Genomic DNA, 72,089 nt, shown 5'->3' on the forward strand with positions numbered 1-72,089 from the left:
ATAATATTTCATTGTGATGGGGAAAAAAAAGGACTAATTTCTCAAGTAAAGGTGGCATTTTTGTCAAAAGAAGAGCATGTTTTATTTTGAAATAGCACAGTAGCTGCAGCACTCATCTGAGATGTGTCTGGATGTGGGACTTCAGTGAGATGCTCTGACGCACAGAGGCAGTTGGCTATCCCAAGGAAGCCTTTCTCCAAAAATCTCCTTTCTGTTTCATAGCATGGGATTTTACAACTACTGAACTGTTCATAAAATTAAATTATTTTTCTTATCTTTTCTGAAGCAATACCCTAAGAGGATTTGTAAAAGTAAATCCAGCCTTCATTATGTCCCGTTCTTTACTAGACAATCTGGGCATAATTCTGCTCTTGATTTCACCAGTGGAAATGAAATTACTCTGAATAGGAATTGGTTTAGTGGAGGCTAACACTGAGACTATAGACTTTTCTCTACTGGAAAAGATGCTAGTCTCCAGTCGTCCCAGACTTCCTTTGAATGGGAGTCATGCTGCAGTTGTCTGTCAGCTAGAGATTGAACTGCCGAGAGAAAATAGAACACCGTGAATACCAATACACTCTGCTGTGCTCGGTGGGATGTTTTCCTTTAGGAGGTCCAAACTCAGGTCAGCAGAAATCCATACAGCAGCAAATAGCGAGAATTTTAAGACAGTCATGCACAAGTATATTTGTGAGAGTCATGCCAGTGAATTATCGAGTTAGAGACTCAATCCAAATTTGTAATTTGGGCATGTGAAAATAAACCTCTAACATACAAGATGATAGTCAATGACTAGGCATAGCAATGACTGTTCTTATATGAAGGTTAGATACAATTATAGTGAAAACAGAGAAGCCTAAGAACCTAACACTGTTTTTCTATGGAACTAAAAGACAATATTTTACTAAAAATATTACTATAGAATAAATCCAAGGGGTGGAATGTCTCACCAAATTACATCGTACATGTAAGCATCATATGTTTATGAGCTGCTACTTTAGAAAAGAGGATATATAAGAATAATAATCACAGAAACAAAGAATGGTTTGGGCTGGAAGGGACCTTAAAGCCCATCTAGTTCCAACCCCCTGCCATGGGCAGGGACACTCTCCACTATCCCAGGTTGCCCAAAGCCCCATCCAACCTGGCCTTGAACACTTCCAGGGATGCAGCATCCAAAACTTTTCTGGGCAACCTGTGCCAGTGCCTCACCATCCTCACAGTGAAGAATTTCTTCCTAATATCTAATCTAAATCTACCTTCCTTCAGCTTAAGACCATTATCCCTTGTCCTGCCAATACATGTCCTTGTAAACAGTCCCTCTCCAGCTTTCAGACTTTTAGTGAAGTATGCAAACTGTGGTGAAAGAAAAAGAAAATTTTAACAATTCCTCCATTTCTTGAACTGTGTGGGATAATTCATTATTAAGCAAAGCATACGTTACAACACTTTCCAGATGTTCATTGTGAGGAGAGTATCACTGGATATATTAAAATAGCCTCTTTAAAACTTTTTGTCAATTTTCAAAACAAGTTTCCATCAGCAGATATTTTTAGCTGCTAAGCACAGATCCACTAAACAGGGGGAAAGAGACCTTCAAATCCAAACCAGACATAAATCTTATTCTGATTCTGTTGTGCGTTAGATCACTTCAATGAGACATAAAAGAACAGGTAATGAGCAGTTATTTCTATAGTAGGTGCTAATTCCAAGGTAGACCCTAACCTTTCAGGGGGAAAAGGCAAATTTTTTAAGGTTTTTAACATTGGATTTAATCAGTACTTCTTTTTATTGTTTAAATTTGAAGATTTTCCCAAATCATGACCGTTTTAATGTGCACAGCTCAATCAGGAAGTCATAAAGGGCAGACTCTCAAAAAATTCGTTAAAAATGTCAACAATTTGTCAAATGTAATTTGCCTCATGTTATAAAATAAGGGCTAATAAGAAAACAGCTTTGCTTGCCTTTTATTTTTAAAGGAAGGGTAAAAAAAGAGGACAAGGTTTATTGTAGGTCGGTTATTAATGGACCAATGATAGAAGAGTTTCAAAGGTACAGATTTTTGTTAATAATCATTGTCAACTTTTAAAAGGAGTTACCAAAATCTAGCTAACCTCTATCTAAGGATCAGACACAGTTAAGTATCCCCAGCACCGAACAACGTCTTTCATATATTTTCCAGAACATAGGCTTTCCATTTGTTAGGAAAATTTTGGTTTATGGAAGCTTTTCCCAGAAAAGACAGAAAATGAGGTATGAGTTCATTGCTATTGCTTGGTGCCATAGTGTCTTTTCTTTCATGGAGAATGAACATGCAGGCTGGATCCGTCACTGACTTCCCTTCACGTACATGCCATCATCCGTGTAGCTGTCACATAATTTTGTTCATGTTAGAGTTTCATGTACTATTCATCAAAGCTATTTAGCGGCAAACTGCCTACAGCTAGCATGTCAGAAAGCTCCTGAGAAATAGCAGGAAGGAGTAGCCTGAAGTGGGTGACATTTTTCAGTGTTTTATAAAATTTACATTGATACAAAGTGTGTTATTGTTACCAAGTAAAGATTGGTTTATGATCATCTTGATGCCTACTGTTATCCAGGTCATGGATGATGTGGTTTATAATGGACCCAGTGGTATCACTGAGTGTGCCTTCTAATACAAATGAGAATATAATTCAGGAGCCAATTGCATATTATTTAATTGGCATTGCCTCTTAGCATGTTTTTTGTTTTGTTTTGTTTATTTATTTCACCTTTCAGTGTTACATAAACTAACGTACCAAAGTTACGGGCTTGTTCCTACAGTCATAGCCTTGTATCTTAGTATAATTCTTAACATTTACTTTGATCTGTTCTGTGATTTCATTAGAAAAAAAGAATATAAATATAATTTTTATGAAATGTAAAATAGTAAATCCTTTCAAAATCCAGTCTACTCTTCAAGCCAGTACTACAGCTTTCCCCATGTTTCACTGCCAATTTCTTGTAATGGCGTAAGGTTTTCTTTTTTTGGTTTATAGTTTGTGGTAATGACTTTGGACAATGGACAATGGACAATGGCAAATGGACAATATTTTGTATGACCTTTTTAAATATTGAAATAAATCTAGGCTTGAAAAGTTCAGAATTTTGCCTATGAGATTTGCAGTTTAGAATACAGGGTTTTTCCACCCTTTCCACCCACCCAGTGTAACTAACTCAGTAGAACCCTGCTTAGCTTCTTTTTGGTAGGCAACAGTCAGCCAAGTGTCACTAGGGACAAAACTAAAGTAATTTGACTATGAAGAGAGACATTGATACTGCTGCCCTTTAGTCACAGGGAATGAAGACTACTGGGAACAATTTATTCTAAGGTTGGCAAATTTTCATGCAGCCTAAATCCTATCTTCCAGACCCTTCTCCTTGAAAAAATGCAAGTTCAATCAGTTAATAAAATCACATTTTCAGCATAACATCTGTAAGTGATGGGCTTATTCCAGCACAAAACTGTTAAGATATCCATGACTCTTTGGATTTATTTCCAAGCTATTTAAGGAGCCACAAAATGTATCATCTCGGCTCTTGCAACTGTAGTAATTCTTGTCCATTTTATGCATTGTCTTCAATCTCATTTTATGATACTAAACCCAAAATAGGATTCATGTGAGTGAAGCTACGAACTTGCCTGAAGTCCTCCACAATACCACTGGGAGATCCCCAAGGGAAAAGTGGCTGTGAATGAATCTAACCAGCTATGGTCTGTACCCTACAGCATGTTATTGGTGTTTTGTGACATGCAATGAAAACCAAAGTCCTCTGAGCTTGAAAAAGGACATGTCATCCAAGTGCCAGGTACAGAAGCTGCATGATAGCATTTGAACGTTAACTCAAGAGCTCGTGAACTCGAGTGTGCTGCTATTGTACTAACCTCCTTCTGTACAATCAAGTCTAGGGCAATTTAAATTGTGCTGAAAAGCCTAACAGGAAGGGTCTGGCAACTCTAATAGTCAAGAACATAAGTAAATATTCTTACACATCCGAAGACTTTTGGAGGGTTTGGTTACACATCTAATTTTTGGAAGTCTGAGTTTAATATCAGAAATCTCTGAGTTTTTCCATCATTGCTACAACTAAACACTGTTAAGGACAACAGCTTTATACTGAGATTTATACATTGTTAAATCACATTTATTTTGCTGCTGTCCTAAATTCTGAACTGAAAATAACGTACATAAAAATACCTTTCAATTCTCTCAAAGTATTGTCTCTTCTGGACTTTTAAGTGCTTTATATCACTCACTTAGGGTCACCTTTCTGTGCCTTTTCTGATGTTGAACAGAACCATGCTCTTCAACCCTGAGAACTCAGGGTTAGTAGGTGCGAGCAGATGCGTCAAATATTTCCACTAATCTAGGGTACTATGACTGACTTCTTTTGAGTCTAATTTTATAACTCTCACATTGAAAATAGATGTGCATTTTTAAAGTTACTATTAATTTCCATGGAGCTACTTGCAAAATACCACAGTCCTGGAGTAGAAGTACAAGACCTTTGATTTTTTCCATGGTACTAAATGTGGCATTGAAACATTTAAATAAATCATGATAAGGTTAAACATCCCCTGTCATACATAAAATGTTTCTTTTCCTGCTTTCCTTCATATTACAGAATCATTTCAAAGCTAGCTAATACTTTAACTCTGGGCTTTCATCTGTATAGAACAACAATTTATCCCCTTTTCTGCACATAAATGCCATTGAAAAATCTTCTCAACTTTTGTGTGCTTGAAATGTTAGTTAAATAAAAATAAGTTGGAAAACTCTGCCTCCTTGTGTATTATAGCTTGAGGGAATGCAGTGGGAATCTCGTTGGCTCATTACTGGTGATTATAAAGCAAGAGCTATTGACGGAGAAACTAACAGCTGTTTGAAAAAGTTATTTTAGAAATTAGAGCACAAATGCAGGTAAAATAAAGACATTTTGGAAACAACTGCAGCTATAGACAAGAGGTGCTATTTAAACATTGTTTAAAAATACTCACCCAAACACTTAACACCCAGGACTCATAATTCATTTAAGAGCTAAGTAGTATATATGCTTTAGACCCTCTTCATTAACACAGGCTGCTAATAGGAAATTATGTTTTTGCTTCAGTAGTTTTCAGTTATTAGCACTGAAATGTAGGGAGACAGAAGACTGTGAGTGATCATCCATTACCTATGTTACCTTGAAAATCAGCAGTTTATTGAAAACTAGAGACATGGGGAAAAGTACAAGATTTTTTAAAACAGATAAACATTTAGTAACAAAGCATAAATTTATATGATATAAATACATCCTTACTTAAGGATAATAAAACAAATATTTCCATTATTAGCAATTTTATTAGTTCTTAAAATTATTGTAGTACTTCAAGTTCTTGAACACAACTGTTAAGTTGGTCATCTGCAGATTTATACACAGTATTTAAAAATAACATCTTCCTTGGATAGGAGGATATTTTATTCTTATCATTCCTGAATTATTACGTTAATAACATTAGATTAGATTCTTGTTAATCACAAACTATTGAGCCTTTAAAACCAGCTTCCAACACGTGCTTGGAAATCCAGTGTCTCAAAACTTTCCATTCTTGCTTTGCAAATTCTGATGCTCTCTAGTCACAAAATCTGCTTTCTCCCTGCCTGCTTCCAAACTTCTCCCGTGTTTTTCAATGCAGGTTTGAAAAGAAGGTTTGCGGATCATGACTACACTAAGTCAATTAACAGAAAGCCCCAAATTTATTGCTCCTGTCTTTCAGCCTTTCTGAACTCCATTTGCCAGAAGGGAAAAGCAAATCCATAGTCTGATTCCCAGAGGGTCTCCTTGTGCATGGCACAAAGGAGCATGGCAGACATCAAATTTATACTGAAATAAAGGACTTTGGTACAGACAATTATAAATTATTTGCATAAGGAAGGATGCACTGCATATTCTGAATAAGTGTGGGCCAACCTTCAGGTAATCCTCAAATATCAGAACAGGCACACGTTTAGGAATATAGACTTCAATGTACCCGGAAATCGTAAAGCATGCTGAGTTTTGCAAGGCTTTATGTAGAGCAACACAAAGAGGATCCTCACGTCCTCTCTTCCCTGGGGTACTGGCATCTCTCCTGTGACTCTCTTTCTCCACCTTCTTTAGCTCTCATCACTCAGAAAACAGATGTTTGAGACTGGTAACTCCTTAGAGGATAAAGGCTTTCCTAAGTAGGTTTGCTTCTCATGGGACATTTCAGGCAGAACAAAATTGTTGTCAAAAACATTTTTCAAAACCTGAAAAGTAAGAGAGAGGAAAAACAGTTCAGTATTTTCCTTTTTTTCCTTTCTTCTAGTCAACTCAAATGAAAAAGAATTCAGTCAGTACAACAGTGAAATACGAATGTAGGATGTTGATGTGAGTAGTCATAAATGTAGCCTGGTTAGAAGGGAGAATTACTGAACAGAGAAAGGACTGCCAGCCTGGGAACTGTGCGCCTGGGAACCCAGCTCTGGAACCAGAAACATCCTTGAAAAGTGCAGCTGGTCTCTTTGACGTACAGCTGGGCTATCTAGAAACCGGACACATCCTGAGATACCACCAATAAATGCAAAACCAAGAAACTGTAATGGCAATTTATCATCTGAAAAAGTCAAAACAGTCTGGGAAAATAACAGTGGGTCTGCAAGAACATAAATCATCATCATCTTTTGGCTGTTAGAGGTGAAAAATTGAAATTAACAGCATCTCTTTGTTGCTTGAAGTAATAGTGTCCTATACCCACTTATGTCTCTATCATATAAAAAGGGCTTAATTTTTATCCAAAATGAAGCCTCTCTCTGAGAACTTCCTGTACTGTATGTACTTTTCCTTTCCTGAACAGATTGATTTCTTCATGTGAACTTTCTATGAGATCTTGTATTCTCATGGGGGACGCCTAGCTGACTGCAGACTCTGTGCCACAGGTTATTTTTGAAGTGAGAGTCTGTCTTACTGGTCCCCCTCTGGGCCCACTCCTGGTGTTGTTTTGGCTGGTCCTCGCACTTCTGGGATGGTTAGATCCCCCTCTGAGATCGGTTGATCCTCCCTCTGGGATGGTTTGTCGCCTTCTGGAATCTAATTCACTTGATATAGGTATTATATATTCATATAAGTAATTTATTGTAAGGATATCTGCTGTTAAATTGTTGATAAATTTCTTCACTAATAAGTTTGTAGTAACCTTTAATAGTATATACCTACTTGGTTGCTGCTGTTATTAACTGCTGCCCTACTGTTGATTGATACTGTCTGTATTATTGGTTGCTGATAGTAACTTGTAACAGCTTGATATATGTATATATATTCATTTTATTAATCATAGATATACTTGCAAGTGGTGACCTTTTTATACGTATGGTAATCTGCACTAAAGTAGAGAAATTTAGAGGATAGAAGTCTCCATGTCCTTGTGTATTATGAAATCCTATGTACTCACAGTTGTGATTTCTACACATCTGCAAGTCGGGTAATCCTTTAGGTCACTACAGATGCTGGTTGTTACTATTTTGGGGGAAGGATAAGAGGAAAAAGAAAGTTTTCTGTTTAAAAAAAAAAAAAAAAACCAAACATGAAAAATACAACCAAGCCCCGGAGGGAGCAAAAGACAGATAAAATTGGTAAAAAGGTAATGGTAAAAGAAACAGAGCTAAAATGCTAAAATTCATTACATTCCCTTTAACCAGATGGGAATCTTTGGCAAGCCTCATGCACAGAGGTGGGTTTGCAGGAAATAAGGAAAGAGCAGCTCTGCTGAGCATCACACACAGAGTGCCGCGAGCCGCAGCAGGGCGTAAGCACACGAGTGCTTAAAGGACAACTGGGCAATCTACTATTAATGGTTGAGCAAACTCAGGCAGCTGAAAGCTCACTATGACAGAAAAAGCAGCACCTCAAGACCAAATTCACTGAAAGTAATAGTAGTTTGGGAAATGTAAACTTTTTTTGCTGTTGTTGGTTTAGGTTGGTTTTTGGGTTTTTTTGTTTGTTTGGAGGAGGAGATGTAGGAAGAGAAGGCAGAGAGAGTGGGAAATTGCACTGGGCTTTTTGAAATACCCATTATATGATCAAAGAGCTACTTTCTATTCCTGCTGGTTAAATTATTCTAATAAGCCAGCATATTCTATAAAAGGTATTGGGAGGATATTTTAAAGACTGCAGTCTAGAAAAGTTAAAGCAATTTCTAAATATTTTATATGTGATCATAGACATTGTTACAGAAGATATATACTCTGTGAATAAGTTACAAGCTATAGGATTATTGTGTTGCTCCCTATAAATGAAAACAGTTCAATATTACACTTTTTAATTGCATGCCTACTTTATGGCGTGTTTCCTTCAGAACAAGGGCTTTCTCTGCTATGCACAGGGTTTGGTAGTGGAGTTAATTCACATTTCCGCAAACGTGACCGGGTCTGAACTGGGAACACACTGAGTTAACATAAAAGAACCTTGCAACATTCTGCGAGACAGCTTGGCACAGCCTGGGGACCTCGCGCAGGATGCTCTTCCTGTGCCCCTGGTGCCTGCAGGACAGAGCTTGCCACACGCAATACCGCAGGCTCATGCTGGATGCTTCATAGCGTCTTGCAAAGCCATTTCCATCCCAAAGCACTTCTCTGTGGAGCCCCAAAGGCATCCAGACTTTTTTTGTCCCAAATGTCTTGTGTTCAAAATGTGCAGAACTGTAGCTTAATACATGGTGGTGCTTTTCTCTTCCTGGGCCTTATTCCAGAATCACTGAATTCATCATGACTCTTTCTATTAAATTCAAAAGACTTTGGATCAGGCCTTATATTTATATTTTTAACCTAGAGCTCTTTGGCATTTTAAACAGATCTTTATGTTTCTTATTTTATTCCTTGATACTGGCGGTATTATTCCCACTGAGCCTTGTCAAAAATTTATTAGATTCCCCAGTTAATATACTTTTATATCAAGGCTGCCTGGTTTAAGAGGAGGGCACATATAAAGAGTGAGGATGGAAGAGGCAGTGGAAAATTCTTTCTCTGGAAAAAGTACAGTCTAGTAATAGTGTTTTTTTCCATTGAAAGGCTTCAGAACTGGGTAACTGAGATTGTCTTGAGACATGTTTTCCAACATGTTTGCAGGGATTGCCAGCTTGACCTACACAGGGAGCTTGGGAGGTTTCTATGTGCAGGTTTTACAAATGAAGTGCTTAATGGGTACTTCTACTAAGGAGCCAGTGTATACTCATGGAAGTGTGTGTTTGTATCTTTTCTCTCTTGGGGCTAATGATGATGTAACCAGTGGCTAAATATCACACCTTTTTTCTCCATCAACATTCTTCCATATGTTGTAACTTCTGTCATTGGCTTGGGATTTAAAAATGAAGGTTAATAGTAACATCTGCAATTTAGTTCAAAAATATCTGCCAAGGGTTGGTTTACTAGGAGTAAGAGGGAAGGAGGAAAGATATTAGAACTCTACAGGTCCCTCATTTAGCCCTATAAACACTATGCTAATAAATCCACAGGCTAAGAAATACATTGACCATAGCTATTCTCCATTCCTGAGGACAAATGTCACAGGAGAGCTCATATCCACATGGGCTGAACTCTCTTTCGCGCCTGCCCCCAAAATACCTGGCATGAGCCAAAACCATGCAAGGAAGGACACCTACATTTGGAAAGTCTGGTCCGTGCTCCTGCTAACATCTACATTTTGTTCCAGTTTAGTTTACTGGTATAGTCATAGCCATAGTATTGTAGGTGATTTGGGTCATGTATTATGGTTCTCCCTTGGTACTGAGTACCATATATTCAAAAGTGTTTAGGTATTTACAGGTGAATATGGATACTTTGGGAAATAATTTGGGAGCTAAGTGTCTTCCACTGCAGTGGGAGACAGACTCCTATGTGCTTTAGAAAATACCATCTGACACTTATTTGCATGGGTCAGCTTTCTTGAAGATATGGCCCAGAGCAGTAAGTCCAATTTGACATTTTATTGCATACCATGAGACTTCAAGGTCATGCTATAAGAAGATCCAGACATCAAGTGAAACCTCTCTTTGGTAACCCATGTCCCCCTTCTGCAGGTTCTTCTTCTGAGCTTAGCACGGGGAGCTCTGCAGCAAAAGGCAAGCTTTGCTGGGCTGTTAGCTGTGACTTTGTGGCAAACCTGCCATTGAAGAAAGTACATGCTTTGAAATCTCAAATGTCTCGGCATCCAAGCAATAATTCAGGTCTAATACAGTGCCACTTTTCTCGTTTAAAAATGGGAAATTACATAAAACGTGAAAGCAATCTGCTCCCATCAGGATGCTAAATACTGTTTTGTAGCTGGATTAAATAAATCTTAATTAAGGCTCTGAGTGTATATTTTCATTTATTTCCTTCCTCCCTCCCTTTTCCTCCCCTCACCACCCCTATGAATCTGACTAGAATATAGTGAAAAATAGTAAAAATTAAAAACATGGGGAAAAATACACAAAAACTAAACATGTGCATCTTTCCAGCAAGTGAAGTAGCATGAGTCTTTTTTCTCGTAATCGTAGCACACTTATCTGTGTGTGTTTGCACATATGCATACATATATAAATATATGCATATAAACATATAAAGAAGGAACAAACACATTCAAACATTCTGTGCAGCTTATGAGGCAAAAAAATCTATAGAACTTCAAATGGCTGTCTTCTGCAATTTAATTTCCCTTGTAATGAAATCTAAAACCAAACAAGTATGCACATTGTTCAATTTAATATGCTCAATGAAAATTTATATCTCACCCCTTATTTTATTCTGAATTATATTATTGCAGAAAATGATCAGACTACATGTGATTCAAAGGGAAAATAATCAGATTTCATTTTCATATTGGCTTTGGGATATGAATGAGCAAGCTTAAGAGTGAAATTTCTTTAGCAGAGCAATATTTTTTTACAGAGGGTTTTTGGAGGCCTGAGTCACTTAAAATAAATCCCATGGAGTGTTGAGGGCTAATTTCCAAGTCAGAAGTATAACTCGGTATTTACACTCATGTAAGAAGTGCTGTTGTTCCCAATAGTGAATGTGACATTTCAGATACAGCAGCCTAAACTGTAAGAAGAGAGTTGCGTTCTTTGAATCCAAATAGACTTAGGTTTTACATAAGTTGAAATGAAAAAGTGGATTTTCACACATGGCAACCTCTTTTCAGCCCTCCCCACTGCAAGCAAAACAAAACAGAAACACTGCAACACACAGATCTGTCTTCTTTTAACAGAGGAGACATTGAGGTCCGTTGAGCTGTCCACTGGAAAGCAATGTGCTCAGCACAGTGTGGCAGTGGCAGGGCTGGAAATAATTATGGGCAAATGATCTTGCTCTTTTTCACCTCCATTTTTTTAGCTACAAAATGGGGGTGATGACACTGAATTTCCCAATGCAGAGAGGCTTTGAGAACCAAGGAAGAAAAAAGGCAAAATTACTGTTGTAATAGTTTTATATCCGGGTATTCATGTCTAGGTAAAATATCAGTAATGTCTGCCAGTGGAAGAGGCATTCTTCACCTTGTGTGGACAAGCCTGTGCTCATACACACATATATACTTGCAAGGGACAAGATTCACACCCAAACTTCTGTTGTCAGTGAGATAAGGTTATCAGGCATTGCCTGTAACTTTAATTACAAAGCTGAAGAATTTGTTGCAGCAATGCACAATATAGCATCTCCTACAGATCCTGTGTCATATGAGTGAGTTCTCTGCGGATACATTGGATACCCTAGGGAATCATAGAGTCATAGAATGGTTTGGGTGGGAGGGACCTTAAAACGCATCTAGTTCCAAACCCCTGCCATGGGCAGGGACACCCTCCACTAGACCACGTTGCCCAAAGCCCCATCCAACCTGGCCTTGAACACTGCCAGGGATGGGGCATCCACAACCTCTCTGGGCAACCTGTTCCAGTGCCTCACCACCCTGACAGGGAAGAGTTTCTTCCTAATATCTCATCTAAATCTCCCCTCCTTCAGCTTAAGACAATTACCCCTTGTCCTATCACTATCACTACTGTTCTTGCAGTTCTATGAAACTCATAACTTCTTTTGATCTGTGAAGCATGATCGACAGCTTGTCCTGGGAATAACAGTAAATTCACTTGACAGAATTCTGATTCTGTACTTCATTTTCTAGAGTGCTTGCCAGTGAAGAATGAGGCAAAAAAGTCGTTCAGCACCTCAGCCTTCTCCATACCCTGGGTAACCAGATGTCCTGCTTCCTTCCAGAAAGGGGCAACATTTTCCCTAGTCTTCCTTTTATCACGGATATACCTATAGAAGCTTTTCTTGTTTTCTTTGATGTCCCTGGACAGATTTAATTCTATCAGGGCTTTAGCTTTCTTAACCTGATCCCTGGCTGCTCGGACTGTTTCTCTGTATTCCTCCCAGGCTACCTGCCCTTGCTTCTACCCTCTGTAGGCTTTCTTTTTCTGTTTGAGTTTGTTCAGGAGCTCCTTGTTTGGATATCCATGCAGACCTCTGGGCATTTCTGCCTGACTTCCTCTTTGCTGGAATGCATTGCTCCTGACCTTGGAGGAGTTGATCCTTGATTACTAACCAGTTTTCTTGGGCGCCTCTTCCCTCCAGGGCTTCGTCCTATGGTAGTCTATCAAGCGGATCCCTGAAGAGGCCAAAGTCTGCTCTCCTGAAGTCCAGGTTAATAAGCTTGCTGCATGCCTTCCTTTGCTGCCTTAAGGATCCTGAACTCCACCATTTCATGGTCACTGCAGCCAAGGCTGCCCTTGATCTTCACATTCTCCACCAGCCCCTCTTTTTGGTGAGAACAAGGTCCAGTATGGCACCTCTCATCATTGTCTCATCATTGTCTCTATCACTTGAAGAAGGAAGTCCTGGATTGCTTATGTCCTGCTGTGTTGTCCCTCCAACAGATATCAGGGTGGTTGAGGCCCCCCAGGGCTTGTGAACATGAGTCTGCTCCTCTGTGTCTATAGAGGCCCTCATCCTTCCTAGCTGGGTGGCCTGTAGCAGACTTCCACTATATTGTCACCTGTACCTGCCCTCCCTTTAATCCTGACCCATAAACTCTTGGTTGGCTCCTCATCCATGTTAATGTTATGTTAAACGTGATTAGACAACGATGTGTAAGAAACTGAATCCCTACAAAATTTTCATTGTATTTTATATCTTAGTGAGGGACATTATAAGCGATTGCCTCCGCATAGCTAAATTTATACATCTTCAATCTGTGAGCTGAATCCAACCAAACTGACTAAAAGACTTGAGAAAAAAAAAAAAAAAAGTGAATTAAGTGCAATATGGGATTTTCCCCCAGACATATGCCTACCTGCTACCAGTATATACGAATTAATAATGAACTATCTCAAATAAATATTCTTAAAGGAAAAACTTACTATGAAATGGTAGCAAATGAGTCAAAGTGATACAGATATCAGGATTCTTTCTATTTGATTCTTTCCTACTCTCTGCCATGAATAAATTTATAAATTTCAACAATCTTTCATTTAACTATTTATCAAGCTACTTTTTTGCTATTTGCAGCATTTTGGTATCTCTTCGTCTTTTTCTTCCAAGAGTGGTTACAGACAGCCTTAGTCTGAGGTTAACCTGGAAAGAGATATAATATATTTGGGCTAATAAGCCCAAAACAAGAGGTGAATTTTGTGGCTATATCAGCCTGAGCATCAGTAAACTCAGGCATTTCTGTGCTGTGATCCATTATGTAATGTAAACAAACAAAAATATGTTTTCATTAAGTACTTTGAAGTCCTTGATGAAAGGAACGATCTGAAAGAAGGCATTGTTGCTTCTATGCTGAATAAAATTGGGCCACTTCACTTAACATAGTTTTAAAGAGTGTTGAAGTGCTAATTGAAGTTGCAGTGATGATTTTTTTAAGTAAAGCAAGGAGGCACAGATTTATTTCCCCAATTACACCAATTAATGGTGTCTGGTGATACTTTTTGTTCCCCAAAATATTCCACTTGGAATATTTTGACATGTCTGTCAGCCTGGGGAAGGTGTTTCAGAAACTCTAGACATGCTGCTAATAGAGACTAGAGAGTTATTCAGGTCCCTCTGTGGTGGGTTCACCCTGGCTGGAGGCCAGGTACCCCCCAAAGCTGCTCCATCACTGTCCATCCTCAGCTGCACAGGGGAGAGAAGACATAACAAAAGGCTCGTGGGTCGAGATAAGGACGGGGAGATCACTCAGCGATTACCATCACAGGCAAAACAGACTCGACTTGGGGAAAATTAATTTAATTTATTACCAATGAAATCAGAGTAGACTAATGAGAAATAAAACCAAATCTTAAAAACATATTCTCTCCCATCCCTCCCTTCGTCCTGGGCTTAACTTTATTCGTGATTTTCTCTACCTTCCCCCCAGCGGCACAGGGGGACGGGGAACGGGGGTTGTGGTCAGCTCATCACACGGTGTGTCTGCCGCTCCTTCCTCCTCAGGGGGAGGACTCCTCACACTCTTCCCTGCTCCAGCCTGGGGTCCCTCCCACAGGAGACAGTCCTCCATGGACTTCTCCATTGTAAGTCCTTCCCACAGGATGCAGTTCTTCACCAGCTGCTCCAGCGCGGGTCCCTCCCACAGGGTGCAGTCCTTCAGGAGCAAACTGCTCCAGCGCGGGTCCCCCACGGGGTCACAAGTCCTGCCAGCAAACCTGCTCTGGCATGGGCTTCTCTCTCCTTGGGTCCACAGGTCCTGCCAGGAGCCTGCTCCAGTGTGGGCATCCACCTGCTCTGGTGTAGGGTCCTTCATGTGCTGCAGGTGGATAACTGCTCCACCATGGACCTCCAAGAGCTGCAGGGGAATCTCTGCTCCAGCGCCTGGAGCACCTCCTCCCTCTCCTTCACTGACCTTGGTGTCTACAGAGTTGTTCCTCTCACATCTTCTTACTCCCCTCTGTGGCTGCAATTGCTCTTGATGTTGTGCAGGTTTTTTTCCCCCCTTTTTAAATGTGTTATCACAGAGGCACTACCACCGTTGCTGATTGCCTCGGCCTTGGCCAGTGGCGGGTCTTTTTTGGAACCAGCTGACATTGGGTCCATTGGACATGGGGGAAGCTTCAAGTAGCTTCTCAGAGAAACCACCCCTGCAGCCTCCCCGCTACCAAAACCTTGCCACACAAACCCGATACACCCCCTAAAGAAGTGAACTGCATTTCATCAATTGACCAGACTCTCTAGACCCTATTGCCTGTATTTACTAGATTTCCACTGAGTTGCTTAGAGCACGTTTTAGTTGCCCACACATGACTGTCTAGTGCCTTCTTTTTTATGCTCTGGGCATCCCCTCAAACTTTCAACTGCCCAAAAAGTCATCCTTCTTCTGTAGGTCCTGAGAGCAACTTATAGAGCATTAGACATCCAGCTTTAGGCAACTGAATGCCATTCTGGATGACTGAGCTATAAACACCTTGACTGTGGATGCTAAGGTGTTACATCCTCTGTGTTCCTGTAGCACATGGAAAACAGAGCTCAGGTCATCTACAGTGTCAGAAGACAGGCAAACAAACACGCAGCTAAAACACTTGCACCTATGCAAACACATGCATAGCATGGAAATTTGCATTCACAGGTATGGAAAACTAGCCACATTTACAGTAAGTCCCACAGGTTTACTACCGAAGAAGGATCTTGTTCCCTAAACAGTTATTAATCACACTGAAAACAATGAAAGAAATTCCAAATAAATTTCGTAATGCAATTGAAACATACATTTAACATCTCAGTTGTGAAAATTATCCATCTACAATGCCAGAATAATGGCTGCTATAAAGGACTGTGGGAATAGGGTTTGCTGGGGTTATTTTCTTCTTACCATGGAAGAATGTGTACAGCGACTCATCCCTAATTCTATTTGTAATACACTTCTTACATTTTGAGTGAAGCAGAATGCCATCCAGTTCTCCACTTGATCACATTGTCTTTGACCAAAACTGGAATTTGATTTGTACATGACTGTTAAGGCCAGGCTGCAAAAGTTTTCATGTTACTGATTTTTATAGCCTCTCTGTAGAGGACTCTTTCAAGTCCTTTAAAATCACCTTTGCCATAATGTCCACAGAAAATGGTCATCTGAAACCCACAAGGCAGGAGAGGAACTATGATTATTGCTGCTGGATGGCTTATGAATTGCCTACACATCTAGGCTGTGCTAAAATAACTCAGCATCTTTGTTGGATGCATCTGGTCTGGTTTTTTGCGTTTGTTTGGGTTTTTTTTTTTTTGACTGTGAGTTCATGGGTACAGCTGCTATCATGCTTTATCTGTTTGTAGAACTTTTAACAGAATGAATTTCTAAGCTGTCTGTGGCCCTTGCCTACCTCGGGCTGCTAACACAACTGAAATAGAAATGTCTTCCTTAAAAGGTCAGTAGAAAATAGGAAAAAATGTGTGCCAACTCTTGCAGAGAGGGCAGGTAAGAGTTTGACTAACACAACCCATGCTTTGCTACTCATTTCTTGAAAGACTCGTGATACAGTTTATTTTACCGCAGAAGTGTCCCGTCCCACTCAGGGAGTGAGGGTGAGCTTAACTTTTTAATTCTCTGTGCCGTAATCAGAAGTAACGACAATTACTTTAGAGGTTCAAACCAATCATAAATTTACTTAAAACTCAGTGGAACTACAAAAGATAGAGGCTTGGCAAAAGTCATAACAATGCTTAAAATTTAGCAGAACTATGAAAGCTAAGTGTTTAGCAAAATGTGTGCCAATATTACCCTAATGTGCGGAAAATTAAGTTAGAGACAGAGTGATAGAGAGGAAAAGAAAGAGAGAAAGGAAAGAAAGAGAGATAGAGAAAAGATATCACCACCCTTGGATCCAGCGACGTTCTCTGCTTGTAGTTGTAGTCTTCAGGTGGTGGGTGCGTGCCGAAAACTTATGTTTCCACTTTTTATAACCCGATGTGCCTGCCCCATAGGCGGGGGTCTGTCATCACCTCATCACCAAGCGGGCGAGGTATGTGCTCAGGAATGTTCAGAAATGTTCTAGAAATGGGTCGGTGGGTTGTGGGGGTCCGGGGAACTCACTGCCCCCCTCTTCAGGGCTGACCAAGCGCGTGGTGATCTGTCACAGGCACATGGTGCACAGAGCACAGATGGTCATTGTTTACATGTTTCAGGAATAGAGGAGTGGTCTCACAAGATGTTATCCTGCCTCCGCAGGCTCCGTCCTTGTTCAACACTCCCTGGTCATCATGAGCCCATCCCTGTCCATGTCAAGACGGGTGTTTGCGACATTCACTTGTTATCAGGGCCTGACTGGAAGGAACCATTTTAACTAAGAAACTACTGATCTCAAAACAAAACCCTTACAATGTTGCAGAGAATCCAACAGAGAAGAGTACCTTAGAAAGAAATTAAATGCAACATAAAAGCTCCTGAAACTTGATAGTATGTTTTAGACTCATCAGAAATTAGTAAATAAATAAAAAAATGCAGAGGTGAAAAGCACATTAGAGAGGTGTTTATTTTCCCTTAGGAGAACTTGAACATCTACTGGAGACCAGGGAAGAGTGTTAATGAAGCAAGTACCATCAGGGGAGCTACTTGACTTAATGCAGTCTTTTATTTTATTTATGGGGAACTGATTTTTCAGTCAAAGTGTCTGACATGGGCTTTCAAAAAGCATCCGTGAGGGGAAGAGAAAAAACCTACAGGGACTCCTACTTTATTACAGGCCTTTAACTGACCAGTTAATGATTTTATTAGAAATATACATAGAATCATAGAATCATAGAATTGTTTCAGTTGCAAAAGACCTTTAAGATCATCAAATCCAACTGTTAACCTAACACTGCCAAGTCCACCACTAAACCATGTCCCTAAGCACCACATCTACACCTCTTTTAAGTACCTCCAGGGATAGTGACTCAACCACTTCCCTGGGCAGCCTGTTCCAGTGTTTGACAACCCTTTTGGTGAAGAATGTTTTCCTAATATCCAATCTAAATGTCCCCTGGCACAACTTGAGGCCATTTACTCTTGTCCTATCACTTGTTACTTGGGAGAAGAGACCGACCCCCCACCTGGCTACAACCTCCTTTCAGGTAGTTGTAGAGAGTGATAAGGTCTCCCCTCAGCCTCCTTTTCTCCAGGCTGAACAACCCCAGTTCCCCCAGCTGCTCCTCATCACACTTGTGCTCCAGACCCTTCACCAGCTTCATTGCCCTTCTCTGGACACGCTCCAGCACCTTGATGTCCTCTCAGGATTCAGATCAGACATAGGTTACTGCTTTGAATTCAAAGCCAGAAATTACAGAGATCAACCTGTCTGCACTGTTTATAACATCATGGGTAGCACTGCTGTAGGAATTTCTGTTTGGGATAATAGTTACTGAAACAAAAACTGAAAGCTGGGAAAAAATCCATGGCTGCAGAACCACAGACAATAAAATAGGCTAGGACTTACTCTTCTTCCCTAAAAACAAGTGACATGGCACATCTGCTCACTCCCCTCCTCCTAGGAGCCTTGCTCTTACTACCCGTTAGAGGTAATCTCTGACCCCTTTTGCACGTAGCCTTATCAGGCATTTCCTAAGAGAGCTAATGGGTTGGAATTAAGCCCATGTCTTTGGCCCTGTGGTGGTGAAAAGTTTTGATGTAGCCACACAGACTCAAGACTCCAGAAGAGAAATTATCAAAAAGGCTTAATGGCCAGTGGGGTACTGGTGTATGACTTGATGTTTCCTTGCTCAGAGATTCTGTGGCACAAGAGCACAGCTGAGCGCTCTGAAACCGAACAAAGGAAAGTGTATTGCCAAGGAAACTTTGCTAAAGAACAGATGGTCTGGAGCAAGTGGTTAGCTGTAGAGAATTGATATAGCTCCCCTCATAATAGACAATAAAACTCTATTTTACCTTTGGGGAATAAATTCTTGAAAGAAAGCACCTGATTTGAGCTTCTAGCAGAAAAGAAAATAGTTCCTTTATCTATCCAGATAGTGCTACCTGGTTGTGGCAGCGTAAATAAGCTATAGCATCCCCAATAGTCTCATGTGTACTGGGAACCTGAAAAAGGCCATTTCCCAAAGCTCAGAACAATTGCCAGTCTGGCAGGTTAGAAGGGAAAGTGTTACAAGCCAGCAGACCCTTCAGTCAGATGAATTCCCAGAAGAAATCCCCCTAAACATCTGGGCAAAATCCCACCTTAACTAGTAAGAGATAGGAAGGAACTAATAAAAATATATGAGCACATGTGCATGCCAACATCTAGAATTTATTGAATATGTGGAGTTTAACGCAAAAGGAAAAGACGAAGTTAATGAAACTGAATATAAAATGCAACCCTACTCATGTAATGAGTGAGGAAAGTTAAGAGAATCATTTCATCACCTATGACTAAGGAAAAAAAGTTGTGTTGCAGGCTCTAAGACCCAACTTTGTTAGATCACAAAAGCAGAAGGAACAGTAAAGGAAAGGCAAAACACTGAAGGCACTATTACTTTCCATATTTAGAGCAAAGCTGGAAGATGCTTGAAATCTATGTGATCAATCAAATAGACATTTCTCTGTTTGAATGGGAGATTTAAGTTGGTATAGAATAAAGCTTTATGTTTTCTGAATAAATTATTTGAGGTAATGTGCACCTACAAGTGTTCAATTTAATCACTCATTTAAAAAATACATTATCCTGAAAACCCTGTGTGTGGGGAACGAGGGAGATCAGGGCACTCAGAAGGTCAGTGCAGAGGAAAAAGAATTGATTTCACAGTCAGGAAACAGGATATATGTAATGCTTGTCAGCGTGTGGTCATGAAAAATAGGTATTGTCAAACAGATTTTAATTGTTTGTTTAATAATGTATACTTTTAACCATCCAGTTAAGTTAAAAACCCTTGTTCTTTCCAATATCAGGCTTTAATTTATTTTCTGCAGATGTGTAGGGAAACCCCAGAGTATGCAGCCACCGATGGAATATGCTGGCAGACTACTAGCAAATCTCCAGTTTTCTCTATTTGTATTTCTTGTTAAATGCCGCACTGGAAATTAGTTCTCTTGCCTTCCCAACCCTGTACACTTCTAATGTCTTCTAACATATCAGGAACCGCACGAGAAAGTGTTTTTAAGTGATAGTTCCTTTCAAGGCTAAGCATATTGGGTCGTCCTTTTTTCACCTCACCTGGCTGGAAATGACATTTACTCAGGCCACTCCCAAGTTAACCTAGGCATCTTTCCAAGCTTAAAAGCCATAAGCTCACACATGTGATATGTCTTTTCTGATATTTATAACCAAAATGAGTGTTCAGAAGACATTTCTATTTCCCTTCCTGTATTTGGCTTCAAATTAAGCATATTTCCACTCTGCATTTTCACTCCTTTTCTTCATTTCCTCCTCTTTCCCTTTTCAGCTTGCATGCATTTCCATTCACATGTTCTCCAAATAGATACTTATAATTTTACAGTGACCACAAAAGACGTGGGAGAAAAAGCAGGCATCACAGTGCTCAAGGGTTGAAACCACCAATATTATGATTCTATTGCAGAATTCCTTCCCGACTCTACACCATTGCTTGCCTCTGTGCTGGAGGCTGCTGAGCAGGATACATCCACAAGGGTTTGGTTCTACCTCTGACCTTTCCAATCATTTTTTTCCCCACGATGGGGAATTCCCGTCTCATTATGTCTAACTGGCATGCCTTATGGCTGTGTGCCACTTAGGAAGCGTGCACAAGTCGCACCTGTGAATTTGATTCCCAAAATTGGTGAAGTTCTCTGCTTCCTGTTTCCTGCCACCTGGAATAAAATAATGCTTGCTTTTATTTCTTTTTCTCCTTTTCCCATAGGCAGACAGTAAAAGAGAGCAAAAAGATTATATGTTCAAAATAGTACTGCTGAACATTTAAAAACATGTCTTAGGTGCCTGGATGCCCATATTCTACTAATTTCAACTTTCTTCTGGGTTTTGACTCCCAAATTAGACATCAATATATGCAAAAGTCAGAACAGATAGGCATAGCTAACTTGAACTCTTAAAAACTACAGAATGTGAACTCACTAAACCAGCAGGAAAATATTTCTGATGGTTTTTTTTTAATTTCTTTTTTTTTTTTTTCCTTTTTCTTCATTTTTTCTTGGTGGCCTAGTTTTCTGCCTGGCTAGTGAACTGAAAAGGCCCACAGAAGGTCAGATGTATACCAGAGCTGCTACAAAGGAAGTTGCAGAAGAATGTAATCAAAAGGAAGGAATGGGAAAAGGGCAGGGAAAGGGGACCACAGCAGGGCTCTGTTAGACCAGCTCAGCCACCTCACTGAACACCACTGGCAGTCATTTGGCCGGGGTTACACATCAAGACTCCAACTTTATAGCAACGCAGAGTGTCTTAAATCCCAGGGTATGATTTTAATCTCGGACTTTTGCCTTTTATGAAACAATTTATTTATTTTTTCCTGTAGAAGTTAATCAGGAATGCAATTTTAGTGATGAGCATCAAACCAAGCTCTCTTATGGGTTGTATTAGTGCATTTTCTCCCTTCTACCTCAATGCTAAGCATCACCAAGACTTCTCGCATTTTCGCAATGTCTCTCCATTTCTATTCCTAGTCTGCTAAGTGTGCATAAAAATCAAAGTGTACACTAGAGGTGTGCACTGAAGCAAATTAGTCAACTTTCTTTTGATTCACAGTGTTAAACAGATGTATCAAATTCCTTTTGGAAAGCTTTATACAATTCACTTGTAATTTTCACAATTACCAAATTTAACCCATTAGTTCTTAGCAAGAGACACAACAGTTTAATCTGTTTGCAACTTCTCATGAAATGTTGTATTCTTGACCATTTTTTATTTGACTCTGTGTCTTCAAAATTTCTTCTGTCACAATTTGTTTGTGGCAAGTCTTTCATTCAATGAAATTAAAACGAAGAATGTGTAGATTTGTAAAGAGAAGTCACATCTTTTCATACATAAGCCTCTTTTCAGCTCTGGGACAGAAGTAAATGTCCAGCTAAGTACAGGCTAGAAATAATTGTTCCTGGTTTACCTTTATTAACATACTTAGGCAATTTGAGAAAATTTCCCTACTGTGGAGCAGGGTAAATATTAACAGTGTGACAGATGCTCATGCTGTTAGGTCCCATGGGACAGAGATTTTTAATACTCATGTAACCGAGGGGTAACAAACCTTAGCAGATATAAACATCTGCTCAGATGACCATGTGAGAAAAAATAAGATTATAAGCAAGATGATACAATGAAACCAGAGTTTGGAGAGGTTGTTCAGTGAAAATTATTTTGCTATCATCAATATCACTTTTAATGAAAACTGAAGAATGACTTATGTCATTCTTAGATCAGACTCAGATTATTTCTTTCTCTTAACTCCACTGTCAAGCTGAACATTTACATTGACATGTACATTTGGAGGCCAAACAGAAAACACTGTTAGAAAATTATCAAAATGAAAAACTCTGATCTGTAAGTCAGTTTAAGACTTCTTAGGAAAAGTCTTCAGAAAAAATGAAAATGTGTAGAACTTGATTATTGCAGTCTCATCCCAGTAGTATCAAATACCATGTAAAGTTGATTCTAAAACTGGATGACTGCCATTTATAGGGTAATAAAATCTTGCCTAAAAAGCTTTTTAATCATTTCTACGCTTTTCCAGAAAAGGCAGAATCTGCAAATAGTTTCCACTACTACAGCAATGGAGCTGCTGCTTTGTTTTCAGAGACCTTGAGTAAAAAGAGACTAAAGCATAAAAGTCTGCTTGTTGTGCCTCTCCTACCCTAACATCTGTCGTGAATGAGATTTTGTAACAGGGCTTTTGTTTAGCAGCAGTTTAGGATTTATTAATATTTTTGAGATAGATCACAATATTGGATTGAATAATTATTAACAGCACTTAATCTTCAGCCAATTTAACAGAGCAATTCAATGGAATATGTTACAATCAAAATAAGAACTTAGTTCTGAACCAGTTGCACACACACACAGAGGTTAACCTATGACTGAAATTTCCTTTCTCATGAGTTTCATGCATTACTCACTTTTATGTGCCAGTGTTCATCAACAGATGGTCTGTGGACTCACAAAATCTTCGATGGATGATCTTGAATCCTTGTAAAATCTACTCTGAGAGGCGTCCCAGCTCAGAGGAGATCCTGGGTCACACAGCCTGCTGTGGTCCTGGGGAGATCAAAGGGTCTCACTTTTGCATCGCTATTTATAGGATCTCGAGATGATTGGCTTTGGTCAGGGTTCTCCATTCTGGCCGCCGTTTGTGCCGAGTCATTCTGGTAGAGAATGCTGGCAGCAGATGGCCCAAGTCACTGGACTTGTATCCAAGATAGCAGCACAATGGTGCTTGTCCCGAGATCTTAGAGTGGCTCCACCACCACCACATCTCACATGTAACCAAATGTGAAATCTTATGTAATGTCCACCTCAGTCTTGTTGCTGACTTAAATGAATTTTGCAACATTTCCTTTTTTATTAACTGTATCCACTGCTCACCTATACCAAACAACATTTTTACCATTAAAATACTATCTGTTCATGTTGCCAGACAGACTGGCTACGATAATGCAGAACTGGCTACATCAATGCAGAACTGATGAAGATTCAAATGTAATATAATAAAACTGAACACAGCTTGATAGAGTAATTACCTTGCAGTTTTACTAAAGGAAAACTTCAGTGTCTTTGGTAATGTGGAAATAAGAAGTAGAACTGGAAGGTGATTTGTCATGGATAGTGATGGTGTTGAAGGACATTGAATACCAGCATGGGATTTTCATTGTATACCACCAGCTTCTTACTTTTCTTCTGATAATCTGTGTGGCCAACAGGCAGCTGTGTTTGTAGTAGTTTTGCTTACTTAATAGTAACATTTTACTTACAAAAGATTAAATTGCAGATTAAATCATCCTTTTATTTTTCACTCAGATCTTTTTATCTTTTTTTTTTCCCAAGACCAAAAAAAAAAAAAAAGGTAAAACCTTACTGGGAACAAAAGCAGGATGATAAAAATGGTTTTCAAAAAAACCCATCCCAAGGAAAACTTCCTGTCCACTGAGTTCTCCTTTCTCTCAGCTCATTTACAATAAAAGACTTCTCCCCGGCATTCTGTTGATGTAGCACAGGTACTTAAAACTAGCAAATATGCAGACATCGGTAACATCGATAAGTCTGTTAGACTCCCAGAAGCTGTATTGATTAGATAGTGGGATACTTTATCAAGTTGTCAGAATTAAGTGTTGTTTTAATAGTCCCCTTTACCCATTTAATTGTTTCTCTTCTTCATTAACAATGTATGAGGCCTAATGCTAAAAATGTGGCATTCCTTTCAGAAGGATTAGCAGTTTCTGCAATGAATTGCCTATTTTGTACACCGCACCACTGTGTACTTTATCGCAGTGATCAGTTAAAATCTGCTCTTGGTTTGTGCATTCATCACATTCCAGTCCACGGAAACTGGCAGGATCCATAACAGTTATCTAATCAGGAGGATTAGAAGGGATCCATGGAAGCAGCTATAGAAGCAGTGAACAGCAAGGAGTCCATCACCCCTTGGATTTGATCTCCCTTGGAGATGGAGCCATCAGCAGCGATTGATGGGCTCTGACACAAAGACTGGGAATGAAACAAGGAATATTTCAAATATGCTGGAAGGTGGAAGCATTTTCCTTTCAAAAGGTCATTATTAGAATAATGGATGGATAATTATCCTTGACCTGTCATCTGTGTGTTCTCTATGGGCCAGAAAGAGTATAAGTAGTCCTTCCACATTTCTGTATAGATCTGCCTATCCATGTGTAAACCTTGCAAGTCACATGGCATTGATTTAACACCATAGCACACACAGTCTGCGCAGGCCTAGCAGCTGCTTGTCCAGGATCTTTGGACATCTGTAAGTCAGTCAACATTGGCAAAAATCGTAGTAGCCCTTTGCTGCACTCAGTGCCATATGCCAATGACTTGCTTTGTACTGTGAACCCAAAACTGTACTCTTCCAGACCAAAGCTCCAGATGTGGTCTCATAAATGCCACGCAGAAGGGAAGGATCAATTCCCTGGAGTGATTCCGTGCTGGGATCCTGCGTACAGGATCCAACTGCGCAGGATGCAGCTGGTCTTATTTGCTGCAGGCACACACTGTTGAATCTTGATCAACTTGTCCTTCACCAGGAGCCCCAGGTCTTTTCTGAACCCTAGCCTAATCATTGCAAGGAGATATTCTGTCCCAGATGCAGGCCTTTATATCTACCTGATTGAGCTTCACGAGGTCCCTGCGAGCTCATTTCTCCAGCTTTCTGAAGTGTCCCTGAATAGCAGCCCCAGCCTCCAGGACACTGACTGCTCACTCAGTTTGGTGTTGTATGGCCAATACATCAGGAACATGCTGCAGGAATAATTGTATGCCACGACCACCAAAGGGTGACTTGCCTGATTTTGACAGGGTATATTTCCTCTCCTTACTGTTCAGAACTATTGCTATATTTGGCATGCAACAATATCCAGATTTGTCTCCATAGTTGCCAAACAGACCCTGAGGGCAGAAGTCCTATGCAGGTTTAGAAGACAGCTATATTCTCGGTATACCACCATGTTTAACATGTTCCCTGTTGGCTCTGCTGCATGTACCTCCAAGCAGTACAATGAAAACCTTTAAACAGTTTAATTTGGGAAGCTCTGGGAAGCAAATCGTTGCAGGGCTGCAAGAATATTTTCAGAAAACATCCCCAGCTGCTTACCCTGCTCTAAAATTATTCTGCAGGCATCAGCTGTTGGCTACTTCTACAAACAGAGCCCTGGGTTAGACTGATCCTTTCTCTGATGCAGCACTGCTGTTTTTGTTGCCTTTTGAAGGGTCTTTTTGTTTCCATGGATGCAAAAAAGACTCCATGTCACAAAACAGTTGTTCCAAAAGGATCAGCATTTGCCTAGTTACTGTATATTGACTTGACTCAGAACAGAATGGGCCCAGTGTAGAACGTTTCTGAGAACCCCGTCCTGCCCTCTGAACCAGACGGCTTCAGAGGTTCTCCTGCTTTCCAGAGAAACACAGCATTTACTTTTAGTCTAACAAAAGCACAGATCTGTCTCTGTACCAAGAAAAACTTCTGAAGTTTGGAATTTAAAAAGAAAAAAAAAAACAACTAAAAAAACCCAGAAAAGTTTAGCTTACCTACACACACATCTCTCTGCTCTTGGCATTGTACATATATTACTGTATTCAAAGTTAATAATTGAGATTTATGCAAGCCATTTAGTAAGATGAAGTGGACATCTATTATTAATTGTTAAATTAATAAACCGTAATCAGGCACAGACCCTGGGGCACATACCACTTTATCTGTGAAAACCACTTAACGTACTTTCCAGTACAACTTCAGCAGCTTTTATGCTCTATTTAGGATGTATTTATGGCTTATTTTGTCATTAGGTTTGGGAAATATACTATATTACCAAACTATTAGCTGATTTCTCCTCTGCATACACTGCTCGTAACACAGGCATGAACCAGGACTTCTGCCATAGTTTTGATAATTTGAAAAATCCATACAGGTGTAGAAAAAATAGGCTAAAAATTACTTAAAACTAAGAAATAGCTCTTAAATTAAAAGTCTTAGAGTTCAATTTGTTTAGCTAAACAAAAAGCTAAACACTAAGCTTTCTAATTTGAGATCAAGAAGTGAGTTGATTATGATGTATAATTAAATACCATAATAAAGAGGAAATAAACTCTGAAAGGGCTTTCCCCTACATTTTTTCGTGTCTTAATTTCAAATATAGCAAACAAAGACATGACAGGAACAAGCAGCTACAAGTTAGATCTTGTATATTGAAATTATAAATATGGCATAAGGTTATAAATAAGGAACAATTTTGTAATAGTGACAAGGATTAAAAATGGAAATGCACCACCAAAATTTTCAATTTATATCTCTTGATTACTTCAGATGAAGATGAGGTGTATTTCAGACAAACATGAGGCATTGTGAAAAAAAAAAAATAAAGCTATGATTGTATGGTTTGTGAGATATATGAAGTCAGATAAAAAAAAATCAGACTAAATGCTATAAAAGTTTTCTCATATTTTTAATTCATCAGTCTTAAAATTGCTGTAGTAAAGTTAGGTTTTGGGGAGGTCATTTTTTAATAATTAATGGTCATTTTGTCAAAAGATCAAGCATTTTTTAAAGATGTTTTTGCTTTTTAAGTGGCAGAAAAAATAGGACGATTTAATGTTGGTTAAATAATTTCAGGAAATAAAAAAAATAAGAAGGTTGCTTGTATTCCATTATTTTCTGCTATTATTTTTCATTTTCAGAGAAATTTCTTCATTTTTAGAATTGAAAATATTATTAAGAAGTAGTAGAAGTAATAAAACCATAAAAAACCCCCACTTATGCTTTCCTTCTGTCAAGCAAATAAAATACACTTCAGGGGGAAAAATCCCACCAAGATTAAAACCAAACCCAGCAACATTAAATTAGTGCTTCAGACTACCTGGGATATGTTTTAAATTTTTGCTCATTAACCCAGTGTAGGCACTTAAAATGAAAAGGTTCTCCACAAAAAAATTAAATTCACAGATCAGTCCCAGAAAATCCTGATGAAAGAAATGTCTTTTTCTATACCCTTTCATCGCAGCCAGAGAAGGGATTGTTTTCTAATTGAGGTGCTGCTCAGATCCACGGGACATTGAAATACTGCTCGAGACTCTGCAGGCAAAGTGTGGGCACTTAGTTTCTTTCTCCTAGACCCCCATCTAAGATGGAGGTAATAATATTTCTTTTCTCTCCCTCATTACCTTTCTTGGCTGATTAAATACTGATTCAAGAGCTCTTAACCAGATGTTTTCTTGTGCTACAGCCGTGTACTAATCTTTTAAAAGACAAAATATTGGTATATTATGTGCCAGTATTGCAGTTGACAGAATGGGGTACTGATCTCTTCTGGGGGCTTCCAGACTATGAGAACACAAAATAAAGGATACCTGTTTAGGCAGCAGCATACCTAAACATTCTTCAGTAATTGCAAACAGTTGTAACGGTCACAAGATAATATCAGGAAACCTGTATAATTATTTTTCAAATCTCATATAAAAATGCCTTCTTCACAATGCTCCAAAACTAAGTAATGTACTAATCCTCAGCTTCTAAAACCGTATTTGAAACGCTACTTTGTGCACACAAATTTTTGTGAATCTCAGCATAAAAATTAAGTACAGAAGGAGAAAATTGAAGTCCTTTATGGGAGTGATGATAAAAGAAAGACATCCTGCTCTTGAGCTGCTTGCCTGCTGAAATACCGCGTATATTGACTTGCCACAATGCACAGCACATGCTTTGAACGTGGGTGGGTAGAATATGATTAATACAGAAAAAAAGAGGAAATGCTACAAGAAAAGTATGTGAGACAGGAAAGAGACGCAGATGAGCTGCCTTGTATTTTGTCCTGATGAAGGAAGTGAGGATAAGTAATAAGTTTTATATTCCATTTTGCATTTTCTTTGGGCTGGCCCCTAAAATCCTTAGTTTTCATTAGAGGTATGAGAAAGGTTTTTAATTTGTTCTCAGTTGAGTAGTTGTAGTGGAAGTTACCACATTTGGAAACTTTCAGTCGTGGATTGAGGCCCATAGAGAAATTCCACTATCAAAATATGTTTACAATGAAATACCACATTTTTCTAAAAGCAGAAACCCTTTGAGACATGTCTTTTCATTCTACATGAATGTTTGTCAAACTGGAATGGTATCTCCATGATAGCCTTTTGGTTCCAAAACTGAACATACTGATTTGATATTCTGAAGTGAAACAGTTTTTTTTAAGTTTGTTTTGTTTAGAAAAGCTTGAAATAAAAATTAAAAATCATAATGGAGATCTATGTGCGCATGCTTAATGCAGAGCAAGAAGCCCATTTTCTACAAACATATACCCATTCAGGTTTTTCCAACCATAGAAGAGGTTAACAAAAAAAAAAAAGGGGGGGGGGGGAGGGGGGAAAATCACTGAAGAATCTATGGACTCTGCCTCCGGATTTATAGATGTAACTAAGATGTGGATGACTGATTTTTTTTAATAATGCCAATTTCACTGTTTATATTTAGGCATACAGCAGGCAAAAGCAGATATAAAATGACTGCTGTAACCAGTTAAGAGCCTAACAAACAAAATCTTTTATCCATTTTTTGCTTTTTGCAAAAGCATTTATGATGAATTCCTCATGCTAATCCTTGCATGTAGAAGGAGCAGGCACCATGGGGATGAGTGGTCATTGTGATGGGATCCCCACACTGTAACTGCAGCTCCTCAAATTGCATATCTTGTGGTCAGCTGTGCTATCCCCCCACCTTCTCATTGCAGTAACATTCAGGCATCCAAATCCCCCCATAAATGTGCAATTTTCTTTGTTGATGGTGGATCAAAGTTGAGCTATATTTGAAAGACTTTGGCAAGAGCAGAAAAGAGTGACACTGTCCTCCTCTCAATAACTTAATCTAATTGCTGGACTACATCACGCATGCATGTTTTACAGCTACGTCACAGAAAATGGAAGTCCTTTCTTGTGCATTTTCCCTACGATTTTTCAGAAAGTCAAGAAACCCTGTTGCTTTCACTTGCTGTAACTGCGGCATCCAACAGATGCTCTGATATTATTACACTGTAATCTGAGTTATGCAATTCTTTATGTAATCAGCATTATTAGATTACTACTAAGCTATTGTATCAGTTAAAGGCAAATGAAGTTCAAAACCAAAATACACTGTGGGCAATAAGTGGAGTATTTCCCATAGCTGCTCTACCTTCTCTGATCATTAACATATTATGCAGTTGGGTTTTCTTTTGCCAATAAAAAAACGGTGGACGGGTGAAGGGAATTATATACTTTATGATTTACAGTAATGTGTGATTAAGAACAGTACACCAGAGGACCCAGCGCACAAAAAGAATATTGAAGGGAAAACAGGATTTGAGTTCTTGGGATTTAAGGGAAACTTAGTTTGAGCAAAAAGTATTTCTCTCTCATATTCAACTTCAATCATCATGAAAGTCGAGTGGCTTCAGAGTAACCATTAGCATGGAATATTAAGTTTGGTAGATGGTAGCTTTGAAACTGAGCGCCTCCAGTATCTTAGGATTGAAAGCTGCTATAACTATTTATGTAAAATAAAATAATAGGCACTCTTGAAAAATTTTAAAGGAAGTGTACAGCATTTCCATCAGAAGCACTGTGTGTGATAGTTATGGCATTAGAAATAAAAGGCAAATTTAATGGATTAAGTATTAAACCAGCTTCCAAAACAGGTATTTAAGGTTCTTCACTTTGTCACACATTTTACAGTATAGCACTTGTAAGAAAAGACTTTCTCTCTTAATTGTTAAAAAATAGCTTTAATCATTCAATAGAAACATAGTGTCTTAAGGCCACAAAGACAAAAACAGAAACCAAGTTATGCCATGATTTAAATTACAGACTTGGTCACCCCTTTACTGAACATTTGTGTGATCACTATCCCCCGTCCTCCATCTGTATTTCTGTAGTTTTATAAGCAGGGCAGGAACTTTCTGATAGAGTAACTTGGCTGAAAATGATACCACCTGGCCAGTAATAGTGATGCTTTGCAGTCTGATGGTATAAGGTGTAAATAAAAACAAATTTACAGGCTGTAGCAACATCATAATACATATCAATGTATTAGATGCAGTGATACAAGTATAAAACAAAACAAACTTCTCTACACACATGTGAAGAGGGGTTTGCCTGTGTGAACACTTTTTCCCAGATGTGAGCATGTAAAATAAGAGATATTTATTACCTTTCCATATAAATCTTGCTTGGCTGATTCGGGATTAACCTCCGCTCTCCATGCTCCAAGTACAGCTCATTTCCTCCAGCTGCAGCCGTGCATACTGAGCACTTCCACAACTCAGGCAGAAAAGAACACAAGATTCACCTAAATGTACCTTCTTGGGCTATCAAGGAGTTACACATGGTCATTAGACCCTCCTTGAGGGGACCCTCCCTAAGTCCCCTCATCTCAGAGAGGAACACATTCATATATTTGTTCAATCAAGTTAAAACAAATCGGATGATTCAGCCTGTGAGAATCTCTCTCGCTGCTCCTGTGTCTCCACCAGCTACGGACAGAGGTCAGAAAACTTGTCTTCCAAAGGCACCAGTTGGATAAACGAATCCCCTTCCTAGAGGGACAAAAGTTGATTTAAGTAAATTACCTGTGTGAAAACTGTCTAGTGGAGAGGAAAAAGGATTTAACAGCATATTAAAACACACTGGTATGCAGTCCTGCACACACTTTCTGCAGACACATTTCATCAGTAGGAGTTTAGGGGTCAGTTTTCTGCAGGCAGAACAACTGTGATTTGTAGTACCGACACCCACCCTAGGTAGATATAAAGAAATTCAAATGTCTTGCACTGATGCATATAATCCTTAACTGACTGCCTAAAGTAAAGCAAACACAGTGCATAGCAATAATTCAAATGCAGGGAAGTTAGCCAGGTGGGGAAATTTCAAATGGTCTTTATGGTCTTGTTTATTTGACTATATGGAAGTAAGGTCTGGGTGTGATGTTTATCATCAGATCTAATGTAGTCATGTCAAATTTTGAGCAAATGCTCTGCAAATCCTTTAAAGCTATGCAACTTTTCCTGATAGGATACGCTGAAAAAGTCAGCCCTGCAAGGCTTGGGCAAAACAAGAGAAAGGAAATGACATCCTTGTAAGATTTGCATGTGGATATTTCTTTACAGTTCGGATCTTTCAAACTGTCTGTTACATCAGTGCCATACATAGTTTCTGACTATAGTACATTAAACGGGGAGATTATAGGAAAGTATACCTCTGAGGACAGATCTGCAGGATGCTGCCTGGTTTAGTTACTTGTTGAAGATTCCTACAGAATCCAGAGGCTTCCCTTCCCATTTAAGGTGACTTTATATAAAAAGTAGAGCTGTGTTTCCCTTAGTCACATTCCCGACAGTAAACACCTAGCTTAACTTTCTGTACATGCTGCTCATTTTCCAGAAAAAAAATCTATTCATTTAAAAGAGAATCTAGCAAAGAAAAAAGCCGGAAGGATTATATTGCTTTAACTACTTCTTTTAAGTTAAAAATGAGGCTGTGGAAGATAAAAAATTATATAATTATACAAATGTATAAAAAAGGTAAATCTGTATATTAAAACCACTCATCAATAGTAGTCTTTCTTTAACCTTCTCGGTTATCGACTCTATGAGGTGTAATGAATTTTACCCTCAGTGTACACATTGATTTAACACAACTCTCCCCCCCACACCAAAACAGCCATTTGATTTAAGAAAACTAGAGGTCCGGGATTTCATAATTACTTTCCGTGTAATGAAAAGGGCTGGATCCATGCTGATCCACTCTGCACATCTCTAAAGCAATTTATCATTTTTCAGTCACTTAATAAACTGCAGTGGGAGTCAAGCAGTCAGCACTCATGTTATTCTGCTAATGTCAAGGGCTACTTTTCACGAGATCTCTCTTTCCCTCACATTTCCTGCTGCCACTATTTCTAGAGCAGTTCCCCCCACAGTAACCAGTATAACCAGTTGGTCTCCAGCCTCAGCACTGCTGGCTGAAGGCAAGACTAGAAGATACCCTGAGCACATTGGGACCTTGTTAGAGTTGAACAGACATTTTGCTCTTTGATTTTATTTTGCTTCAATTCAGTCGAGCAACATCCAGAAGAAAAAAAAAAAGAAAAAAGGAGATTCAGAAAGGAAATGGTTTACATTTTCAGCTCCCTGACCCCAGATCTTTTCAGCTGAAATGGTTCAATATGGTGAACCTAGCTTTTGACTTTTTGATGATTCTAGAAACTTTTTTTTTTTTTAATTGTTATGTCAAACAAACTCTCTGTGTGTGGAACAAAACACAAGATACATGCAGTAAATGTATGTCAGTGTACATGCAACAAGCTAGATGGGGGAAGCTCTTGATAATTCAGAGCTTTATCAGCAAGGTATCTACTTGCCACTGACGTCCTTTGAATCTACTTCTGTTCATGTGAGACAGAACACTGTTTGGAAATGGAGCACCCTGGCATCAGCAAGCCAGAGTGAAGTCATTCAGTAGACACAAGCTGGGCCTCATGAGATACTGTGAATGTGTAAGCCTGCAATTTTTCAGGCTAGTTGTTACCTTCCTACCCAGTGTTGTCCCAGAACTGCTGAGGCTGGAAGACTTCTCTGGAGATCGTCTAGTCCAAAACTCCTGCTCTAAGCAGTGTCACCTAGAGCAGGCTGCCAAAGACTACGTCCTGTCAGGTCTGGAATATCTCCAAGCTTAGAAACTCCTCCACATCTCTGATCAACCTGTTCCAGTGTTCGGTCACCGTCATGGTAAAAAAAGTGTTTTTTCTTATGTTTAAACACAATTTCCCGTATTTAAATTTGTGCCCATTGCCTCTTATCCCGTCAATGAGCACCACTGAGGATAGCCTGTTCTGTCTTCTTTACTCCTCCCATCAGGTAATTATATGCATTGAAAAGATCCCTCTGAGCCTTCTCTTCTCCAGCTTGAGCAGTCCCAGCTCTCTCAGCCTCTCCTCAATGACAGATGCTCCAATCCCTAATAATCTTTGTGGCCCTTTGCTGGACTCCACTGTGTTCATGCCTTTCTTGTACTAGGATGTTCTTGGTGCACTAAGAAGGGTGTGTGGTGATAAATCAGTCAAGGTTTCTGTTACCATTGAGATTTTTTTTCCATCTTTAATTACATACCAGGAATACCCAAATCTTACAAAAGATTAATAAGACAGAAATTTTGGAAGCCCTCTACTAAAGTGAAAGTTGATTACACTATTCTAGCTTATTGAAGTCCTTCAGATAAGTCATCACTAGTTCCAGTAACAAACACAGATCTCACAAACAAGATAAATTTGTATTCTTGTCTAAATTAGCAGATCCTCTGCAATCATCTTCATTCCCTTCTACTTTTCATTACTTCCCTGACCTATTTCACTGCCTGGCCTCTCCCCTCCCACATTGGATTTTATTACTATATCCTGTAACAACAAAACTTATTTAACATCAGTTGATCAAACATTTTCTTTTGTTACAGATGTTATGCTTGACTGCTTGGCCACACCTGGAAGAGGCAATTAAGTCTCTTTTACTAACCTAATGTCTGCTGCAGTGAGAATGTGTAGATCTCAGTGCACTGTCACCTGCTGCTCTATATCTAGTGTCTGGTTCTGTTATTCAGATGGTTTTCCCACTTCCTGATTAATTTTCTTTAAAGCAGAGAGGCTGATAGTGACATTCACTACAAATGGTTGAAAGCATTTTTACATTACAGTCATGAAAATATAGTGTAGTGAAATGAGCACTGTTTTAAAGTAACCCTGGTAATGTCCATGTTGCTGGTATTTGTGCCTAAAGAAGAGAGTTTCAAGCTAAGTTTGGTGGGTCCATTTTGTATTGCAGTAGGGGACTATACATGCTGAATACTGTTATTAAATATGTACACACAGAAAATCTAAAAAGTGGTTTCCAGTCAATTATTAATATTAGAGGAATCAGTTTCTATCAGTTGGCTACTTGACCTACTTTTCATTAGGACTACTCTCTACCTTCTTCACAAGAGAACCTTATAAAAACCAAATTTTTACTGAAACTGGAAGAAAAGTCAATAAAGAATACTTCTGAAGTATGAAACTGTGTCTGTAATATTCCTAGTCTACCTCTTTATTCTCTTGGTCTAATCATTAGGTTTTAGTCTTGCTAAAAGCAGGACAAATAAGATATCTCAAGACCCAGACTGTCAGACAATTCAGTAGTGATTTTGAAAGGTACTGAAGATCTAAACAGAACAAATAAGACTGGCATTGCTCTAATACAAAGCTCTCTAATGAACCATGATGCCCCTCAAAATATTGAAATTAAAAGTAGAAACGAAATTTAGGATCTCCGTCATCAGAACAAAACAACTCTTTTTCTCATAAACTGAAATAAAAGTTTTCATAATTAGGCCATCATGAATTAAACAGAGAGATAATTACAGAGGTAGATCAACAGGGAGATGTGGTAATACATTCAAGGAAAGTTACTACACACAGTGCTAGATAAAAAACTTGTCATTCAGTGAGGTATGGCAATTTTGCGCATGCACAAGATGATAATAGGAGCTCTGCAATTATTACCATGAATAGAAGGACTTTATCAGCAGATCTCAATGAGTGTGGTACAAAGAACTAGAATAATTTGTAAAATTGGAAACTGGGACTGCGAAGTGACTGACAGTCATCCAGAAGGCTAGTGTCAGCCCTGGGAACAGAACCAAGGACACTCTAATCCCTGGACAGAAACACTCCAAGTTATCACTTTTTTTCTCCCCAAATGTGGTTCTGTCAATGAGTCATTATCTTGATCTAGGAACATTGTTTTTCAGGTCTTTGTGCCTATTCATTTCTTGGTGTTCCTGTGAAACAGATGATTTTTATCCCCCGCTCTGTGATTCCTGTCATGAGAACATCTGTGCATGGGGACAGACAGAAAAGTCCCCAGTGTACAGATCCTATTATCTAGCTACCAGAACGTGTAATGTTCTGCTCTCTGCAAATCACAATGGATTTGATTTAACAACTTAAATATAGAAACCATCAATTCCCCAAATAGCTAATTATTTTTGAAAGGGATACATTATTACTGCTATTTTTTAGAAAGGCAAATACTCAGGAAACAGCTGCTTTGCACCCGTTATACTTTGGAAATGTTCAGGATCAAAGATGGCTGTTACTCATCTTAGACTGCTGCTCTTCTAGCTTCTAGGTAGCAAGGAGACCACAGCGATAAGAAATGGTTTTAGAAATACTTCAAATTCTAACAGATCCTAGAAACAATTTGGGAAACTGCTAATATCCAAAGGCTAAGGGCTACTTCAGCTGATCTTGGCCACCACCGGTACCAACATCCTAGGAGGTAGCAATGAGTAGTGAAGTGTTAAGGAACCATTCTTATTTCCAGCTGAGTAGTTCCTTGACTAAATCTTCTTTCCACTGCTCTTTGCAACATTTGCTGCTTTTTACCACTGTCTAAAATAGAGGGACTGCTGGACTCTGTGGCTCGCTGTCCTTCCCCTTTCACTGGGCTGATATTTATTCTGTCACCAGACAACTGACACTGATATTAGAAGCATTTCTGACATGTGGAAGGTTGCTTCTGCTATGTACAATAGAGCAAGCGGGTGCATGAAAGGACCTGATGGACTGATGAGCTCTACCCTTTCATAAAATGACATTACGTCAAATGGAATTTAATAGTAACAGGTCGATATTGCCCACCTTGTCATCGTATGAATTCTCCCTCCTTTGTGAAGAATATCAGGAACTGGAAGCAGGGACTTTTTTTTTATTAAGAAAGTGGTGACAGAGTCCTGATATGGAGTATAAAGTTACATCATCAAAGTTAATGCCTATCCAGTAATGCCTTTCATGATGTGGGATACCATTAATACTGTACCAAGACACTTTCCAATATTGCAAATCATAGAATCACAGAATCATTTACATTGGAAAATATCTTTAAGATCATCAAATCCAACTGTTAACCTAACACTGCCAAGTAAATGAGGGGAATTAAGTGAAATTATTAGTTAAGAGTAATTACAAATACAATCAGTAAATAAAATCAAATTAAGAGATGAAATTACTGATTATTGTTATTTAGGGGAGCAACAAATAAGACTTTCTTGCATTATGTTAACATGTTATTTTTTCTTGTATATCAGGGAAAGCAACCCAAAAATAACAAAAAAAATTCCAATTTGAAACAGGGAAATAATATATAAAAACCTGAACGCCTACAATAATCTCTCTCAGAAATAAACTATAAGAGAAAGGTGATAACCCATAGAAATAGCATTCGTGTTCTACAGAATAAAAAATGTGTATTAATAATGCTTAAAAATTATATTTCTAAAAGTGAGTTTTCAGAATATTAGAATAAAAACCCTGAAGTTTGCTAAACTGTAATTAGAATATGAGGAGGACTTTCAATTTCAGAAAAATAGCCCTGGATTCAATAGAAGATGATGAACAATGTTATCATCTAGGGAACTATTCACTTTTAATTGAATAAAAGATATTATTCACTTGAAATAGGTCAACAGTCAAGCATTATTAATTCTGTTCAGTGAGCGTGTTTAAAACAGTACCACATAACAAAATGTAGTGATTCACTGGGTCACAAAACACTGTTATTTGTCTTAGTTTTCAAATATTTCTGGCTAAAAAAGGGTTAAAATTAAAATATAAAATTTTCTATGAACTAAACCTATATATATGAAAAATTTGCCAAGAAATATTAGTTAAGTAAACTAATGATCTAAACAGAATTAAAAGTAAAAGAATAAAATTCTGATGCCATCTGGCAGTACCTGGTGGTAACCAAATATTCTGGGTAGAGTTCTAAGAATGCGCTCAAAAGCAAATAGAAGGAAAAATGACAGGTGAGGGGAGCAGGGTTTAGAAAAGCTGATTTGAATGCAAAAGTGAAGTGATACCATGAATTTGCACAGAAGAGCAGATCAATCATTCACTAAAAAGATCAATACAGCGTAAACCCTGGCAAACTTGAAATAGAGGATCAAGATATATTAGACAGGATCACTGTAACACAGGTGATGTTGCCTCTGTCACCTAAATTAGCTTCTTCAGAGCTACCGTGAATGTGTTTATACAGTATTTCACTGTGTCATCTAGACAGATCCTGGTCTACCCTGACAGTTCTGTGCCAGTACTTTCAGTAAACACTACCATGGCTATATTCCTACTAGTACAGACTCAGTCCGTATAGCAAAATTGACTGAAAAATTGAGCAAATACCCTGCTGAGCTCCAGGTTTTTTTAGAGACTACAATGGAGTGTGCTTTTGTTGGGAACACCTTTGAAATAACAGTCATGACAGCACCTAGATTAGCTGGGTTTGTCAGTCTGCCAGAGGGACTGTATTCAGCTAACAGGTGGTTTGAAAAAGGGTCTGCACCGATGCAGCACTGTATCTTGCAACCAAGAATGTGCATAATATATTTGGCAGTCCTGATGCGTGGAGATAGAGAAAAGAGGGAGAAAGGAAAGAAGGTGCTCTGATGTTTTTATTTATCCTCATAAATCTATAGCTGTGTGGATTAAAATATCATGGGCTTGCAGACGAAGATCTAGACATGGACTGCTTGTCTAATGATTCATCTTTGGACTTGTGCAAAGCATTTGACACTGTTCTGCATGACATCCTTATCTATAAATTGGACAGACATGGATTTGATGGATGGACCTCATATTATCATCTTGTGCATTGAGAGCAGCCCTGAGAAGAAGGAGTAGCAGGTGTTGGTTGATGAGAAGCTCAACATGAGCCAGCAATGTGCGCTTGCAGCCCAGAAACCATGTCCTGGCTGCATCAAAAAAGGCATGACCAGCTGACCAGCAGGTCAAGGGAGGGGATCCTGCCCCTCTACTCCGCTCTGGTGAGACCCCACCTGGAGTACTGCATCCAGCTCTGGGGGCTCCAGTATAGGAGAGACATGGAGCTGTTGGAGCGAGTCCAGAGGAGGCCACGAAGCTGATCAGAGGGCTGGAGCACCTCTCTTATGAAGACAGGATGAGACAGTTGGGGTTGTTCAGCCTGCAGAAGAGAAGGCTCCAGGGAGATCTTATAGCAGCCTTCTGGTACCAAAAGGAGCCTACAAGAGAGCTGGAGAGGGACTGGTTACAAGGACATGTAGTGACAGGACAAGGGGTAATGGGTTTAAGCCGAAGAAGGGTAGATTTAGATGAGATATTAGGAAGAAATTCTTCCCTGTGAGGGTCGTGAGGCACTGGCCCAGGTTGCCCAGAGAAGCTGCGGATGCCCCCTCCCTGGAAGTGTTTAAGGCCAGGTTGGATGGAACTACATGATCTTTAAGGTACCTTCCAACTCAAACCCTATGAAAGATCACAGAGTCACAGAAGGGTTTGGGTTGGAATGGAACTTTGAAGGTCATCTAGTCTAAGCCCCCTGCCATAACCAGGGATATCTTCACCTAGATCAGGTGGTTCAGAACCCCATCCAACCTGACCTTGAATGTTCCCAGGGATGGGTCATCTACCACCTCTCTGGGCAACCTGTTCCAGTGTTTCACCACCTTCATCATAAAAAAATTTCTTCCTTATATCTAGTCTGAATCTACCCAAACTATCTTTCACTTTCTCTGTCTGATTCTTAACTTCCACACATGCTGGCTGCTAATGATACTGTTATTTATGGAAAAGTCTTGATAACTACCACTGGAAATTCTCTGGACGGCCTAAGTGACAGAGCTAACACATCTAAATCTTGTGCTTTGCATGAGAAAAATCACCTCATAAAGAAATGATCCATTTGCTGGCCCTCTTCAAAATGGGATGATAGAGTCAATAATATTTTAAAAGGAAAATGGGTTGTTGCTAGCTCCTGCACATGAACATAAATGTTAGTAAATGCATATCACCAATTTGTTTGAGATTACTTATTTATGTAAATGAGTACACATCACACACTGAAATGCTTATGCCAACATTCTCTAGGAACATTTTTGGTAGTTCAAGAAAATTTCATGTTATGATGTCATTTATGTGTATTGCAGCTTTTAATCTCTTTTTGGGATGCAAGGAATAAAAACATCGATATTGTATGTAACATACTTATTGCTTTTTCACTAATGAAACATTCTTTTATTTTAACTCTTGAAACACACAAGAAGTGACTTTTGTTCTTAAAAGATGACATACAGTCTGAAAAACACATAAATATATACAAAATGTGAGCTTAGTTGATTACAGTATGAACCAGGATCATATTGACAGTGAATCTTTCTTGCTGTTTATAGTGCATGATAAAATGTGTTGCCTGCTGACATAAAGTTTGTCTGGAGAAGAAGGTCAATGGATCCTTGCTATTTCTTATTCTTATTTGGTTTAGAACTGATCCAGGTTTAACGGAAGTCCAGTTGATTTCCCTGGATTTGACACTTTATTATTATTTATACATATAATCTTGCTTTGAAATAAAAAACTCCTGATGAAACATACTTTCCTGTGGCTGGATGATCTAGCAGTATCTTTTTCATCTTAATTTATGTAAATATTTATGTAAATATTACTAGGTCAAGGACATTACACATCCTACAATTAGCCGTGGTGAAAACTCACAAAAGAGCTCCCAAATTTACCCATCGGTATCTTACCCTCATAGCTGCTTGGAAAACTGATCTTGGCTGTTCAGATTGGTTAAGAAGGTAATAGAAAGGACAGCTAAAGAGGAGAAAGTACCCAGAGATGAAAGAATTTCCTTTTGGCCCTCTAGAGGGCCTAGGAAATCAACATTTTCTAAAATGAGATTTTTTGTTGTTAGCTGTGGCTTAGCTTGGTGTCAGGGACAGTAGGCCAGTATTTCTGGAGTGGTACGGCAAACAGATTGAGCGGTTACAGCACTTCCAAAATGTGATAAAAACCAATGGTGTCTGCACTCACTTCTTGGCAGGGAGATGGTCTGGGAGGGGCTGGAAAAAACAGTATCTTGTGAACGTTTCGCTTGGCTAAAGGCAATTTTAATAGCCAGTCCAAGAACCAAAGGGGTATAGTATGCTTTCTTCCATGGTTGCTGGTATCCAGTAATAGACAGTGAAATGAACCAAAGCAATCCCTTCAAAATGAAAATCTTTTACTTTCTTTCCATTTCCAGAATTCCACAAATTTCCAACCTGTCATACATAGGCTGTAGAAGTGCTGTCATACACCACAGAACTGATATATGGTATGACCGCACATCAGACAACCAATTTGAAGCTTCAAAGGCTTTAGACTAACAGTTAACTTTTAAAAAGTTATTTGTTGTTACTGTTTTTCAGACCAACTTATGGAGATTTACATTTGTCAACATTAAAGCAACTTGGTTAAATGTCATTGTAAAGGTCTCGGTCCTTTTCAGCACAGAAAATACTTCTGATTTCAATCATGACTCATTTTTTTCTGAGCCAATGTTAAGGTTAACTCTGTGGTGAGTAAGTAAACATTGCTGATAAGACCAGAAGTACCACAGGAGAACCACACACCACAGAGTTTTCTGTTATCTCTACCATCTCCTGATTAGAGAAAACTGAGAAATATATTTTACTCACTTTAAAAGATTCAAAAGGAAAAGGAAGAGTTTGATTTTTTTAAGCTTTTCCTTTCACACCTCATGTTTGTACTTTTTTTCAAGAAATACTTTTTTCCTTTTTTTAGAATTGTCTAATAGCACAATTTTGTTTCAATGTAAATGTAGAAAAAAAAATCCACAAACCCCCTTGTTTCTTTAGCTAAGAAGTCTTAGTTAAAGCCTTAAAAGTCAATTATAATTCTGCAAAACCTTAGGAATCCTCAGGGTGTTCCCAATGCTGTTAAAAAGTAATTTCTGTCTAGAAGTAAAGCAAAACCTAATCCATAATACACTTTCTTTGACTGTTTTCAGCAGATTTTCTACCTGCATTCTGTGTATTTACTCTTAGACCAAATACTGACATAGATTTTTGAGATTTTGGGTTATATAGTAGAAGCTGGGTAAGTAATCTGTTATCTATTAAGTCATGCCCTATAGTTCTGAATGCTCTGATTTAAGGGATCGTTTAGAGATAAAGTTTCTGTTAAACAGAAATGGTGCATGATCCCAATGGTCCGTGCAAATGACATTCCTTGAATACCTCCAGAATGTTTCTAATTATTTATCAAGTGCTAGGGAGGAGAATTTGTACAAGACTGTACTTATCCTTCACCTAAGGTAAAAGCTATGACAATTTCTGACAATTTCTTTCAGTCTGGTTGAATTTTTTTCTTTAATGTTCAAGTTAACATGAGACTCAGTGGAAAACTTTTCTTCCACCTTGATTTTCACTTGCAGTAACATCACCAATTCAATGTGAAATGTGTATTATTCTCCATGCACTTAAAGGGTTGGACTGGGGTCCTTTTAAAATGGTCTGAAACCAAGTTGTACAATTTAATATATTTGTTATTCTTAACGTGACTCTTGTCTAATAAATCTACTTCTTATGTAATTTCCATTTAACTTAGCAAGTGCCTTTGACTCAGTTTGGGATCCACACTGAATTATCCTCTTCGCTCCCCTTGAAATATGATGGGAGGAGGAGGTTACACAAGAAAGCCTAAATAATTTTAAAGAGGTCTGTGATCCTGGAAATAATATAAAATCAGATGGAAAGAGTTATACACCCTTCTCTGTTAAATTCTTTTGTTAGATAGGTAGGATTGCAGCATAATAATGATAAATCCCTTTTCCCCAGATGACATTGTATTTATTTGAGAGGTTTAGGGTTTTTACCAGTATTTATAGAACGCAGAAGAAGAAAAGGGAAGAGAATAAAAAGAAGAAATGGAATTTTTTAGGTCAAATTTAATACATTAAAAAGATATCCATAAAATATTTACTTTTTCCAGTGGCAAAAAGTAAACATATAAGTACATGTTTTTCCTTTGAAGAAGTTGCCAGGCAAACCCCACTGTATTCACAGATGAGGAACAACTGCTAATCAAAAGACACGGATCCATATGCTGTTTGTTGGAGAAACAAACAGGGGCTCCATTTTTAGCTCTATTAAACTGTGCCTGCACAGTCTCTGGGATGTGCCCATGATTGTGCTCTGCTGGTTCCTCACCATCCTGCCTCAACAGGTCTCCATGGACAGCTTGGAAACTGAGCTGCCACGTGTGGGGCTGGCTGTGCCCAGCAATATGCCATCTACCTATGCCTGTGACATCAGGGGACTAAGCATCGAAATGTAGCCAGGCCAACGGAGTTTCATGAGGTCGGCACTTGGTAGATTTGCTGGCTGCACGGTCATCCGGCATAGTCTGGAGTGAAAAGAAAGTGTAGGCATAGCTAAAGCTGCTGTAGCTTTGCTCTTACTGAAGTGAACAGTATGAGTCTTGCTGGCTCCAGGACAGTAGCATTAATCTGAGGCTACAAAAATTAGAAGATTTCCTTTAGAAACTCTTTCCCTTGACATCAGAGAGGCTAGGTTTTCTGGCTGGGACTTATGGACTCAAGCATTGCAAAACCCTTCTGTACTGTAGACTATTGCCTTTAAAATGTGGCCTCGAATAATCAGAGCCTGAGATAGATGATATGTGTACTCAAATGACAGGGAGAAAAGCTACCCAAAATGTGTAAATACTCTAGCTAAAAACATTTTTGTCTGCCATATTTAATGAAAAAGGCAATCTGATCCTGTGTGTCAGAGAAAATTGAATGCATTAGAAAATTCTAAAATCATTTGCCTTAAGTGTTTTGCCACTATAATACTGATGCAATTTTCTTTAATTCAATCAGAAAACCACTTCCTCACTCTCTCTCACCTCAGTGATGCAGCGCTTCTGCAGAGGACAGGTCAGAACAGCTCTGTGTTATAGTGTTCGAGCTAATCAGATTATTAATGGTGACTTATTTTCTTCCTTTCTTCTAGAAAGATAAACATTTTTCACTCTCTTTACTGGATTCATCTGCGGTTTTTTGCATCCATTTCTTCAAAAACTGCAAACCAATTTACTCACCAAACCGGCATCCTGCAGTTTCATTTCTAAACCCTTGTTTAATTATCACGAGGCCGGTCATGTTAGATACTTTGAACAATTCATTTTGTACATTATGCAAGTAATAAGCAAGTGTTAAAAAATACGGACTGTTACCACAGGTGGTTTGGGTTTTTTTATAGTTTCAAGCAATACAATGTACCTTATTTAACTTTTAAAATATTAACACGTTTACATATATTTCCCAAAGGTACTGTATCAAAAGTTATAATCTAAACTGGATATAATTTAAATCCTTTTGATATCCTCCCTCAAGGGGATTGCATTTGAATTTTAATGTCTTTTTTCTTTCCAAGTGAGTTTCCAGGTGGTTTGTTTATAATGCATGCCACATGGAAGATTGACAGCTACAATTAGGAAGCTGGATGAGACGATCATTTCGGTCCCTGCTAGCTTTGTGAATGGCCAGGCTGGCTTCTCTCTATAACCAGCTGATACGATTTAATCCAAATGAAGTGCAGAGCCAGTATGTACGGCAGCGTATATGAAGAGTGAATGTGTAAGGATAGTAGCTGGCAGCGGTGGAAGGGGAAACATTTCCTCTGTACTTACACCTGGATGGCAGGCTGTCATCCCGCATCACGAGGGAGGAGAAAGAAGCCCTCCGTCGATTAAGTCTCCGTGAAGATTGTACAACAGTTCTGTAAAGTTTTGCTGTAAAAAGGAACACCTGTGCTTAAACTTCCAGAGATTTAAGTCCAGATGGATTTTCTAATTCACATTTCTAATTTTAAATGCACATTTTTTTTCCTCATTTCAAACCAACATAATTTCTCCTTCTTGATTTTCTCCCACTGGCTATACTTTACAGCTGTATTTGCTTCTTGTCTTGAATACACTCCTTCGATTGCCAGTGCTGTCATGCCCCTGTGACTCACAGCTAATTTTACAAAACACATTGCTGAACAGCTTGTAACCCTGGGACACACGAATGTGTATAGAAGAGAGAGCAGAGAACAAAAACAACCCAGCAGTTCCAGCCTAAGACACCAGAGAAGCAAAGGTTCAGGAAACTGTGCATCATGGCCTTTACAGATAAAGAAACCCGGTTAAATGGCTGCTGCTGCTCCACCATTGTATTCTGCTTTTTCCCCTTATCAACTGCAGCGCTGCTACCACAAGAGGGAGCAGGGACGTGATTGATTTTGCACTTTGCTTTGCTGTTGTCCCAAGGTCTAATGGAGAGCTCTGCAGGTCTGCACCCAGGGGCTACAAGTAGACCTGATGAGGTGAAGGCACTCCAGATCTACAGGTGGACTTTGCTGATGCCAAAGTCAAGAAGCAGATAGAGCAAGAGTTGCTGAGCTCTAAGAGAAATTTAAAGTCTTCAAACATTTGCACCATCCTCTTCCATTCAGAGCAAAAGTTCATCTTTCATGGCTTCGCCAGCAATTGTAGAGATATTGGACCTGACTAACAAGCACGGGCAATTTGTAAACTTAATCATATTCAGAATTTGGACAGCTATTGAGTGGGTTTAGCTCCAATAGTTTCATGTGAGCTTCTTGCCCTTTATACTCATTTATATCCACGTGTGTAAACTGGCACACTAGATTTAATTTTATTTAATTTTACAAGAAACAGATAACCTAAATCTATTACATTTCAATTTAGCTTGTTTATTCATCTGTTTAAGATGCATGGAGATGCCATACAGAGATAGTTAAGATTAATGAGTGGCTGATTAGTAGTTGAGTTCACATATGGAAACAAAGCACCTGAAATAATTGCAGCAGGAAACTCGTAACATTTATTTTAATTGGTATGTGACAGTTTTGTTTGTTTTTGTATGGGTCAAATTGCTTACAAATCCATTTCCCTTGTGCCACTGAATTAATACACAGAGATAACCTTATTCCAACACAACATGGTAGACACAGAAGTCAGTAGCGATTCTGGTAACTTTTTAATTTGCTATTAGAAAGGTAAGGCCTTCACTTTTGAAAGCATAGAATCATAGAATATCAGGTTGGAAGGGACCTCAAGGATCAACTGGTCCAAACTTTTTCCGTAAAAGCTCTGTCTGTACAAAAGCAGCACCTAGACAAGATGGCTAAGCACCCCGTCCAGCTGAATCTTAAAAGTGTCCTGTGTTGGGGAGGTTATTCCAATGGCTGATTGTTCTCATTGTGAAAAATTTTTCTCTTGTGTCCAATCAGAATATCCCCAGATGTAACTTGCACACATTACCCCTCATCTTTCCCAGGTGACTCTTTGTAAAAAGGGAGTCTCCATCTTCTTTGTAGCCACCCTTTAAGTACTGGAACACAGTGATGAGGTGTACCCTTAGCCTTCTTTTCTCAAGGCTGAACAAACCCAATTCTCTCTCTTTCAGCTTTTCCTTACATGGCAAGCTTCCCAGTCCTTTGATCATCCTGGTGGCCCTCCTCTGAACCCTCTCCAGCCTATCCACATCTTTTTTGTATATTGGGGACCAAAACTGAACACATTATTCCAGGTGTGACCTGACAAGCACTGAGTAGAGTGGGATAATGACTTCTTTATCTCTGCTGGTGATGCCCTTGTTGATGTAGCCCAGCATCTTGTTGGCTTTCTTCGCTGCCGCAGCACACTGTGCACTCATATTGGGCTTGTTCTCCACCAGGACCCCCAAGTCTCTTTCCAAAGAGGCTCTCCAGCCAGGTAGAGCCCAGTCTGTGCTGTGCTCCTGGATTATATTTTCCCATGTGCAAGACCTTACACTTGTCCTTGCTGAACTTCATGAGGTTCTTGTTAGCCCACTTTTCCATCCTATCCAGGTCTTCCTGTAGGGTGGCTCTCCCTTCCGAAGTGTCTACTTCGCCACTCAGTTTGGTATCATCTGCAAACTTCATCAGGGTGCACTTGATCCCATCATCCAGATCACCTATGAAGATATTGAACAGTGTTGGGCCCCATATCGATCCCCGGAGGACCCAACTCATGACAGGTTGCCAGTTTGAAAAAGAGCTATTTACCAGCACCCTCTGGGTGCGGCCTGTCAGCCAGTTCCCCACCCACTGCACAGACCACTTGTCCCGATCAAAACGCATCAGTTTCTCTAGAAGGAGGCTGTGGGGAACGTACCAAAAACCTTGGAGAAATCCAGGTAGACAACATCCAATGCTCATCCCACATCATCCGAGCAGGTTACTTTGTCAGAGAAGGCAATCAGGTTTGTCAATCATGATTTGCCCTTGGTGAATCCATATAAGCATGAGCTCAGCTTTAAGAACATGCTTATCTTTACTATTCTGAATTTTGGCCAGACAGAGATGTAAGCACAACAGCAGCCAAGTGGCATAGATATTTTTGCATTTGATGTGAATAAACATCAGGTTATAAAGAAAAGCAAAGTACAGCTTATTTAAATTAATAGATCACATTGAAATTTTACAAAATGGATACAAGCTCACCAGGGAATAGTTTTAAGCTGGTGAACAGAAGGAAGTTTCCAAATGTCAGATGAAATGAAAATATTACAAAGCCTGCTAGTGGGAACAATGATCTGAAATAAATAATCCTCAGCTAAAGATGAAACTTGAGAAATTGATGAATGGTTTTATATGACACAGTTGCTTGTGATAGCAGCAAACTGGGCTTAGGGTTCTAAAAGATATCTTTCAGCCTGTTGTTCCCTGAGGGCCTTGAAAAGTGGGTCAGGGCCTTAAACACCCTTTGATACCATCTACATTTCACCTGGTTGGTTTCCAGGATAAATTACTTTTGGATAAACCACTCATTAATTTCCTCCCACCTATTGTTTGCATCTTGCTTTGTGAGTGCTCCTGTTAATTCCCAAGGTTCTATTCAACAAAGAAAATCTTGGATTGACATAAATTCTGCAGTTATGGTGATTTATGTGTCTGAGAGAGAAAGTCAGAGAGAAAGTGACCTCTTTTCCTGATGATTTTTAAAACCATTCCTAAAAGCATTGATGGCAGACACAGTCTGTCAGTGCTGGCCAGCTCTGAAACCACTCAGCCTGTGGATCATTTCTCACCTGTAGTACATTATTTGGGGACTGTACCCAAAGAGGCATCTGACCTCTGCACAATGAGAGAATTAACAAACAGTTGGCTGGAAAACTGTGATAAGTTTTTTTCCTTCCAATTCTTGTTGGTCTATATAATGAAATTATATTCAGCATCCCATGGTGGTTTGCTCCATAGATGAGGCCTCAGGATGGACTTAATCCCTCTAAACTAGAGAAGATCCCACTCCTAGCTGGAACACAACAAACTGTGTTCACCTAAGTAGTTTCACTTAATCTAACCATAACCAAAACTCTTGGAGTCTACAGTCCTCTCCTCTCCTCTTTTTAATTTCATTTCTCCATTCAAATTCTTCTGCTTCGTCTTTTGTTAGCACAGTATGAATTTTTCTCGGTACGTTGATGGACACACAATGTACTAAACCAGAATTCTCTAAAAATATTCCTTCATTTCCACAGGGCCAAAACAACCACCACTTGTTTGGCTTCAGAGAGGCTTTGCTTCCATAATTGCTGTTCCTGCCTAACTGACACTGAATCCCCTTTTTCCTTGGGTTAATCTGATGAATTTCCAATGGAGTAAGTGGCATTTTCTAGGAGAAATTTCATTTATATTCCCAACCAGCCTGGGTTTCTAACCTTTGCAAAGTGATATCTAATCATTATTAATGGTGACGTTTTGTCTTGAAAGAAAAAAAAAAAAGATTTAACATAGAAAAGGTGACACAGTCTAGTGAAAAAAGCAGACACTGATGAGCAAAGAAGTAATGCTACTTTTCCATTTATTTCTTTTAAAGGGGTTTGTTGAGTCAGCTGGTGAATGTTTCCAAATGTAGGTGAGTATACTCACTCACAAAGAATTGTCACTGTTAAGCTTTCTCTGTTCCTAAAATATAAACCCCTAACCCTCCACACTGCATAAGTTCTGCCCATTAACTGTCTCCCTGCCAGCCCTTAGCCATCATTCACTTTACAAATTTTTCTAACCCTTTGCAGCCATGAGGAGAGCTCATCAGAAGCAGTCAGGAAGGCCCCTTTTATTTATTCAGAAGAGTGTACAAAAACATACCCGAAACACCTAAATTATCACTAGCAATTTATCCAGACTGCTATTTATCCAGAATGTTTTGATATCAACATGTACTCTGACAGCCTGTGCAATTCCCTGATCACTATGCAAATGAAATTAGCAACAATACAGGGTGTGGGAGGATATGTCTCATTCTGAAAGAATCAGCTATCTTCAGGCTAATTCTTTTTGTGATAAAAGTCAGTCTTGATAAGGACCCTAAAGAAGTAGAAGGTAAATCCACACAGTATTTTTCTGTGTGTAGGAGACAGCCTGACAAAAAAGTCAAGTATGGGTAAATAAAGTCAAGATTAACCAGATTGTTGAACCAGAAGTACGGAAATAAGAAACAGTAGGAGACAATGACAAAAGAATGGAGAAAAAGAATAGGCAACTTTCATTTCTTTCAGAATTGATATGGGAAAGTAGAGGAAAAGGTAATTATCTTTTTCTCTTTCTCTTATATAGACATTATAAATGTAAAATTCATTACTGATTTGGTGCAGAAAAGTGTTTCCTGGATGTTGGGTATACCCCAATTGGGAATGGGAGGACTGGGGCACTATAAAATACAGCGTGTTAACTTCATCTACTTGAAGTCATGGAGCACTGACAATTTTATGTGACCACAAAATATTTAAGGGAGAAATAGCACCAAGCTAAAGCAAGTAAACAGGGCAAAGAGAAGCTGTGTTTTCAGCGGGAGATGCTGTATTTGGGAGTAGCAGCAATGCTGACCGAGGCTCTCCTACTTAAAGAGATGATGACTCATCAAAATGGAATAGGTTTCAAGCCAGCCAAAAACTTAGAAAGGAATGCAGCCAAATATGAATTGAACATCTCATTGTTGTTCAAATTTGAGTTACTAGTCTTCCCTTTTTTCATGGTACCTATGATTGGCAAGTCATGCTGGCGCATGATGAGCATTTTTTGCCGGAGGGAAAAGAAAAAATTCTCAGCAGGAGGATAGATCTGGATGTTATGGTTTTGTTTTTTGGTTTTGGTTTGGTGTTTTTTTTTCTTTTTTTTTTCCTGAATCTTCTTTTGTCTGTGGATGCATAGACTGTAATTTGAGGTTAGATCTTCCGCTGAAAATGTTGGGTGAAAACCCATATTAGTCAGATTCATCCCTGATGACTTTGTATCCAGTACAATAACCGTTGTCATGAAGCAAAAGACCACGAAGCATTGGAAGTCTCCTTTGTATCTTATCCCCTAAAAATGTCATCAAAGCTAACAGAACCCAATGAAATATGTTAGATTTGATAGATCAACATGTTTTGCTGAAAATGTTCTGGACAGTTCTACTCCTGAGTTGGTGAAAGCATAAAAAAAAAAAAAGCCATTTTCTTTCTGAAAAAGGCAATTGTCATTATACTTGTTAATGTATTGTTTTCTGAAAGTGATATAATTCTTCCGTGGAGGGCTATTTGAATTGTCATGAACATTTTAGCTTTCTGAAGTAATGAACAGCATAATAGAAACTAAGCTGTTCACTATTTAACTGAAAGGGATTGGGTGGCTGTTTCCTAGGAAACAGGAAAGAAAGGGTTTGGGTGGGTGCTTTTTAAAATGTAAAATATACACATTCACACTGTGTTACAGTCACATGGTAAAAAGATATCCCATAGATAGCACAATTGCTACTGGAAATGTCAAAGGATGGCATGCGGGTTTTCTGGGAAATCTCAAAATCTTCTTTATTCTGGAACCTGCTAGTTAAAATTTCTTCCAATAGTTAGAATTTAAGATGGACTGGAATTAAAACCTAGGTGAGAGAAAATATTTGCCGTCTTCCTTAAAACAGCAGCAACAGAACTGGACTTAAGGCAGTGTCTGGATATTTCAGCCAGAGTCGTGTTGATGTATAGCAGCAGAGAAGAGCTGCCTTTCCTCCGAAACCAGCTGAAGGCTCCCCAGTGGTCTGGGCTTGATGCAGGAAGGGAAAAGTGGGAGAAAACAGCAGAAAAGGGGAGAAGTAGAAGAGAGAAAAGCTTTGGGGAATTAGGCTTGTGCTCTTGCTGCTGTCAGGGAAGCAGAAGGGTGAAGGCAGAGATTTCTTGAAGGACCATCTCACTAGAAAAGCACTTTCCGATCTGCTATAACTCCTGTCTCGGGGGCAGCAACAGCAGCTGCCAGGCAGATACTCCAGGGCACTGGTGTAAGAGAAGTAAGCTGCAGAGCCTTGGCTGTTTCACTGCCCATGGCAGCTGCCTGCTGTGACTGTGCCTCAAGCTAGACTTTGATCTGCACCCAAACGTATGCTGTGTGTAATTAGGTATATCGTAAAGCAAGCTAGAGTTTTCAGGTGGAGATCTATGAAGACTGGTCATAACAAAATCTTCAGTGACATCCTGCAAAAGGTTGTCTGTTTTTGCAAATAGTTCTCAAATTGTGGAAAGCTTTAAAGTTTTCCACTTCCATTTCAGTTTTGCAGAAAAGTCGTATCAGACATCTTTTCCTCTTTCCTCAAAGATATGACTTGATACAGAATCTCCCAGAAGCTTCACTTCACCTGCACTGTGAATCCCTGAATCATAGAATCACTGAGGTTGGAAAGGACCTTACTAAAGTTGAGATAATCATCACCTATTGCTCTCTCCTCGTCCACCAAGCCAGCCATCTCATTGTAGAAAGCTAACAGGTTGGTCAGGCATGATTTCCCTTCATAAATCCATGCTCACTTCTTCCAATCACCTTCTTTTCCTTCATAGAGGGCCACGAAGCTGATCAGAGGGCTGGAGCACCTCTCCTGTGAGGACAGGCTGAGAGAGTTGGGGTTGTTCAGCCTGGAGAAAAGGCGGGTCCGGGGAGATCTAATTGAGGCTTTCAAGTACCTGAATGGGCCTACAGGAAAGATGGTGAGGGATTATTTATCAGGGGGTGTAGTGACAGGACAAGGGGTAATGGGTTTAAGCTGCAGGAGGGAAGATTTAGATTAGAAGTTAGGAAGAAATCCTTCCCTGTGAGGGTGCTGAGGCCCTGGCCCAGGTTGCCCAGAGAAGCTGTGGCTGCCCCTGGCTCCCTGGCAGTGTTGAAGGACAAGTTAGATGGGGCTTTGGGCAACGTGGTCTAGTGGAGGGTGTCCCTGCCCATGGAAAGGGTTTGGACCTAGATGATCTTTAAGGTCCCTTCCAACCCAAACCATTCTATGACTCTATGATTCCATATTTTAAAATGGTTTCCAGGAGGATTAGCTCCATCACCTTCCCAGGGACTGATGTGAGGCTCACCTGTCTTTAGCTCCCTGGATTCTCCTTCTTCTCTTTGAAGAAAGGAGTGACATTTTCTTTCTTCCGGTCCTCAGTATGCTCTCCTGATTGCTTCAACTTTTTACAGATAATTGAGAGTGAGCTAGCAATGACATTTTCTAGCTCCCTCAGCACTTGTGGGTGCTTTTCTAGCCCTTTCTCTGCATGTTCAGTGTCTCTGTATTCCTCTCAGGTCACCTCACCCAGCTTCCTTCTCTTGTGCATTTCTTTTCTATGTCTGAGTTTTGTCAGGAGCTCCTTGTTCATCCATGCAGGCTTCCTGCCACCTTTGCTTGATTTCCTGCTCATCAGAATGGACTGTTCCTGAGCTTACTGGAAGTGATCCTTGAAAATCAGCCAGATCTCCTAGATCCTTCTCTTCAGAAATCTATTCCCAGGGATTCCTCTAAGCAGATCTCTCTTCAGGCCACATTCTGGTCTCCTGAAGTCCATGGTCATGATCAAAGCTTTTTGCCTTGATCCCTCCTGTCAGGATCCTAAATTCTACTATCTCACAGCCACTGCAACCAAGGCTGCCCCTGACCTTCACATCCTCAACCAGTTCTTCCGTGTTTCTAAGTATCAAGTCCAGCAGAGCTTGTCCCCTCCTTGTCTCCTTGGTCACTTTTATCAGGAAGTGTTCATCCATGCACTCTAGAAACCTCTTGGATTGCTTGTGCTCTACTGTTTTTCCAATAGATGTCAGGGTGGCTCAGCCCCCTTGAGGACCAGGGCCTGCAAATGTGAGGCTGCTTCCAGTTGTCTGCAGAAGTCCCTATCTACTTCCTGATCAGGTGGTCTGTAGAAGACAGCCACTGTAACATCACCCACATTGATCTTCCTTCTAATCCTGATTGCAAGTCATCATCTCCATCCTTGGTCATTCCTAGTTCAAAGGTCTCCTCACCAGGTTGGCCATCCTGTTGGCAATGATGCTTTTGGCCCACATAGTCAGGTAGAACTTCTCTCTTCCTAGAAGATATTTTCCTGGTCTGAGGGAAGCCCCCAGCTGCCCCCCGCTCCAACCTGCCCTGCTCCCTGGACTTGCCCACTATTAAATCCAGTTTTGCCATGCTATAGGAAATAAAACCAGCTTATAAATCAGCATTATAACTGCACTTGAGGGTTTGTGAATAACACTTGATTTATCTTGGCAATCATTTCATAAATGAGAAAATGGAAGAAATTGTTAAATAAAGGCTTGGTGTTCTGGTTGCATTAGTGTGTTATCAGCAGTGATAACCTCCCATTCCACACTTTTTGTGGCTGAAAATGTAAGATAACTGGACTTAGCTTAACCCCATACTGAAGCCAGTCCCGCTGCCTTCCGTGTGAAGGGCTGAGAACAGACAGGGCATGGGCAGTTCCTGCAGCTCTGATTACATGCAATAACCTGATAAAGCACTGTGGCTTGACTATGAAATTGAGCTCTAAGTACTATGAAAGCCTAGGCAGCATTTGCTTAAATGGATTTATCTTGAAACAGGCAAATCAGTGAATAGAAAGAATTAGAAATCTAATTTAAATTCGAGTATATCTCACCATTTACTTTGGTATTTTCATGAGGAATTCTTGGTCTCATTAATACCATATTTAATAGGAGAAGCTGTTAATATCTCAAATTACAAAAGGATTTTAGTATCCTATTGAAAACAATAAAAATAATAATTTAATCCTTTTCTGTGCTTTGTAACATCCTCTCTGTTGAGACCACACGGAGTTGGTCTCAGTGGTCTTGTCATATTGAGTGCTGAATGAGTACTGAACTGAATAGTCATCTCTTATTAATATTGTTTCTAGCATCTTTTGGCCTTTGCTCCTTTTCTTTGCTTTCTGCCACTTGCCTGCTGGAGTGAAGAGGATGAACTATGCTGAGAGGTCTGAAGCTGAAGAACTGTGGAGCACAGGAGCTGCTACAAGCCCTGTCCCTAGAAAGGTAAAACAGCACAAATCCTGCATATTCAGGTGGATTTAAGATCAGCGAGGTTTGTCTTTACATTAGCTAGGCACCTTCAGCGTGCAGCTCCTGAGCAGACACAGGTTCACGCTGAGAGGGTGAGAGGGGCTCTGCCTGTCCTGATTCTCAATACTCTCCTGCTGTGCAAAATATAACAAACACTTTCTCTTTTTTTCCTTTTTTTTTTTTTTAAAAATTTTTTTATTGTGCCACATATCCCCCACAGGATGAGCAGAAGAAATAAATATCAGTTTCCTCAATATTAAGCTTTCTGTTTTTTCTATCCAGATCAGGCTGTGCTTTTGCCCTGGCAATGCTGAGATTTTCCCTCTGCCTAGGCTCATCCTGCCTTTTGTTGTCCTTGTGATAGGTGGTCCTGCAGCCTCTTTACAGTTCGAGATACAATTTCTCCATTAAGCCAGGTTATTTTTGAGATAGATATTTATTTTTCGTCAGAGCTTGATAGAAACTGACATTCAAATTCAAATAAGTCTAAATACTCTTTCTACTAAATACTTCAGTATTTTAAAATGGGTGTCTTTAAACATAAGCAGGCATTCAAGAAGTAATTTTCTTGCCCCATCCCCCCTTTTTTTCAGCATTTGCATAAGTAGTTCTTGATTTTGCCTGTCAAGGATGTTTCTGGATAAATTTATTAACTATTTCATGTTCAAGTGATTTCTTATACTAGTAATCAAGCTATCAATATTTTTAGATGTCTTATACATGCATGAAGCATTGTACAGTTTATGTAGGCCTGATTATGACATATATATAAAACACACACACATATATATACAAACACATATATGCATGTATATATGTACATGTACAAGTATATTTATATGTGTGTATATATATATACCTCTCCAGAAAAGCTTGCCATCTCATGTGTTTAAGAACAGACATGTCAAAAAAATTAATCAGTAGCTTCTCCAAAATAATTTCTGACCATCAGTGTATTTTCTAAAGTTCAAAGACTTTAGGTCATTTGGAATAAAATACTTTCATCAAAAACCAACAACCATATTTAAACTGGGAACTGATTGTCTTCTTTTGCTGGCAGATAACATTTCCTACATTCTTGCAAAGTGGGACTCTTTCTGGAATATCTTGAAAGATTTGTTTTTAGAAGAAAAGGTCATTATGCATAAACCAAGGAGATATCTTTTGCAGAAATAATGTTCTCCAAAGATTTATTCTAATTGTTTGCTTTAACTTAAAAAAAAAAAAAAGAAAAAAGAAAAAAAAAAGTCAGATATCATCTGCAATATATTTGCAACCTCAAGTTCAATAACTTTATCATTTTCTGTTAAAAAACCCAAACAAACCAGAAATCCCAGCAATCAAAAAACATTTTGTAACAGACACATTTTGTAATATATGATCACTGTCAAAAAAAAGAAAAGTCAAACCACAAAGCCCTACACTGATATTGAGGGAAAAAAGGTGGTAAAGAATGCATTTTCAATTTTATAAAGGGTAGATGAACAAGACATTATAATCTGGAAGATCTGATGTTATTCTTCAGTGACACAAAATAAGAAGGTTCTTGGGAATTTCTTCAGTTGTCCTAAAAATCCTTTTTAGACAAACAGACACACATATTTATGTCTGTATTTGCATGTGTATATGTACATATATATGCGTGTCTATTTGTGTACAAATAACATTTTGATTTATTCAACTTCTAAGGCTGTATTAATGTAAAAATATTTGTAACCATCTGTTAAAAAAAATCCATGAAAATGAAGGAAATTTTCTCATGGCTTGACCACAGCAGGCGTTACAATATTCTTGAGCGTGGACACATGCAGAGCATCTTCCACGGTCTGCAAGCTCATGTAGGACTTATTCAGCACTACCAATGCCACTCAAACCACTCAAAAATAAGCCAAGTCCAGTCTTTATAATATTCTGGCTTAATACTGGGCTGGGTCATCTCCAAAGAACACGTGCAGAATTAATGATTCACTGATGGCTATTTTATGTCTGTAGTTTCAATTACTTGATAAAATTTTTTCTTCCCAGGTGAATCTAACTTTTAATCTCACTTTTAAGGGAAAGCACCTGTGAAAGTATGTGGTGGTGCAAAAGGAAACCAATTAGGGCCATTCTTGTCTTAAAACTAGTTGCACAGCAGAACTGGTGTGTGAGCCAGGAGGAAAGGCAAGAAGGACTCCAGGATTCAGGATTGCTCCCTCTGACATTTCCTCTCTCTGACATGCAGCTGCCACTTATAACTATTAACCTGGCAAAGTCAGCATCTGCAAACCAGTCCCAAGTCAGAGACAGATTTCTCAGTCAGCATTATCTAGCCTCTGACTGATGCAGGTTTTTATTGGCATAAACCTGGCTGCTCTCCTCCCTGGCAACAGCACATGTTTCACAGGTGGCTGGGTTTCTGCCCATGGACATGGTTCTTTCAGATGTCACTTCTAGTCTCTTCACCTCAAGATTTCATGAAATGGATCCGGTTATATGTAAATCAGATTCTCACATAGATGCCACATACCAGTTTCTTCTAGTCTTCACAGATCTGATATGCCTGTCATTTTCACACATTCAAAAATCAGTTTGGAAAAGGAAGCACAGACTGACTTCTAAGGAACTCAAATGAAAACTGATTTACTTCTTCCTGCTCCGCTTTAAATCTTAAGTCTGTGTACAATACTACTGGAGACCAAATTGAGCTAGACGTAGTCCCTTAAGAAAATAGAAGTTCCAAGAAGACAAGCAGATTTCATATAACCATTTTGAATCTGTGGTGTTCTTTTCATATATTTATATGAATATATTAATATATTTTAATTATTATTATTTCTTACAGCTTTCTTTACAATGAATTTCATGCTACCTCCAGTGAGCTGTATAGTCTTCTCTGTTGACTGAGATGCTGTGGTGTGGAGATGAACCCATCTCTGAGAAATTATAATACCTAACAAAATCCAGAGTCTTTAACTGTGGATCCAAGGATCCAAGAATTAAATTAAGGATCCAACTTCCCTACTAAGCCAGCATGTTAATCTGCCTCACCCACCAACAGAATGTGTCAAAAAAAGCTGATGAGGCATTTTCTGACATTTTGTTGAAGATATCAAATGAAACGTTAAAATATAGTTCATTAAAAAATCTGTATTTATCAGGTTTTATCAAATCCAAGACAAGCTTCATAAAAAATAAGATAGTATGAAATGAAGACATTGTTTCCATCCTTTTGCTTCCCCCCTCCCCTCCTGGATCCCTTTGAGAATTTTATTAGGAGTCAGGGAAGAGCAGAGTGTATACATGTAAATTCAGTAGCTGTTTAAGACATTGTGTAGGATCAACAGTATATAGGGAAGATGCTAAAAGCATTAGCAACCCTGAGTACCACTTTGTTCTGCATGTAATGCCAGTAAGGACAGAGGATGGAGAAGTCTGTGTTGTTGAGACATGATTATGTTGATCTAAGAGCTTGCACGTGCCCGATGCCTTCAGACAGGTTTCCCTGCACCACACAAAGCAGGCTTATCTCCCACTGAAACCTCCAGCCCCTGGCATACCAAAAAGGGTGTTCCCATTTTCCACCTGCGGGGTAGGGATAACACTGCCGATTTTTTTATGTTTTATTTTAGAAAGCCCTCTTGGCTGGTTGCAGTCTTTTTCTATACATGTGTGCACTGCCCAGTGACGTGGGGCCATGAAGTGCTACTGCAATGCAAATAAAGCAGGAAGGCAGCATTAAATATCAGCGCTGTTGAACTATCATACAAGCATCAGAGCGAATCTCTGTTATTATCTAGCATGTACTTACTGTGTTATAATGATGTACTGAAATAAAAATGACAGTAAGACATTGCTGTAACAATAACAGTATTTCAGGTTAATTTTGGTCTGTGAAAAAAAAAATGCTGGTAATTAGATATTCATAGTGGCAACTATTAGAGTTATCAGCTTGAAACTTGAATGACAGCATCAAGCGTCAGTCTCTTTTACACAGAGCAATACAGCCTTGTCATTTCGCTCTTTTATATATAAAAGAAATAGAGGCTGGTACAATTGTCTTAATGTTTGAACTGACTTCATCCTACAAAGTGATCATGATCAAATGTTTCCAGACAACAGGAATATTTTGTGTTCATTTTTTTTCCATTAGCAGACATTTTCACATTTTCTCAGTTAAACAAATCTCAGTTCTCCATTCTAACATCTACATCTACATATTGTAAAGCTAATGAAAATGATACTGAGGATACTGTAGTCTATATGTCCCTTCTTTCTTTTATGTACTTCAGCAAGGTATTTTAAAAATCATCTGCTGTTGCCAGCGTGGGATGGGATGTCCTTTAGTGGTATCTCCAGAAGATTAATGGCTTTCTGAGACTCTCTGATGTCAAGCCAAACAAATCCTCATGTACATCCCCATCAGTCCGACTTTGGGGTGTCTCATCTTCTGAAATGAATTTAGCCCCATAATTTTGATTTCAGAAGGGAGCTGAATTCCCTGCCTTGTTGCAGACCTTCAAAGTATACTTACCTTTTCCTGTGACTCAGCTCTTTGTCTGTAAAACGACATTTTTACAATTTAAGTGAAGAGTAGGAGCCTATGGACAAATGGAAGAGAATTCATCTACACTGACGTATTCAAGTGAGAGCCACAGTGAACCGGGGCATTTTTACAGAGATATAGCACAACAGGGAGCTGTGAAGTGCATGAGATCCTGCTTTAAGATTTTCAGAAATTTTACATGCTCAACCCAGTGTAACAATTTCTAATGCTGTTAAATCTTAACAAGTTTTAAGTGATCAAAAATTATTTTTTTTTTTTTTTTTTTTTTTTAAACTAGAAGAGTAATAACTTCTGGCATATACTAAAGTTCATAGAGAAACACTAAGGATAGAGAGTCAGTCTACAGTTTGACAGTTACTTCAAAGTTTTGCTACCCAATTAGAAGCAGCTGAGGGTGAGAGTGAAAGCAGCCAGAACGTAATTAGGGTGTTGTAGACTAAAATTGTCTCTCCCCTGTCCAGTGATAAATGGCCATCTATTAGAAATGGCCTTTCAGATAAGTTGAAGGCAGTGTCAGTAGGATGAATACTGGATTATCTGCGAGGCAAGACCACAGTCCTGTGGAAGGTCTGGTGTCTCAAATTTGGTACTTTAAAAAATTGAAACATTCATTTGCTCATCAGCATTGAAGTGGGTCACATGTGCTACATTTCTGGATGATGAGAGATAGAATTACTTTAAAAAAATCCTAACTGAGGGAAACAAATTTTACTGGAAATAATGGAATCTCCTGAGTTACTCAGGTTCAGTGCTGAAAAATTACTTGACAACTAATCTCATTGAAATCAAAGGGACCTGGTATCTCCACATCTTTGAGGAAATTTTGTTGTCTATGAAATTCTGCATATGAGTTAAATATTTTATCATTATAATTTCGTAGTAACATTGACTTTAATCCCACTGTTATCATATTCAGACTGATCTGTTAATTTGTAGCCAGTCTTGCAAAGTGAAAATGTGATTGTTATTGCTGTTGTTATTTATTTTAATAAGTAAAAATAGTGGAAAAAATATGTAAAATGGTATTTCAGAGAAAAAATCCAAACAACTAATCAATATCTTTATTTGTCCAATTATTCCCACTGAGATAGTAATCCTTCTCACAACAGAAATCTCTTTGAGGCAACGCAGCCTTTTAGATGCTTTTCTGTGTCATTGTGATGGGAATGGATCAGTAATTCCAAAAGAACTCCTTTATTTAAAAATCACTTAGAATAAAGGAATCTGTGGGGAGCTGGATTCATCAACCCCAATGAGCCTTTGAGATCCAGTGAGGGAATGGAGACTTTCATGCTTGGATTATTTCCTATCCTTCTTAAGAAAGATTAGTGTTTGGGAGAAAAATATGCAAATGCATACTTGCATATGTGAATGCAAATCTTAACATGTATCTAGTTAAACTTAGCACTAGACAAAATCCAATTGCTACCAATAGACTCCTACAGTGTTTAAAAAGATTAGGCCATGCCTTTAAAAAGAAGCAATTTCTAGAACTCTCTTATAGCTTGAGCAGATGTTGCTTAGGGCAACAATGCCTAAGCAAAGGGCGATGTTTGATTTTTTTCTGTAATGAAGAATGTCAGATCAGATTATTGGTATTGTCCCTTCCAGCTCTCACACCTCAGAAATGACACATTTGCATGACCAGACACTGAACCCTGTGCCCTGTTTCTTTGCTGCTCACTGGGGGCATCCAGTTACTGATGCAGCTCCAGCTGAGTAGTTGTATGAGCAAGGAAGCGTGCAAAGAGTAAGCATGTAAATGATGCTCATTCCTGAGGGTTTGGTGTTAACAGAAGATAATAAGCTCCCACCATGACCTTCTTTGTACCTCTTTGGTCCTGACACAGCTTCTAGGGCAGGGAAAATGGAAAAAGGTGGTTTAGATTCTTAGTTTTGCTGGATAATTGGTGGGGTGTAGAATAAGTCAAAAATGCCAGGTGTGCAATTATTTTTTAATCCTCCTAAATTGACTTGAACACATAATTTAAAGTTACACTTATAGTAATAAATAAAGGTCAAGGAAGAGGGTTGAACACTTTCTGAAAACCATCCATCCTGTTTGATTGCAAGCAAACCTGCAGCATGGTATTGACTCAAGGCAACTTTCATTCTTGCCCAAAACTAGCCAAAATCTTGCCCAGTTTGGAGAACAGCACAATTCAGGCACTGTTTCCAACAGATAGCCTGGACTTTTTTCTGGGACAAAGACTGTTTAGGTACTTGGATGCTACTCCTGCACTGTCAATTCTCCCCGAGGCCATGGAAAACCCACAGGCCTGTTTAGTTTAGTAGCATAGACATACCATATGAGATTGAGCTATAGTATCATGGATGAGGGGATCTGGATGAGGGGATTGAGTGCACCCTCAGTAAGTTTGCAGACAACACCAAGTTGGGCGGGAGTGTTGATGTGCTTGAGGATAGGAAGGCTCCACAGAGGGATCTGAACAAGCTGGATTGATTGGCCAAGGCCAACTGTATGAGGTTCAAGAAGGCTCAGTGCTGAGTCCTGCACTGGGGTCACAACAACCCCATACAACGGTACAGGCTTGGGGAAGAGTGGCTGGAAAGCTGCCCGGCAGAAAAGGGCCTGGGGGTGGTGGTTGACAGCCAGCTGAATATGAGGCACCAGTGTGTCCAGGTGGCCAAGAAGCCCAAGAGCGTCCTGGCTTGCATCAGAAATAGTGTGGCCAGCAGGAGTAGGGAAGTGATCGTCCCCTGTACTCAGCTCTGGTGAGGCCGCACCTCAAGTGCTGTGTTCAGTTTTGGGCCCCTCACTACAAGAAGGACATTGAGGTGCTGGAGCGTGTCCGGAGAAGGGCAATGAAGCTGGTGAAGGGTCTAGATACCAAATCTTATGAGGAGTGGCTGAGGGAACGGGGGTTGTTTAGCCTGGAGAAAAGGAGGTTGAGGGGAGACCTGATCGCTCTCTACAACTACCTGAAAGGAGGATGTATCCAGGTGGGTGTTGGTCTCTTCTCCCAACTAACTAGCGATAGGGCAAGAGGAAATGGCCTGCAAGTTGTTCCAGGGGAGGTTTAGATTGGATATGAGGAAAAATTTCTTCATGGAAAGGGTTGTCAATCATTGGAACAGGCTGCCCAGGGAAGTGGTGGAGTCACCATCCCTGGAGGTATTTAAAAGAGGTGTAGATGTGGTGCTTAGGGACATGGTTTAGTGGTGGGCTTGGCAGTGCTAGGTTAACGGTTGGACTCAATGATCTTAATAGTCTTTTCCAACCTAAATAATTCTATGATTCTATGATCATCCTAGCAGTGAGTAGAAAGTTAAGTGTATGTTTGTAAGACCACAGGCTTCCTTGGCTGATTGGTCTCTGCACTACTTATCCTCTTTGCTAACATGTTCTGCAATAAAATGAACTTAACTGACTGGATATTGCAGTAAACACTGGTGCATGCCAGATGCTCTGGTACTGTTGATATTCTCATCATCATTGTTTTGTCCCATATTCTCTTTCAATTGGGAAACAGTATCATTCTTTGAGGTATGTCAGCTGGCAACTTTAGCTCTCACATGTGCTGCCTGGTCACTCAGCAGGGACCTGGAAGGTTGCTGTCTGCTCCAGCCGGGTCAAGTTGCCAGAAGGTGTTGCAAAGGGATAAGTGTCCATCTGGACTAATATCAAGCTGAAAAAATGTGTGAAGTTTCATAAAAAAAATTAAGGAAAAGAGAATGGATCCTGCAGGTTTTCACAAATTATATATGCATGTGGATTTCCTATAAACTTGTTCACTAAGATGAAGAAAGAGATTCCTCTCTAGTAGTTGTCAATAAAACAGTAAAGGAGATAAAAGTAGTTAAAAAGTCTCTTCCTCAAGGGCAAAAATTGATTTTGAAGATGGTGTTCCCACTCTTCTGAAAGAAGACTACCAAAAAAATGAATGCATTTAATTCAGCTTGAAAAACAGTGTATGACCTTTGAGATGTCACATTCCAGAAAGAATTATCATTCTTGAATCCCAGGCTGCAAAAAGGACGATATAGGAGAAACTGCTAGATTGTATTCTTTTCCTAAACACTATTAGATACGTTGTACAAAATTCTAGTTCACTTTGGTGGTTTTGTATCTGAGTTTTGAATTTAACCACAGTGTTACTTTGCAATATCCTGGCATTTTGGTAAAGCCTGCTAAAGGATTTTTAAGTCTTTGACTTAGTTTACCTTCCGACCATTTCTGGTGGGGGTCATAAAATAAGTGGATTTAAAATAATAATAATAATTATTATTATTATTATTATTCATCTATCTGATGGAATTAATTTTAGACCCTCAATGTGTTTACAGAACTGATGTCACAAACTGCAGACCTCTCTCTCTCTATGTACATACAGATACAGTTGTAGATGTAGACATAGGTATTGTCCAAGCTACGGAGGTTGTCATGTTTTCAGGAGGAGAGTGACAAGATGGCAGATCTTTAGCGGTTGGAGGGCAGGAAGAATCAGGGTCCCTGTGCTGCGGTCTTTTATTGCATGACTATATGCATCTGTGCAATTTGCTTAACCTTACAGAGATCTGCTTTAGCTGTTTGTATTTTGTTTTCCATAACCACAGTTTTTCCAGCACTGGAAGGTCTAAACGATATTTGTGAAGGAAACCATTGAGAGTGTATAACATTATATCAGAACTAATGGTTATTTTCAGAGCTGCTAGTTGCAAGGTGGGCATGAGATGATGTCCCAGAAGGACTCTTTATGTGTATGTGGCATGTATTAAATTCTGCTGATTTGTTGGAGGAGCATCACTGGTGTCCCATATCTGCAGAGGCAGTTGGCTACAAGAATTTAGTCTTAAGTCAGATCAAAAGCGTGCAAATGTTCAGACATATATATTGTATGAGTGTTTTAATTTATCTTGTCCTTTAGTGGTCTATGTGACATGTTTTGCATTTAGTTAGGTTTTGGGTTTGGGTTTTGTTTGTTTGTTGGTTGGTTGGTTTTGGGTTTTTTGTTGTTGGTGGTGGGTTTTTGTCTTTTTTGTTTGATTGTTTTTTCATTTATACATTTCTTTTGCATTTACTCTCTCCTTATTCATGACCCAAGAATTTTTCTGTTGTTTGGGAGAATTCAGAAGGCAACAAACAACTTAGGTTATCATTGGCAGAAATCTTTAACCCTGAATTTCAGATGCTCACAAAACACAGCAGCAAAACAGCATTACAGGAACCTAGAGAGAAACCTAATGTGACACTAGGTGGCTGTTTTTAAAGCATGAATGCAGAAGTGGAAACATGTCCCACTGAAAGCAATAGCACAGATATTTTCATGATGAAAAACAACAGCTGCAGTAACACTAGCTCCAATGAAAAATTACCATGAATGTCAATTCTCATATTTCAGATAATGACCTGATCACCAGCTGAAGTCAGTTAGAAATTTCCCCCCATAGTGTATTATTGTCCAATTAAATGAATTATGGTGTTTTATACGCCCTCTTGAAGCATTCAGTGTTGGGATTATGAGGATGCACTGGATGGACCATTGCTCTATTCTGAAATGGCAATTCTGTGTTCTTGTGTTCAAAGGAGGGAAATCATGGGTAATGCTTAATGAGGCAGAAGGAAAGAATTTGTGCCCTTGAAAATTATTTGTTCAGGATCATACTTTCCTCCTTGTCATCCATCTCCTGCCTGCCTGAATTTCTCAATGATTGGTTTCTGGTAGAGCAAAGTGAGATCTTGTTACGTCTAGGCAGAGTGGAGGGAAGAGCTGCTCTAGACTAAATGCAGACCACATTAAAAAAGCTCATCTGTTTAAAAGCGGACTATCTTCCTCTGGCAAGAGAGACATCAGAAAAGTGACAAGACTGCTGAATAACTAGATAATACTAAACCTTCACTGTCTTTCATTACTAGTTATAGGAAAGGGATGTTTAGATGGCTGAAACGTAAAATGTGAGAGCATGTCAGTGTAGCACATACCTTTCCATTCTCTCAGCTGAATGACTGATGAAATGAGTAGTCTGGCTGATCTGGAGGAGCAAAACATGAAGCTCATGATGCCAGCCAAATCTGACTTACCTGGAACTGCTCCCTACTGTTTGCTTTCTTTGACTTAATTATATCAAAGTTTGCAGACATAGTGAGCCAAATCATTGAAGTCAAGGAGCATATATGGATGCCAAGTATTACAGCTATGATGTCACTGCTGTTGTTTCTATGCCTCATCTGTGGAGTGCTCAACACCTCCCAGAAAAGAAAGGCTCATCTCAGATAGTCCTATTGTCAGTAGTCCATAACATGATCACTAAGAAAAGGGCAGGCTTATTTTAACAAAGGGAAATCAAGCTAGTATTTTCACAGTTGTTCAGAGTTTGCTTGGGCTATCATCCAAACCATTTAGATGTGAGCCAGCTCTGGAACAGCTCAATAGTTAGTGTGACACAGAGCCCAAGCCAATAAATTGGACACGCAGAGAGGAACTTATGTTTAACACCGCATCTGCAGTGCACCTTGAATTTCACCACAACTGCTTCACTACTCATCCCAGACCAGTGGAGATCTCATAGTCTTAGAACAGGACAGGACAGGACAGAGTAGAATATTTCAGTTGGAAGGGACCTGCAATGATCATCTAGTCCTGATCACTTCAGAACTGACCAAAAGTTAAAGCACGTTATTAAGGGCATCGTCCAAATGCCTCTTAATCACTGACAGGCTTGGGGCATCAACCACCTCTCTAGGAAGCCTGTTCCAGTGTTTGACCACCCTCTTGGTAAAGAAATGCTTCCTAATGTCCAGTCTAAACATCCCCTGGTGCAGCTTTGAAGCACTCTCATGCATCCTGTCACTGGATACCAGGGGGAAGAGATCAGCACCTCCCTCTCCGCTTCTGCTCCTCCTCAGGAAGCTGTAGAGAGAAATGAGATCACCCCTCAGCCTCCTTTTCTCCAAATTAGACAAACAGTTCCAGCTGTGGAATTGGGTCATGCTTCCTTCCTTTTCCTGCAACCAGCAGCACTGCTCACCATCCTCAGCTATATGTTGAGGCATATAAAAATCTGCTGCAGGTGTGTGATAATGTGTCCTGTGAGATTAAATCAGTGAGGGCAATGTGCAGCTGAAGGGGACTGTAAGAGGAAAAAAAGATGATCAGTAGTTTCAGTGCCACTTTCTGATACAGCTTTTTCCACAGGAGTGAATTCCACTTGGAAAGACCAAATCAGTTGGAGAGCAGGAAATCAGTGAGAGCAGATAACACCTTTTCACAACCCCAGCCCCTTCTGAAACCTCACTGACCCTTATATGAAAAGTTTAGCAGCATTACAATACTTGGCAGTCTCATATCACTACTTTTGGCATGAAAAATTCCAGTAACACCTCTCTACAGTAGCGTAGGTGGACTCAGTTTATCCTGTGGCAACCAGCATTTTGCAGGTGCAACCTAAAGCTGAGTGTCTCAGTTTGTACTGATCTCCCTATCTGCTTGGTGAAAATAAGTGTACCATAGATCGATGAAAAAACAAACAAACAAACAAAAAACCGAAAAGTTGGTTAGAAATTGAGAGTTGCACTGAGGTTTTTGTCTTCTTAAGGTCATTTTCCAGTCATTTTGGTTGGAAGGATCTTGAAGAATGACTTGGGGGAAAAAAAACAACAGGAACAGATGGTGTAGATTTTGTTCCGTACCAAACGTGAGTCCATACTGAGGGTACAGATGAGGGGCTGTGTCATGATCACCTGAGGTACAGACTGATATTAGTTTTTATAAGCCCTATTGTTTATTATTAAATCCAACTCCTGTATTTAAATGAGAGAGCAAAACATAGTGCACGGTGAGGGAGAATTGCATCTCCACTAAAAAGCTTTGGCACAAGATTATTTTGAAAAAGGTAGAAGGAATTTCCTTTTGTTTTGTAAGAAACCTGGAACTGAACAAATCTGTTAGTCTTTTACATTGCCTGCAGTAATGAGACTATCTGTCTAAAATAAGGTCCAGTTCTGCTTCTCATGAAATAATAGTTCCTGATTTCCATCTTCTGTATACTTAAATGCTAGGTATATATTTATGGCACACTGACATATTTAGCTGTTTTCATTAAAATAGATGCTATTGAAATTATTCATGCCATTCAGCAATGCCTTATTTCAGCTTCTTTATTGCATGCCCCTCTTTTTAGCAAGTAGGTGGTATAATAAAGTTCTGATCCTACATAATCAGTGTGTTTTTTAATACGATTCACTTGTATCTCCAGGGAAAACTAGCTTCTCCTAAACAAACAATGTCACCACTATGCAGAAAGACCGAAACGTTTGGAACAAAAAAAGAAATTTTGCAATTCAGATTGGGTGGTGGTAAGGGAAGGTAATTTTGTTGATTTTCATCAGGGAACAGAAGAACCTCAAACAGTGAAGACTGGGTTGTTAAATTAGTTCTGAAAATCAGCAGCAGTTTTGTTTGGTTCTTTCCAGAAGTGCTCATTTCACTCTATTATAGCACAGTCCCAGACACATGCATCAGGTGGTTCAGAAAAAGACAAAAAACTTTGCTCTACAAATGTTTGTAATCCATAATTACATATAAATTATGGGAAGTAGAAGCATTTTGTAGCTCCTTTGTCTGAGCTTCTTCAGATGGAAAATCTGCTTATATGCCTGTATCTTGGTCCTCATGAGAAGAAATAAAAGACTAGGGGTCAGCAGGGAGTTAAATCACATCTCTCACTTCTGAGCCCATCATCAGCCAGATCTGGGGAGTTGCCAAAGTTTAGGAATCTGGAATGTAACTCCTTTCACCTAAAAATACATGATGTGATCTTACACCTAGTGCAGTGCTAGTTTGGAGTACTGGCTGCTACTGAAAGGAGTAACTTTATTTTCTTTTAGCTATGGTCAGATATTCTTACAGCTGTATGGTTGGTTTTTTTCTTGTGTGGGACCTTGTGACTGAGCCATCTGCATCAAACTTAGCTGTCGCATTGCTGCAGAATGCAGTACATTTTCAGGACTGCGAGCTGCACTTTAGTGAGTCCATCTCATGAGGGAAAAACTATTTTGGGGGGAATGGTTTAATTTTCCATTGCACGAGCTTCCTGAGTTGATTCATCCCGAGGCTCCATGACTCTTAATTTCAATGCAAGGGAAGTGACTGGGACGGATAGAAGAGAGACTAGAACCTTTCTTTTTAGCAGCAACCTGAAATTGTAACATATTGAGACTCTAGCCAACTTGGTCAGCAGTGGACATCTATACTTTACACATTTGAAATAAATTAACTACCCCTGTCTCTCTGGATTAGGTGACTTGACAGCCATTTGTTGGACTAAGCACCTTAAATTCAGCTCAGTCTGAAGACTATATTAAGTCTTCAGGAAGCCATGATATCTTGTGAATAAATTGTTAGTGTAGTGACTAAAATACTGGTTTAATTGTTGCAAACCTGGAAATTCATCCTGGCTTTATTGTTAATATTGCCATATGGTTTTTGCAAGCTTCTCTCATGAGAACTAGATCTGTGTATCAGTAAAGGTTTTGGGGTAATATAGTTTTGTGCACACTTGCTGGTCATTTAATTATTTTATTTTTACCTTGCAGCTAAAAGATGGAAAAAATGACCATTTGAAAAAATTAATTATTTTGTTACTCTAATGAACAGTATCATAATCCTATGTAATTTTATACATATCTCTGTACAGATACACGGATCTACTGAAGACATTGGCTGCTTTGTTTTCTTTCAGTTAGAATTGCCGGATATTATGGTAACTTAAAGTTCAAGGTAAATTAATAAAACCTAAGTAGTTTTCTGTCTATTAGCAAATATTGACTTGAACTTACCTGTGCAAGTACTTCTTTTATTCCAGCAACTAGTCCATGACACCTTAAGAATTACTCAAATAGCATGGATCTTGAGGAAATAAAAAAAAAGACACACACAGAAAAAGAGCCTCATAGGTATTTTTATTTAATAAAAATAAATGTTCTTCTCCACTTTATTTAATTCAGATACATTCTCTGTTTCATAGTCCTAAGAGTATATTACAAAGATGAACAGATGTACTGGTGGATTTTTTATATAGAAGAGTAAAAATCTAGGATGCAAATGGGACATCTTACTCTTTATAGAAACTTAGGCAGTCTCATATCACCTGGCATTTTCCATTCGGTTCAGCTTGCCTGGCCAGAGGAGTTTGTGGATTGATTATACAAGTCCTCTGGCTTGAAAAATAACAGCTGCAATATCCAGAGGTTCTTCCTTGATTAATTTATTAATGTTAGAAATGGTGCCCCACAAAGGCTTCCTAACTACTGCTGGTTTGATCGACAAGTCTGCGGAACTCTAAAGGCAAAACACCAAAGGTACTTTTCTGTGGACTCCAGTGTGTCGTGGTTTTAGGAGGGGGTGTCTCTGACATCAACTTAACTTTCAGCTATGATTGGGAAAGAATGAAAAAGCTTTCAGAGTATGTTGCACAGTTTTTTTGCAGGTTTTTCTTCAGCCTGGAGCCATTGCCAGTGCTAGTAATGAGAAAAGTTTGGGTTTTTTTCTTTGCCACTACCCTCCAGCTTAGGTTGATATTAGATCACCTCCTTAGTATCCTCTTCACCAGATGACAAGGACCCAGCTTCTCCACCCTCTCCAGGTAGGTCATATGCCCGAGCTCCCTCACCAACTGCTTGACCCTCCCCCTCCACACCCCTCTTGAACTGATGAGGCCAAAACTGGACCTGTATTTCAGGCGCACTTTCACTGGCATCGATAGACATAAAAAATACCCCTGATCTGAAGGCCCTACTCCTCCTAAGGTAGATGAGGGTGCAGTTTGCCTTATTCACCATAAGACCACTCTGGAAAACTGACTGCTGATAGCACTGTAACGTGGAAATTTAAATCTAAAATTCTATGTACTCCAGCATACGTTTTTTCCTGCAAATCTTTGTGGCACTTCACCTGTACAACCTTGCCAAGGTAAGGTTTACTGTGCACTTACAAAAATGATTTGCAGACTTGCTGCTTGCCTGATATATGCAATATTTATTTATTAGTGTTTTGATTTATAATACTTGTATAAGAAAGTACATTTTCCAAGCTCTAGGAGATTTTGCTGTAAATTAAAAATATAGTCACATAAAAATAGACAAGTCATTGCTCCTCCCAGAAAAAAAAAAAAAAAAAAGAAAGAAAAGAGACACCCAAAATTGCATGAAAATTTAATTAATGTGTCTCACTTTACATAAAATAAAATTAGGATGTTCAGTATCTCCCACAATTGTGCAGAAATAGATAAGCCATTCTGCAAACTGCTCTTACTACTGCAAAATTGAGGTTGCAGTGGGTCATGAGAAAAGCACAAATTTTAATGGTGTGTGACTTTTATGGAATGTCTTGTCTAGGAAGGGGCTAAGATTTAGCTGGTCTTGCTGAATACAGCTATGGCAGTGAGGTACAGGGGCAGGGAACAGGTCCGAAGCCACCTTTGTATTTCTGACTGACACCTCCAGTTCCTGGCACGGATGTAGCTCTCATCAGTCACAACTTGGTTGGTTGGGTTGACTCTAAAGGCTAAACTCTGGCTTCTCAACGGAAAGGCATAAACTATAACTGCAGTGACCTGAACGTCATGGGTAGTTAACACAGGTTTCTGCAGCCACTTCACAAGCTACTACATATGTGGTACTATGTGTGTGAAGGAAGCTGGGAACATGGGTTGAACATCAAGAAAAAGGGGAGAGTTAACAAAGGCCACCTGAAGTGGTAGAGAAGCTGCTTCTTCACATGACATGTGATTAAGCTGTGGAAGTCTCTGTCACAAAATGCTATGCATAATAATAGTGTCTGTGTGTCTAGAGATGATTGGACAATTTAATTGAAGAAAAATAGCTAAGGGATATTTCTATAATAAAAAAAGTAATTTTATAGTTAATGATTATAAAGAACAACACTAGCTGCTTAGGGTGTTCCTAAAAGGAGGACAGCTGGACGCTAAGAGGGTGTTTTGGGGAAGCAATCTTGTGCACACACCCAATAGTTTTTGCCTAGGCATTTGCTACAGGTCCCTGCTGGAAAGAGACTTTTGGGATGCACAGACCTTGCTCTGATCCAGTGTGCCTTTCCCTGTGCCCCATTTCTGGTGCTGCCTCTGGAGTCGAGGCAGAGTGCAAAGCTCCTCTGGAATAGGATCCAGAGCGTCTGTGAATTACCCTTTAAAGGATCTTCTAGAGGCTGGGCACCAAAAGCTGAAGGGATGTTGGACTACCTAAAGCAAACGTTTGTGAATGTCTCCTTATATACTGGATGATGAACGGACTGTTACGATCATCTGCTCTCACCACATGGCAATACCAGATAGACCACACTATCCTGATTTTTAAATTCTGACTTTTTAAAGCAGTCAGCTACTGAAGATGACAGCTGACTTTTAAAAGTATGGTGCTTTTCTCTGTAATTTAATAGTTTGCTTTTTAAAGAAATTTCAGATTGATTTAAAAGTGCTCACAGACAGAAATGCATCAGAAGAATGGAGAAATTTAGAAAAGGTAATGCAAAAGTTTCACTTCAGAGTTTTATAAGTTCTAGGGCCTGAAACATCATTCAGCCTATTCTGGAAGAAGGAATCTTTTAAATTTTCTCTATGACAAATTGTTTTTTTAATCCCCAACTGTTTTGCATATAGGGCTCTTCAGAAGAAGTTCTAATGACTTTGTTTTTAGACAGGAAAGATTTCCCTCTTTCACTTCTTCTTCCTCAAGGAGAGAGGAATAATTTCGTTTGCTCAAAAATTATAAGAAAAACCTAAGGCAGAGAGTGAACTTGGAAAAATTTAGAAAGGTGAATGTTTCAGGAAGAACCTGGTGACACCAACCTAAAGATTATTATTAGAAACCTTTATGAATTCTTAACGATTGCACGTCACAACCTATAACCTCAGTGGGATGAACACATCCTCCAGAGCACAGAGGAGAGGTCCAGGTAACATCTTGCCTGAAATGCCTTAGGAAAACATAAGTAAATAAAGACATGTCAGGTACAAAAAGAAGTGTCACTCAGCTTTTGTGACACTGGTCTTGGTAAATCCTACCAGTTAAATATTTTTTAAAAACAAAACAAAACAAAACAAAACAGAACAAAACAAAAAAAAACCCAAAGGCTAAAAATGTGGAAAGGATTCAAGGAAGAAGGGCAGAATTTGGAAAAATCACCAAAAATGGAATTTATATATATACATTACCCCCCCCCTTTTTTTTTCCCTTTTTTTTCCTTCTATTTCATTAAATTCAATATATATATATCATTTATTTAAAAGAAGATAAAGAGGTGATCAATTCATGGTCTATCAGTGGCTCCATCATGAAGAGAGATTTTTAATCTAGCAAAACAACCCAGCACATAAAATAGAATAAACAAATCATTACATCAAGTGACTGGAAGCAAAAGCTAAACAGATACGTATTAGGAATATGGGACAAAGGCTAAATGGAGATGATAATTCACCAGGGAAACAGTTTGTCTTTGAATATGGTGAATTTTTAAAATGAAGATAGACTGATTTTCTAGAAGGGATGCGTTGGCCTTTTTTACACAAACAGAAGTCTAGAAAACGGATCTGCTAAGACAACTGGCCCCACTGGGTTGGTACCCAGCGAAGCCTCCTGAGGGTTTGGAGACCTTTAGCTCAGTGTGCAGCTTA

This window comes from Balearica regulorum, chromosome 4, assembly GCF_011004875.1.
Source record: "Balearica regulorum gibbericeps isolate bBalReg1 chromosome 4, bBalReg1.pri, whole genome shotgun sequence".
NCBI classification, from domain to species: Eukaryota; Metazoa; Chordata; class Aves; order Gruiformes; family Gruidae; genus Balearica; species Balearica regulorum.